At 47.1% G+C, this 72,089-nt stretch overlaps 1 protein-coding gene and 1 long non-coding RNA gene across 2 annotated transcripts; one reads left to right on the top strand and one right to left on the bottom strand.

Annotated features, from left to right (window-relative positions):
• The first annotated feature begins 19,603 nt into the window (after window positions 1-19,603).
• On the top strand, window positions 19,604-38,882 carry ZBTB34 (zinc finger and BTB domain containing 34). The gene is made up of 2 exons (XM_088465571.1): window positions 19,604-19,765; window positions 31,635-38,882. Exon 2 carries the CDS (start codon window positions 31,655-31,657, stop codon window positions 33,122-33,124), a length of 1,470 nt encoding a protein of 489 aa, XP_088321697.1. The 5' UTR covers window positions 19,604-19,765; window positions 31,635-31,654; the 3' UTR covers window positions 33,125-38,882.
• Window positions 38,883-63,161: 24,279 nt separating this feature from the next.
• Window positions 63,162-66,727, bottom strand: LOC148435776 (uncharacterized). The gene is made up of 3 exons (XR_015876525.1): window positions 66,584-66,727; window positions 64,453-64,531; window positions 63,162-64,352 (listed from the first exon to the last, which is right to left on the bottom strand). It is a non-coding gene; the product is annotated as an uncharacterized LOC148435776 (long non-coding RNA).
• Window positions 66,728-72,089: the final 5,362 nt, after the last annotated feature.

The raw sequence follows: 72,089 nt of genomic DNA, 5'->3' as shown, positions 1-72,089 counted from the left end.
GAGTAGAGAGGGCCCTGATTGCAAGAGCTTACATTCTAAAGGGAAATGGGCAGGTAGAGAAGGATGTGTCTGTCCATCTATTTGCCCCCAGGGCTAGGGTTGCCCCTGGGCGGACACTCCATTGATGGTCATTATCAATGGTTCCATCTGTAATTACCCTTGATGGCACAAAGCAATCTATGGTAAACCATTAAAGGATTGCACCCCTCGATATCCACTGCTGCTAGTGGGGTATGGTGGCCCATGGGCCAATCAGAATCAGAGACGTGGCTTAGCAGGTCACCTGGGACATGTCTAAGCTCCGTGCCGTGTGGGGGAGGGGACCATCAGGTCCTCGTCTGCCATCGAATGCAGAGAACCATTGGATCGCTGTCATTGAGCGGAATTCAATTGATTTTGCGGCCCGCATCTCCCGTCTAAAGTGACAGGAGATCGCGGCCTCTATTCAATTGTGCCAGAATTTCACGCTGATCGCGCCCATAGAGGTCAGGTTTAGCAGCGTAAAGCAGCTAAACCCGACCAAAGTGCTGGGCGCGATCGCGAAAAGTGATGTTTGGGCGCCCAAACATGTCACTTTTCGCACATTTCAGCTCTCATCCCCCAGGGGCTGCGAGCTGAAATGTAGCGCTTGGCAGCTGAACGCGCCCGACAGGAGCAAGAATAGAATAGCTCCGTCGGGCGCGATAGGGGCTGGAGAGAATTGAATTCCGCCCATTGATGGCAAAACCATTGGTAGTTAACTATCAGTGAATGTTAACTATTGATGGACGATAGCCATCCCTACCTTCCTGTGAAGCAAGGATCCGGACACCGACCTCCCCAAAGGAGACCAGCCCCCGGATGGAGCATTGCTAGAGACTGAAAATAACAGCTGACGTCTGCCAGTGTTATATAACAACCTGATGTTGGAATACAGTATATTACAGCAGTATAACGGTAACAATTAGGCCATTCCTTGGGAATTGTAATTAGTATTGACTATTAGGCAATGCCTTTATTTATCAGACCTAGGTCTGTCTGGATTAGGATCTCCTGTTAGAGCTAATTGACATGCGATCTTGTCTCAATTATTGCACTTTTGTTAATATTTTTTTTTTATCAGCAACAAATCGTTACTTTATTAGGCCTATGCTATGTAGTAGCCATTTCATGTTATTATTTGTTACATTATTTATGTTTCAATAAATATGTATGGTTCAGTTATATTGGATGATCTCATCGTATTGAGAATGCGGTCAATCATACCAGCGTTACCTATCGGAACAACACATGGAGGTATGAGCATTGATGGCAACCGCATACAGCATGTGCGCGACCCCAAGCTGGCAGATCACATGAGTTACTGTCTCATTGTTACTGGCGGCCAAGTTGTTATCTTGCCTTGTTTGTGCCCGTTTTAAGACTTTTTACAGCTTTTCCCCATTCCCTCTCATTTTCCCAGACTACATTTTGGATTTACCACCATCTAAAGGCAGGACCACAATCCTGGAGGTGGTTGATGGACATAGTCGTGCGCACGGGGGGTGTGTGCCGACACCCCTTATCCAGCCCCCGGGCCACAAACCCTACAGATAACAACTAGTAAGTGCTGGGATCAGTGCACATCGTTCCCTGCAGTGATGTCCTGGGCGCCCCAACCCAGCGCCGACACGCCATCGTCCGGGACTCAGGCAGAGCAGCCAGGATTCACAGAGCACCCGCCACTGTGGAAATTATGTGAGTGGACTATGGGCCTGATTCAGACCCGCTCGCAAGCACGTTTACCTATGTACGTCTTCAATAACATGCTATCTGTAATAGATGGCACTGCCGCGCCAGAATAGTCCAGCTCTGCGGTGCCAAAGCTCGGGCGCTGTGTGCACTTACAGAAACATATTGTTATGCGTTGCGTTGTCATCCATGGACTCGGCTCATTTCTGTGGCATTCCAAGAATGCTAAGCCGGCATTACACAGGAGGAAGGGTAGCTGCTTTTAGCCTGAAGGCACCCCAGGAGGTCATCTTCCTTTCTATTTTGTCTGTTTATTACAGAGATAGGGACGTTGCCCCAGATATGGAAGCATGCAGTCAGTGCTAAACCAGATGGTGCTTAAATCCAAATAGATCATTGTACTGTATGTGCTTCCTGGTGCCTGATTACGCTGGGGCTGATGCTAAGTTTGGAGCCAGTATCTTTGCACCTGGGCAATCCATTCTTCAATGTATGGGAGGCAAATACATGTATTTATTATGGTTGTATGCAGGGTATAGATCTGCTGCTGGTGCATATAGCCCACAAATGCTGGACAGCTTTATTATTACACTGCAATTTACAGATTTCAGCTACGACATGTCCCCTCCCAAATCTAATCTCTCTGCACATCTCTACCCAGAGGCATATTAAGAGAGGAGGGGGCCCGTGTTCACTCACCACCCGGGGTCCCCTCCTCTCTCCCCGGCTGCCATCAGCGAACGGCAGTGGTAGGCACCGGGCACTAGAGTGTGCCTTGAGTCTACTGTGCCGTGCCATTTTCCTGGTGATTTCCTACTACGCATGCGCAAAATGCCGGGAAAATAGCCGGGAGGCCGTATGAGCAAAACAAGTGTAATAGATGTGTAGTATGATCATGTACAGCGGTCAGGACATGTTGGGGGTGTAGTGTCCTATGTCTGTATATGGTGTAATAGATGTGTATTATGATCATGTACAGCGATCAGGACATGTTGGGGGTGTAGTGTCCTATGTCTGTATACAGTGTAATAGATGTGTATTATGGTCATGTATAGCGGTCAGGACATGTTGGAAGTGTAGTGTCCTATCTCTGTATACAGTGTAATAGATGTGTATTATGGTCATGTACAGTGGTCAGGACATGTTGGGGATGTAGTGTCCTATGTCTGTATACAGTGTAATAGATGTGTATTATGGTAATGTACAGCGGTCTGGACATGTTGGGGGTGTTGTGTCCTATGTCTGTATACAGTGTAATAGATGTGTAGTATGATCATGTACAGCGGTCAGGACATGTTGGGGATGTAGTGTCCTATGTCTGTATACAGTGTAATAGATGTGTATTATGGTCATGTACAGCGGTCAGGACATGTTGGGGGTGTAGTGTCCTATGTCTGTATACAGTGTAATAGATGTGTATTATGATCATGTACAGTGGTCAGGACATGTTGGGGTGTAGTGTCCTATGTCTGTATACAGTGTAATAGATGTGTATTATGATCATGTACAGCGGTCAGGACATGTTGGGGGTGTAGTGTCCTATGTCTGTATACAGTATAATAGATGTGTATTATGATTAGAGATGAGCGGTTCGGATTCTGTGGAATCCGAACCGCTCCGAACATTGGGGATCCGAGTCCACCCGAACCCTGTTCGGGTGTTCACCGCCTGACTCGGATCCCCGTTCGGGGCCGAACGGCGGCCGCCTGATGTCGGATTCTCACTAGAGAATCCGACATCAGGTCTCCTCGCGTGTAGGGCAGAGCGCAGTGATAGCGCTCTGCCCTACACAGACACAGACACACAGCCGCCAGCGGCAGCTGTGTGTTTGTTACAGCAGCCAATGAGAGTCACACAGACTCTCATTGGCTGCTGCACGGAGGGAGCCGGCTGGAGCCGGCTGGAGCTCACACATGAGCTCCATCTTCCGGCTCCCTCCTCAGCGTGTGACAGAGCGGACGGCGCGGGAGCGGGGATACAGGTAAGTTTTATTTTTTTACTTGTCAAAGGTCCGGGGGCGCTACTGGGGGGGGGGGTCTGCACTACTGGGGGGGTCTGCTACTGGGGGGGGGCTATACTACTGGGGGGGCCATACTACAGAGGGGCCTGCTACTGGGGGGGCTATACTACTGGGGGGGGGTCTGCTACTGGGGGAGGCAATACTACTGGGGGGGCCATACTACAGAGGGGCCTGCTACTGGGGGGGGGCTATACTACTGGGGGGGGGTCTGCTACTGGGGGGGCCATACTACTGGGGGGGATCTGCACTATTGGGGGGCCATACTACAGAGGGGCCTGCTACTGGGGGGGGCTATACTACTGGGGGGGGTCTGCTACTGGGGGGGCCATACTACTGAGGGGCCTGCTACTGGGGGGGGCCATACTACTGGGGGGGCCTACTACAGGGGGGGCCATACTACAGGGGGGGGGCCCATACTACAGGGGGGGGGCCCATACTACAGGGGGGGCTACTACTGGAGCAGCCTACTACTGGGGGAGCCTACTACTGGGGGAGCCATACTACTGGGGGGGCATACTACTGGGTGGCATGCTAATGGGGGGCATACTACTGGGGGGGCCTGCTAATGGGGGACATACTACTGGGGGGGCCTGCTAATGGGGGGCATACTACTGGGGAGCATTCAACTGGGGGCACTGCATAGTGGACCGTACTACTAAGGGGACTGCATAGGGGGCACCACTGCTGGGGGACATTGTGTAAGGGACACCGCTACTGTGGGCATTGTGTAAAAGGGTCACTACTGTGGGCATTGTGTAAAAGGGGCACTACTGTGTGTCGTAACATAAATAAGAGACACTACTTTATGGTGTAATGTGAATCAGGCCCTATGTGCGGTGTAATGCTAATAAGATTGTGCACTGTGACTCCTAGGGCCGTAGCCCACTTTGTAAACAAGTACTGTGACTCTGCTGGCCGTACCCCACTGGGTGGGTGCACTACTTTTCATTTCTGCCACTGCTGTGTGGCAATGTGTCATAGATGTGCTTTATACTGTGGTGTCTGTGTCGTTGTGCCGCTGCTTTGTCGCTTAGTAACCAGTCAGCTCACTGCAACCTTTGGCCAATAATGTTGAAAACAATATTATAAGCTGTGATATGGTCTAAATTGACTGGAAATTAATGTTATTGAGGTTAATAATACTCTAGGAAGAAAAAAAAGACCAATTTATGTGATTTTAGCTTTTTTTGACAATTTTTGTAAAAAAATCCAAATCCAAATCCAAAGCCAGTCACCGCAGTTTGGCAAATCCAAATCCAAATCCAAAGCCGGACGACGAATTAGAACCAAATCCAAATCCGGCAAAAATGGTCCGGCGCACATCCCTAATTATGATCATGTCCAGTGGTCAGGACATGTTGGGGGTGTAGTGTCCTATGTCTGTATACAGTGTAATAGATGTGTATTATGGTCATGTACAGTGGTCAGGACATGTTGGGGATGTAGTGTCCTATGTCTGTATACAGTGTAATAGATGTGTATTATGGTCATGTACAGCGGTCAGGACATGTTGGGGATGTAGTGTCCTATGTCTGTATACAGTGTAATAGATGTGTATTATCGTCATGTACAGCGGTCAGGTCATGTTGGGGGTGTTGTGTCCTATGTCTGTATACAGTGTAATAGATGTGTATTATGATCATGTATAGCGGTCAGGACATGTTGGGGGTGTAGTGTCCTATGTCTGTATACAGTGTAATAGATGTGTATTATCGTCATGTACAGCGGTCAGGTCATGTTGGGGGTGTTGTGTCCTATGTCTGTATACAGTGTAATAGATGTGTATTATGATCATGTATAGCGGTCAGGACATGTTGGGGGTGTAGTGTCCTATGTCTGTATACAGTGTAATAGATGTGTATTATTATCATGTACAGCAGTCAGGACATGTTGGGGGTGTAGTGTCCTATGTCTGTATACAGTGTAATAGATGTGTATTATGATCATGTACAGTGGTCAGGACATGTTGGGGTGTAGTGTCCTATGTCTGTATACAGTGTAATAGATGTGTATTATGATCATGTACAGCGGTCAGGACATGTTGGGGGTGTAGTGTCCTATGTCTGTATACAGTATAATAGATGTGTATTATGATCATGTCCAGTGGTCAGGACATGTTGGGGGTGTAGTGTCCTATGTCTGTATAGTGTGTGATGTGTATTATGGTCATGTACAGCCGTCAGGACATGTTGGGGGTGTAGTGTCCTATGTCTGTATACGGTATAATAGATGTGTAGTATGATCATGTACAGTGGTCAGGACATGTTGGGGTGTAGTGTCCTATGTCTGTATATGGTGTAATAGATGTGTATTATGGTCATGTACAGCGGTCAGGACATGTTGGGGGTGTAGTGTCCTATGTCTGTATACGATGTAATAGATGTGTATTATGGTCATGTACAGCGGTCAGGACATGTTGAGGGTGTAGTGTCCTATGTCTGTATATTTTGTAATAGATGTGTATTATGCTCATGTACAGCTACAGCGGTCAGGACATGTTGGGGGTGTAGTGTCCTATGTCTGTATATAGTGTAATAGATGTGTATTATGGTCATGTACAGTAGTCAGGACATGTTGGGGTGTAGCGTCCTATGTCTGTATACGGTATAATAGATGTGTATTATGGTCATGTACAGCGGCCAGGACATGTTGGGGGTGTAGTGTCCTATATCTGTATACAGTGTAATAGATGTGTATTATTATCATGTACAGTGGTCAGGTCATGTTGGGGGTGTAGTGTCCTATGTCTGTATACAGTGTAATAGATGTGTATTATGATCATGTACAGGGGTCAGGATATGTTGGGGGTGTAGTGTCCTATGTCTGTATACAGTGTAATAGATGTGTATTATGGTCATGTACAGGGGTCAGGACATGTTGGGGGTGTAGTGTCCTATGTCTGTATAGAGTGTAATAGATGTGTATTATTATCATGTACAGTGGTCAGGTCATGTTGGGGGTGTAGTGTCCTATGTCTGTATAGTGTGTGATGTGTATTATGGTCATGTACAGCGGTCAGGACATGTTGGGGGTGTAGTGTCCTATGTCTGTATAGAGTGTAATAGATGTGTATTATTATCATGTACAGTGGTCAGGTCATGTTGGGGGTGTAGTGTCCTATGTCTGTATAGTGTGTGATGTGTATTATGGTCATGTACAGCGGTCAGGACATGTTGGGGGTGTAGTGTCCTATGTCTGTATACAGTGTAATAGATGTGTATTATGATCATGTACAGTGGTCAGGACATGTTGGGGGTGTAGTGTCCTATGTCTGTATACGGTGTAATAGATGTGTATTATGGTCATGTACAGTGGTCAGGACATGTTGGGGTGTAGTGTCCTATGTCTGTATATGGTGTAATAGATGTGTATTATGGTCATGTACAGCGGTCAGGTCATGTTGGGGGTGTAGTGTCCTATGTCTGTATACAGTGTAATAGATGTGTATTATGGTCATGTACAGCGGTCAGGACATGTTGGGGGTGTAGTGTCCTATGTCTGTATACAGTGTAATAGATGTGTATTATGGTCATGTACAGCGGTCAGGACATGTTGGGAGTGTAGTGTCCTATGTCTGTATACAGTGTAATAGATGTGTATTATGATCATGTACAGTGGCCAGGACATGTTGAGGGTGTAGTGTCCTATGTCTGTATACGGTGTAATAGATGTGTATTATGGTAATGTACAGCAGTCAGGACATGTTGGGGGTGTAGTGTCCTATGTCTGTAACTCTGTATATAGTGTAATAGATGTGTATTATGGTCATGTACAGTAGTCAGGACATGTTGGGGTGTAGCGTCCTATGTCTGTATCTGTATACGGTATAATAGATGTGTATTATGCTCATGTACAGCGGTCAGGTCATGTTGGGGGTGTAGTGTCCTATGTCTGTATACAGTGTAATAGATGTGTATTATGGTCATGTATAGTGGTCAGGACATGTTGGAGGTGTAGTGTCCTATCTCTGTATACAGTGTAATAGATGTGTATTATGGTCATGTACAGCGGTCAGGACATGTTGGGGGTGTAGTGTCCTATGTCTGTATACAGTGTAATAGATGTGTATTATTATCATGTACAGTGGTCAGGACATGTTGGGGGTGTAGTGTCCTATGTCTGTATACAGTGTAATAGATGTGTATTATGGTCATGTACAGCGGTCAGGACATGTTGGGGGTGTAGTGTCCTATGTCTGTATACAGTGTAATAGATGTGTATTATTATCATGTACAGTGGTCAGGACATGTTGGGGGTGTAGTGTCCTATGTCTGTATACAGTGTAATAGATGTGTATTATTATCATGTACAGTGGTCAGGACATGTTGGGGGTGTAGTGTCCTATGTCTGTATACAGTGTAATAGATGTGTATTATGATCATGTACAGTGGTCAGGACATGTTGAGGGTGTAGTGTCCTATGTCTGTATACAGTGTAATAGATGTGTATTATGATCATGTACAGCGGTCAGGACATGTTGGGGGTGTAGTGTCCTATGTCTGTATACAGTATAATAGATGTGTATTATGATCATGTCCAGTGGTCAGGACATGTTGGGGTGTAGTGTCCTATGTCTGTATACGGTGTAATAGATGTGTATTATGGTCATGTACAGCGGTCAGGACATGTTGGGGGTGTAGTGCCCTATGTCTGTATACGGTGTAATAGATGTGTATTATGGTCATGTACAGCGGTCAGGACATGTTGGGGGTGTAGTGCCCTATGTCTGTATACGGTGTAATAGATGTGTATTATGGTCATGTACAGCGGTCAGGACATGTTGGGGGTGTAGTGTCCTATGTCTGTATACGGTGTAATAGATGTGTATTATGATCATGTACAGCGGTCAGGACATGTTGGGGTGTAGTGTCCTATGTCTGTATACAGTGTAATAGATGTGTAATATGATCATGTACAGCGGTCAGGACATGTTGGGGGTGTAATGTCCTATGTCTGTATACAGTGTAATAGATGTGTATTATGGTCATGTACAGCGGTCAGGTCATGTTGGGGGTGTAGTGTCCTATGTCTGTATACGGTGTAATAGATGTGTATTATGATCATGTACAGCGGTCAGGACATGTTGGGGGTGTAGTGTCCTATGTCTGTATATAGTGTAATAGATGTGTATTATGGTCATGTACAGTAGTCAGGACATGTTGGGGTGTAGCGTCCTATGTCTGTATACGGTATAATAGATGTGTATTATGGTCATGTACAACGGTCAGGACATGTTGGGGGTGTAGTGTCCTATGTCTGTATATAGTGTAATAGATGTGTAATATGATCATGTACAGCGGTCAGGACATGTTGGGGGTGTAGTGTCCTATGTCTGTATACAGTGTAATAGATCTGTATTATGCTCATGTACAGCGGTCAGGTCATGTTGGGGGTGTAGTGTCCTATGTCTGTATACAGTGTAATAGATGTGTATTATGATCATGTACAGTGGTCAGGTCATGTTGGGGGTGTAGTGTCCTATGTCTGTATACAGTGTAATAGATGTGTATTATGATCATGTACAGTGGTCAGGTCATGTTGGGGGTGTAGTGTCCTATGTCTGTATACAGTGTAATAGATGTGTATTATGATCATGTACAGGGGTCAGGACATGTTGGGGGTGTAGTGTCCTATGTCTGTATACAGTGTAATAGATGTGTATTATGGTCATGTACAGTGGTCAGGATATGTTGGGGGTGTAGTGTCCTATGTCTGTATAGTGTGTGATGTGTATTATGGTCATGTACAGCGGTCAGGACATGTTGGGGGTGTAGTGTCCTATGTCTGTATACAGTGTAATAGATGTGTATTATGATCATGTACAGCGGTCAGGACATGTTGGGGGTGTAGTGTTCTACGTCTGTACACAGTGTAATAGATGTGTAATATGGTCATGTACAGCGGTCAGGTCATGTTGGGGGTGTAGTGTCCTATGTCTGTATACAGTGTAATAGATGTGTATTATGGTCATGTACAGCGGTCAGGACATGTTGGGGGTGTAGTGTCCTATGTCTGTATACAGTGTAATAGATGTGTATTATGATCATGTACAGCGGTCAGGTCATGTTGGGGGTGTAGTGTCCTATGTCTGTATACAGTGTAATAGATGTGTATTATGGTCATGTACAGCGGTCAGGACATGTTGGGGGTGTAGTGTCCTATGTCTGTATACGGTGTAATAGATGTGTATTATGATCATGTACAGTGGTCAGGACATGTTGGGGGTGTAGTGACCACTATGAATTCCTAATGATCTATACACCCTAAATGTCGCTATTTAACGTTATGTCGCACATGAAATAATTGCTTTGCGGACTTTGATTGTGGATCCAAAGCACAAAAAGATATTCACCAAAAAGCAGATAGTTACACGCTGTGATCTAAATTACAATTAGTGCAAATTATTAGACATAAACAAGGTACAGTCAATACATTACGCAGGCACTCTGGATCCAGATTTCCGGCATCAAAGGTGAAGCCTCCGTCAACAGAAAGAATATGACTCCCCCCTACTGAATATAGAGCGCCTGAATATATACCCTTACAGAGAGTAGGCAATACAATGGAAATGAGTTGGCATAATCCTATTGGTTCTTCTGTCATAGGTCAGTTGGTACAATGGTAGTTCAGCCCTCCAGTGGCTCTTTGTGTGTGTTTTAACTAAACAATAGACACTACATACAAAGTACATTCTAACACATAATTCTCTATAATCCATTATTTGCAGACGCATATTGCGATCTCCTTGCCGATGGAACTAGAGATCTGCAAATAAAATGTGCTTTAGAATAGCACCAAGCACGATGTGGCTACTACATACTAAACCTTAGATATCAAATACATGCGTTTTATAACATTATACAATAACGAATAAACCTTCTAATATTAGCCTTTATACTAAGGAACCTTTTAGGAAATTTGTGTAAGTGTAAGAGAATATTGCGTAAAGTTGCTAATATGCGTGGTGCGTTTAAGTGTAGAGTGTTTATGATTAAACAGTGCAACTGTGCGTAATGTGCGGTGTTTATGCATGTAAGTCTATGTGTGTGTGTTATGCAATTCAGTGAATTTGTGATGGATTTAATATAAATATATATATAGTCAGGTTCATAAATATTGGGACATTGACAGAATTTTCATATTTTGGCCTCTATTCACCACCACAATAGCTTTGAATTGAAACAAACAAGATGTGCTTTAACTGCAGACTTTCAGATTTAATTTGAGGGTAATTACATCCAAATCAGGTGAATGGTGTAGGAATTACAACGGTTTCTATATGTGCCTCCCACTTTTTAAGGGGCCAAAAGTAATGGGACTATCAACTCAAAAGCTATTTCATGGACAGGTGTGGGCTATTCCCTCGTTATTTCATTATCAATTAAGCAGGTAAAAGGTCTGGAGTTGATTCTAGGTGTGACATTTGCATTTGGAATCAGTTGCTGTCGACTCTCAATATGAGATCCAAAGAGCTGTCACTGTCAGTGAAGCCATCATTAGGCTGAAAAATCAAAGCAAACCCATCAGAGAGATAGCAAAAACATTAGGTGTGGCCAAATCAACTGTTTGGAAGATTCTTAAAAAGAAAGAACGCACCGGAGAGCTCAGCAACACCAAAAGACCTGGAAGACCACGGAAAACAGCTGTGGTGGATGACAGAAGAATTATTTCCTTGGTGAAGAAAAACCCCTTCACAACAGTTGGCCAAATCAAGAACATTCTCCAGGAGGTAGGTGTATATGTGTCAAAGTCTACAATCAAGAGAAGACTTCACAAGAGTGAATATAGAGGGTTCACCACAAGATGTTGTAAACCATTGGTGAGCCACAAAAACAGGAAGACCAGATTAGAGTTTGCCAAACAACATCTAAAAAAGCCATTACAGTTCTGGAACAACATCCTATGGACAGATGAGACAAAGATCAACTTGTACCAGAGTGATGGGAAGAGAAGAGTATGGAGAAGGAAAGGAACTGCTCATGATCCAAAATATACCACCTCATCAGTGAAGCATGGTGGTGGTAGTGTCATGGCGTGGGCATGTATGGCTGCCAATGGAACTGGTTCCCTTTTATTTATTGATGATGTGACTGCTGACAAAAGCAGCAGAATGAATTCTGAAGTGTTTCGGGCAATATTATATGCTCATATTCAGTCAAATGCTTCAGAACTCATTGGACGGCGCTTCACAGTGCAAATGGACAATGACCCGAAGCATACTGCAAAAGCAACTAAAGAGCTTTTTAAGGCTAAAAAGTGGAATGTTATGCAATGGCCAAGTCAATCCCCTGACCTGAATCCGATTGAGCATGCATTTCACTTGATGAAGACAAAACTGAAGAGAAAATGCCCCAAGAACAAGCAGGAACTGAAGACATTTGCAGTAGAGGCCTGGCAGAGCATCACCAGGGATGAAACCCAGCATTTGGTGATGTCTATGCGTTCCAGACTTCAGGCTGCAATTGTCTGCAAAGGATTTGCAACAAAGTATTAAAAAGTGAAAGTTAGATTTAGGATTGTTTAGTTTGTCCCATTACTTTTGGCCCCTTAAAAAGTGGGAGGCACATATAGAAACCGTTGTAATTCCTACACCGCTCACCTGATTTGGATGTAATTACCCTCAAATTAAATCTGAAAGTCTGCAGGTAAAGCACATCTTGTTTGTTTCATTTCAAAGCCATTGTGGTGGTGACTAGAGGCCAAAATATGAAAATTCTGTCAATGCCCCAATATTTATGGACCTGACTGTGTGTGTGTGTGTGTGTATATATATATATATATATATATATATATATACCTCACTTTATCTATTTACTGGCATCATTTTAATATTTATACATTGCTTGAACCAAATTCTAAGTTGCTTGAAGAGCAGGTTTATTTCTAGGTAGGGGGAGACTCCCAGCTGTCTGCCGTTGCCACTTTGTCTGATAGCTAATTCAAAGGTTTTCCTCTGCCTATTTAGAATACACTTGTCAGTACTTCTTAAGCAAACCTCTGACCATTGTTTCTAACTCTTCATTCAGACAAATTCAATTGTGCATATCAGTGTCTGGGTTATATTTCAATTGCCACAGCCATACTTGTCTGTATATGGGGCTTCTCAATTTATATGTAAAAAAACTCACAGTATCCTGGTGTATAATTATATATCTTTCAACTACCTTTCCCAGACATGTATACAGAAGCTGTTTCTCATTACTAACTAAACCATGCATGAATATTGTGTTTGTCAGTGTGAGAGTGTTGTGTATATTCGCTATTTAGTGTTGTGCGAATGTGTGGATACGTGGGCACACTGGGTGCGTGCGCATGCAATGGTGCGTCATGGATTGTACCAACATAAATCGGACAGCGGACGACCAACTCGTCCAATAACAGTTGAATTGCGGTCGCATGCAATTATTCGACACCTATGTCTGTATAGAGTGTATTAGATGTGTATTATGGTCATGTACATGTTGGGGGTGTAGTGTCCTATATCTATATAGGGTGTAATAGGGCAGTCTGACAATGCCAGGAGCTGCGTAATGGGGAGAGCAGGAGGGTACTGAGCAGTATGGCGGCAGTCTGACAAGTCTTCACATCGCCTAAATAAGAAAGCTGGATCTCGCTGACATGTATACGTATGTATATTGCCTCCAGCAACCTGAACCTACTTTTGCTAATAAAAGAATATTTGAAATATAACACAGTGCCAAAGTATATACGTGCCAGGTACTTAATGCCAATCTCAGCTTGGCAAGGCCTGAACACCTAGTAGGCTGTGATTTACAGGCGTTCCAGTGTCTTTGTGGATGTTTCTGCCAAATCTCTGATCAGTCACCTAAAATTCATATAATCTGAGCCAAAACACCTACATATGAAATGATCCTAAATGACAGCTGCTGTAATTACAGAGGGAGAGCGTGTCAGCCCCCCGTGTAATTTACTATCTCCCCTCACTGGAAACCTCACCCACGCCCAATACATCACATATGAGCTGACCTGTAAGTGTGGGATCTGGCAGGTAAGTATATAATGCAGCAGTTGTGTACGCTGGGTGTTTTCGCATTAATATGCTACTCAGTTACGCTATACATGCAGGGATACATTGACGCCGCCTTTCTTGTCTGTGTGCAGCGTTGCGCAATTCCACTCTTTTCTTAACCTGGATGAAAACTATAGTCAACTGCCCAGAAGGACTTCCATTCCAGTGGCGTCATGAGGGGGTGCAGGCCGCACCCGGGTGTCACACACTAAGGAGGTGACGTCAAAATTCCGGCTCCTCTGCAGTGACAGGAGCTGCAGAGTGATATTCTCCTGCAGTGTGACTTTCTCCTGCAGCACCCGGCTCCTGTCATAGAAGGGGATCTGACAGTGCTGACAGCCCAGTCTCCGGCGAAGCTGGACTGCCCCCAGAGAGAAGTCACCGGGATGCCCCGTACGGCCACGTCCCTTTATTTTAGGTCACGCCCCCTTTAAGTGTGTCATTGGTGATGTCACAGAGTGAGCGCAGTGCAGTCACACAGCCTATGTAGCAGGTTAGTGTGTGATTGGATGGTGATGTCACAGAGTGAGCGCAGTGCAGTCACACAGTCTATGCAGAAGGTTAGTGTGTGATTGGATGGTGATGTCACACAGTCTATGTAACAGGGTAGTGTGTGATTGGTGATGTCACAGAGTGAGCACAGTGCAGTCACACAGTCTATATAGCAGGTTAGTGTGTGATTGGATGGTGATGTCACATAGTAAGAGTATTATTATGCTACAGATTACCGAAGGAGATTAAGCTTTTGGTTTAATATCATTGCCATCCATAGTGGTTCTCAAACTCTGGGCCTGATTCAGACCCACTCGCGAGCGCTCGCAAGTGGGTCGATGGTGCCCTAGTGCGCATGACGGAGGCTGCTCCGTCGTGCGCATGCGTGAGACCCAGCTAGCGACGGGGAAGCCGTCGCTCCGGGTCTCGCACCAAAGGGGGCGTGCTGTCGATGTTGATTGACAGCACGCCCCCTTTGGTGGGCGTGCCGGGGGCATGGCTGCCAGACGGAGGCGTCCCCATGGGAACGCCTACTGTCTGGGTCCGGCCCCACTGACATCACTAGTGGCTCTGATAGAACCAAAATCACTCCAGGGCTTGCGGTCACCGAGACCCTACCGCAGGGTCTCGTCGCAAGCCCGTTGGTTGCGATGGTCTTGACCATCGCGACCATCTTTTTGGCCGCTCGCATATGCTGTGGGTGGTCACCCACAGCTATGCGAGCGGCCAGGAGGCCACTCCAAGTTTAGGTAGGAGGGCCCTGATTCAGAGCGAGCGCTCTGAATCAGGCCCTCTGTCCTCAGGACCCCACACAGGTCACATTTTCCAGGTCACCCAGCAGGTGCACAGGTGTACTCATTACTCACTGACACATTTTCCAGGTCACCCAGCAGATGCACAGATGTACTCATTACTCTCCGACACATTTTAAAAGATCCACAGGTGAAGCTAATTATTTCACTGCGATTCTGTGAGGAGACCTGGAAAACATGCACTGTTTGGGGTCCTGAGGACTGAGGCCCTGATTCAGAGCCGGACGCTCTAAATCAGGGCGTCTTTTTTTTTTTTTTTTTTTTATGGAGCGGCCTCCTGGCTGCTCTCATTGCTGTGGGTTGGCACCCACAGCTAATGCGAGCGGCCAGGATGATGGTCAAGACCATTGCGACCATCGGGCTTGCGACGAGACCCTTGTGGTAGGGTCTCATGGCCGCAAGCCCCAGAGAGCTTTGGGCTCAAACAGAGCCGAAAGCTCTCCCACTGACATCACTTGTGATGTCAGTAGGGCCGCCCCCAAACGGTAGGCGTTCTCATGGGAACGCCTCCGTCTGGGCAGCCACCCCCCCCCCCCGGCCCGCCCACCAAAGGGGGCGTGCTGTTACTCAACATCGATAGCACGCCCCCTTTGGTGCGAGACCCGGAGCGACGGATTGCCCGTCGCTATCCGGGTCTCGTGCATGCGCACGACGGAGCCGGCTCTGGGCCACCATCGACCCGGTTATGAGCGCTCAGCGCTTGCGACCGGGTCTGAATCAGGTCCTGAGTTTGAGAACCTGTGGCGTAAATAGAGGTTCACTTTACTACCTCATATTACTGAGGTCCTTGTGTGGAGTTTGTATGTTCTTCTGAGTGTTTGTGGGTTTTCTGTGGGTGCTCTGGCTTCCTCCCACACTCCATAAACATATTGGTAGGTTAATTAGCTTCTAACAGATACATTAATCCTAATGTATGTGTGCCCATGAGATAGGGGATAGATTGTAAGCTCCATTGGGGCAGTGACTGATGTAAATGATTTATCTGTAATGAGTGGATGAAGGAATGTGTGCGCTATATAAATAGCTGATAATAAAATCAATTATACATTTTCGGGAAACTACATTTGTTCACACTCAGGGGCCTATTCATTAAACCTAAAAATTCTCTACAGATAATTAGGTTTAGAACTTGCATGGAGTTCTAGCTAATTATAGGTGGAATTCATCATTCCACCTCTCCATAAGTATCTATTCCGGTACCTGTCATTTTTGCGATGACAGCTTTTCGGGAAATAGATACTTTTCCTGCCTACACTACCTTATCGCATCTGGAAACAGTGCTACGCATGCGCTGATACATCTGTAAAACCAGCGCATGCGCAGCACTGCCTACAGATGCGTTAAGTTTGTGTACCCCTACCCTCCGCTCACCTCCCCCCCCCCCCAACTTACCTGTCCGCGCAGCAGCCTCCGGCTCCGTCCTGCTGCGCTGTCATGTGGTTTCCCGGCAGACCACATGACAGATTAGAAAAAAAAAATTTTTTTTTCTTTTTCTAAACTTTCTTGTGCTCTGCTGGGGAGCACACATGACAGACCAGCCTCCGGAGCCTGAGGACGGAGCAGAGCACCGGAGGGACTCGTCGGGGGACCTGCACACGTGGATACAGGTAAGTCGATTCTGCTATTCGCCACCTCACAGTGGCGAATAGTAACTGCATCAAATTCCAAAAATTCATAATTTTCGGAATTTGATGAATACCACAATTTCCACATCCCCATACTAATGTACTAATGTACCCATACTAATGTACCCATACTAATGTACCCATACTACTGTACCCATACTAATGTACCCATACTAATGTATGGGGAGCGTGGAAATTAACGCAGGGGAACTTAGCAAGGAGATATCTGTGATATCTCCTGTGCTAAGTGGCTACATGAATACCAAAATAACGTTATTTAAGGAAAATGTCCTTAAAAACGTTATTTTAGTGTTGATGAATAGGCCACTCAGTCACAGATAGGGGCCCATTTATTAATGATTTGCAGGGTGTTCTGGGCATTATATTACCGCCCATGATCGCATTGCTTGAAGCTACCTTAGCGCTGGAATGTATTATCCAGCACTCACAGGGACAGAGGCTCAGAAAGGAACCCATCCGTCCCTGTGATGTGTCCGGAGTGCTGCCGAGGCTACTGCGCATTGCTAGTCCCGCTGCCTGCACATGCACGGCCGCCATTTCTGGGGAGGCTTCCAGCTGAACCCACTGCCGGTGAATTATGCTTAGTGTAGCCCATAGGTTACAACGGTTTGGGTATGAAATACCGCCAGTCGGGATACCAGCTGTCAATATATCGTCAGCGACATCCCAATGCTCAATACTCCAACAACAGGGGTACGTAACTATGCTAACCTCCCCCCTTCTCCCTCTAACCCTCCTTTCTTGCATTCTAACCCTCCCTGTTAGTGCCTAAACCTAACCCTCCACCCTTAGTGTCTAACCCTAACTCCCCCTGCCCGTAGTGTAACCCTAACCTCCTGCTCCCCCTCCCGGAGCCTAATCCTCCAGGGGTGCCTAGAACTAACCCTCCCTGTTAGTGCCTAAACCTAACCCTCTACCCTTAGTGTCTAACCCTAACTCCCCCTGCCCGTAGCATAACCCCAACCTCCTGAAAACCTCCCCCCCGGCGCCTAAACCTCCAGTGGTGCCTAGAACTAACCCTCCGCACGGCTAACACCTAACCCAGCCCCGCTATACTTTGTTCAGGATGCTGGCTGTTGGGATTCAGGCGTCTGTGTCTAAACTGGCGTCGGGATTTTGGCGCCTATGTTTAGTCCAGGGTCCGGATTCCGACGCCGGGATTTCAACTGTCGGCATCCCATCCGTCGGCAAGGTAACTACATCCCGGTCACAACAGGCGTTAGCTGCGGGGGGGAGGGGGCAATCTCCGGAATGTTTTGCATTCCGGAAGCTGGTAAATCTGTCACTTCCCCCCCATAGAAACCCACTGTGGCTGCAGCTGCCGGCAGGAACGGAGGGATCGCAGCAGGTTTATCCCAGGTGGGAGCATTACCTGGGCGTGTAGAAGCATAGGCGTAGTATTCTGTTGGGAGGAGGCTATAAATGGCAGCCATCGCTGTCTGGGTTGCTCGGACTGAATGGCGTCCATGACCAAAGCACAGCTGATCATCGGTGCAGAGCTGTGGTAGAATATGTCAGACATATTGTTATCATCCGGGCTAGGCCAGAAATGAGATGGTGGAATTGTAGGCAGCGCATTTCCTTGTGAGGTTGAGATAGGGGGATTGTGTAAGGGGGGGGGTTATAGTTTGTATAATTCTAAAAAGTCTGGTACTATAGAATGTAGAAGAAGGCCGCAATATTCACCGGGAAGCTGGATTTATGGGAAGGACGGTGTTATCTCTTTCTTCGACTGGGCCAGCTTAGGGATCTCTATGCAGCCAGGTTTGGTGTTCCGGATATCCAGTAGATCCCTGGTAGAGATCAGCATGGCTAGGGGTGTAATAATGTCCTGGGTTAGGGTTAGGAGCATGTTTCCTGTTGCTGTGGGGGGTACGTACGTCATACCGGCACCTTTTTGTGGTCTCATCTTTCATTCCCATTTATTTAGTTCTGGAAACGGGAAGAAAAGCGGTGAAGCCATGATTTCCAGAAATGAATATAATTATCTGCGCACTTATACAGAGGGTCATGTTGGGAGGTATGCACTCATACAGAGGGTCATGTTGGGAGGTATGCACTTATACAGAGGGTCATGTTGGGAGGTATGCACTTATACATAGGGTCATGTTGGGAGGTATGCACTTATACATAGGGTCATGTTGGGAGGTATGCACTTATACAGAGGGTCATGTTGGGAGGTATGCACTTATACAGAGGGTCATGTTGGGAGGTATGCACTTATACAGAGGGTCATGTTGGGAGGTATGCACTTATACAGAGGGTCATGTTGGGAGGTATGCACTTATACATGGGGTCATGTTGGGAGGTATGCACTTATACAGAGGGTCATGTTGGGAGGTATGCACTTATACAGAGGGTCATGTTGGGAGGTATGCACTTATACAGAGGGTCATGTTGGGAGGTATGCACTTATACAGAGGGTGGCAGCAGTTGGACTCATAGGAGGCCAAGCACTGGCCCCAGTAAGCCCAGGGTCTACCAGGCTGATTTATTACCTATAAAATGAATAAAACTGGTGACTATAGCACTCACAGTGCAGCCTATGTGATGGAAAGTTGCTGCCATATATAAGAAGATATTCTGCACATTCTCCAAACACATATGCTATAGCAGGCCTGGCCAACCTGTGGCTCTCCAGCTGTTGTGAAACTACAAGTCCCAGTATGCCTTGCAACAGTTTTAGAAATTCCCTAATAGCAAAACTGTAGCAGGGCATGCTGGGACTTGTAGTTTCACAACAGCTGGCGAGCCACAGGTTGGCCAGGCCTGGACTATAGTAATAGGTTTATTCCACCAAGCATGCAGCATCTGCCTGGATTAGGGACAATAAAGTTGTTTGAAAATAGACAAAAAAAAACAAAAAACAGCTTGTCCCTGTGTATCTCGAGGTGACGCGCTGGGCGTGGCCTGCAGGAGACGCCGACCCGGAAGTGTCCGCTGGGCGCGGCCTGAGAGCGTTTCCGGCAGCTGAGGAGAGCGGAGCATCGCGCTAGGCCCCGGCCGGAGCCTCCGGAGCTATGTGAGGAGGAGAGAGGCGGCTCATCCCCGGCAGGTGAGACTCGGATCCCCTCCACATTACCCATCAAGACGCTCGCACAGACGCTCCCTCTCATTCTGGAGACCCCAGCCCGGGGAGCACGGCGCGCTCACCCCGCCTCCACGGCCTGCCCGCCCGACAGCCCTTTTACCGCGTCCTCCCCGTGCTGTTCCCACCCGCTCATCACCCTCCACCACCGAGCTGTCCCTCCCCTTCATCACCCCCCCATGCTGTCCCTCCCCTTCATCACCCCCCCATGCTGTCCCTCCCCTTCATCACCCCCCCATGCTGTCCCTCCCCTTCATCACCCCCCCGTGCTGTCCCTCCCCCCCATCACCCCCCCGTGCTGTCCCTCCCCCCTCATCCCCCCGTGCTGTCCCTACCCCCTCATCACCCTTCCCCCCTACTGCCACTCCCTCTCATCGCCCTCCCCCCATGCTGTCCCTGTCCTCTCATCACCTTACCCCCTCATGACCTATCCCTCCCTGTGCTGTCCCTACCCCCTTGTCACCCTCCCCTCCCCCTATCCCTCCCCCCCCTGTCCCGTCCCTCCCCTCCCCCTCCCCTTTGGTGTCCCCCCTCCCCCCCCTTTGGTGTCCCCCCTCCCCCCCCTTTGGTGTCCCCCTCCCCTCCCCCCCTTTGGTGTCCCCCCTCCCCCCCTTTGCTGTCCCCCTCCCCTCCCCCCCTTTGCTGTCCCCCTCCCCCCCTTTGCTGTCCCCCTCCTTTGCTGTCCCCCTCCCCTCCCCCTCCTTTGCTGTCCCCCTCCCCTCCCCCCCCTTTGCTGTCCCCCTCCCCTCCCCCCCTTTGCTGTCCCCCTCCCCTCCCCCCCCCCCCCCCCTTTGCTGTCCCCCTTCCCCCCTCCCTTTGCTGTCCCCCTTTGCTGACCCCCCCCTGCTGTCCTTCCCCCATGTTGTCCCCCCTCCCTTCCCCCATGCCGTCCCCCCTCCACTCCCCCGTGCTGTCCTTGCCCCCCTCCACTCCCCCGTGCTGTCCTTGCCCCCCTCCCCCAGCTCCTGTTTATACCAGACACCCCCATCCCTTTGCTCTCTCCCTTCCCACGCTTTGCTACACCCCTCCCCCACCCTGCGCTTTGCTACACCCCTCCCCCACCCTGCGCTTTGCTACACCCCTCCCCCACCCTGCGCTTTGCTATTCCCCCACCCTGCACTTTGCTATACCCCTCCCCCGCCTCACCCTTTTCTATACCTTTCCTTCACCCTGGCCTTGCTTTCACCACACCCTTGCCTATACCTCACCCTTGCCATCACCCTTCAACCACTCCGACCTACCTCCTATACCATTTCCTCATTACCTTGTCTCAAACTGTCTTCGCCCCCTCTCATCATCACAAACCACCTTGCCTCGGTTATGGCATTTGCATTACCCCAGTAGTGTTGTAATACCCCTGTCACTTACTAAGTCAATGCACTAAAACTTGGTTGATGTTGCTCAGCTACATCTGAGATGCCAAACTATTCTGGTGTTTTTGGTTCCGATTAGCAAGGTTTTATAGCACCCCCTCCCCCCAGCTACTAGCATTCCCTGAGTTTCCCCAGCAGGCAGAGCTCTCAGGTTACAGTCCCCTGTAATGTAACTGTCTATTGTGTGGACTGAATCCCCATCAGCCCTCCAAGGCTTCTAAACTCATCCCCAACATGCACTTCATGAAAAACAAAGTCCCCATCCTGTCTGTCCCTAAACCCCTTCGCACCTTAGTGTAAATCATTTGGGATTTTATTTATAGTATTGTGTAACATTGGTTTGTTTGCAAACTTTCTAATGCTGCTGTATGGCCCCCGTGTCTGTATGTCTGGTGCCCCCCCGTGTCTGTGTGCCTGGTGCCCCCCCCCCGTGTCTGTGTGCCTGATGCCCCCCCCGTGTCTGTGTGCCTGATGCCCCCCCCCGTGTCTGTGTGCCTGATGCCCCCCCCCGTGTCTGTGTGCCTGATGCCCCCCCCCCGTGTCTGTGTGCCTGGTGCCCCCCCCCCCCGTGTCTGTGTGCCTGGTGCCCCCCCCCCCCGTGTCTGTGTGCCTGGTGCCCCCCCCCGTGTCTGTGTGCCCGGTGCCCCCCCCCCTCCGTGTCTGTATGCCTGGTGCCCCCCCCCCGTGTCTGTATGCCTGGCGCCCCCCCCCCCCCCCCCATGCCCAGGTGTAGCCACATCATAGTTAGTGCTCTCTGGTTCCTCTAGTGGTACACCTCTGCATGTGCATCTGTATACGCTGCCGTGACTGACTCCCCGTCCCTGACATGAATTAGTAATACCTGCCTGTGGCACTTGGCTGTGGTGAATATCACGCTTCTCTCTGTAAACTTGATGACATCCTCTGCCCCCAGGCCCACTGATTGCCACATGCTGGAAGTGGACATGGTGCGGTTTGTGAAATGGTTGTGTGTTAGACTATGGTAATATGGAGGGATGTTAGGAGATGGGGTTTTGTTGTGTTACAAAAGTCCTATATATAAAATGGCGTCTCTTACAGCCCATCACTTTGCACGTGTCAGTAAATGCATGAAAAGCGCTTCGCAATTGAAGTCCGTCAATGGTACCTCTCCAAAATAGTGTACCAGCTTACTGTGTTAGACAATGGCAGTGCCGATGCAACGCTTAGAAAGCGTAACACTAAATGCGCCTTTACCGCGTGCATCAAGTTTAATGCTTTGTTACTGAGAACGTGTTAGTCTGAATCTTTTCCTGAGCCTCCAATATCCTTACACGGCCAAGGAGCTGCCGTTAGATCATTTGCGTTCAGCCGTCACAGCTCCGCGTGATTTCATTATAGGCAGACTATGAAAAGGCCTCTGGTGTCTTTATCCCTTACAATACTTACCTTTACGGGTGTCTCCTTTACATCACATTTCTATTTATTAAGAGTCTTTGTAAACAGTTGGCGGTCATCAAATGTACAATACCCTTTGTGCATCCATAGTGCGATGGAAATAATGTCACTTTCTCCAAACTTTTTTTTTTGATATATATATAAACCTTCCATAATGAATATAATAGGTTATGTATAAAGAGCCGCCGTGTGCTTCATGCGCTGTGGGTGTTGGTCGTGTGATGTAGGTAGAGCAGGTTTGCGCAATCTGCTGGAACAATGGGATGATATAACAGGTGACCATAGAGGCACATTCAGGGTCCTGGGACCGTTCTGTGGTGGAAGGTGGAGAGACATGGCCATCTCACTAGTCATACAGATTCGGGGGTCTCTCTCACTGCCTCATGAGGGGGAGATGCCCAGGAGTGACAATCTCAGCGGTGTGATAATGAAGATATAGGCTACATTACTTTTGGCAGCAGATACAGCCCCTCAGAGCCAATGTATCCTAGGCGGGAGCCTCTTACACGCGAGCCCTAAAAGAGCCTGGAGGCTTCTGGCTTCTTCTCCCCACTTACACAATAATGTATTCAGAAGATCCACAGATACAGACTAAGGTGCTGTATAAACTGGTGCCTGAACTGTGGAACGCCGTGCAGGTATTGGAAATTCACCGGCTCCCAAACATCACATGAACATCACATGAACAACACAGGAACAACATTGAACACAGCGTCAAACTGCTTTCAAGGAATCTAGAGTTGATTTTTGACCTAGTTTGTACGTTCACACAGGTCACTAAGGGTAAAGTCCGACTGCTGCACTTTGGTGATCTATTTGCAGCCTTCAGTCCCCTCACACGTTGTCGCATAGTAATGAGGGGTGATCTGTGCTGCTAATGCATTGCTGTATGGAGACACCACATTATACTCGGCCTGTGGTATATTCCGGCTTCTGTGCTTCAGTCGTGCGCTCTTTTAGCTTTGAGTTAAGGTTATTATGTGAGGAATAATGCAGTTTATATCTAAGTCTAGATGGAATAGAGCAAGTGAGTCAGTCACAAAGCACAGTCAAGAGGGTCCGCTGCAGGAGCGAACCAATCACAGAGGACAGTCAAGAGGGTCCGCTGCAGGAGCAAACCAATCACAGAGGACAGTCAAGAGGGTCCGCTGCAGGAGCGAACCAATCACAAAGCACAGTCAAGAGGGTCCGCTGCAGGAGCGGACCAATCACAAAGTACAGTCAAGAGGGTCCACTGCAGGAGCGCACCAATCACAAGGCACAATGTCATGTAGCTGGTTTTTCCCAAGAAAAAAATAGTTTAATTGAAATTATCACTATGAAAGAGATGTAGTATTATTGCTGTAAATGCACTTGGCGTGGCTATGGCACAGTATGTCTTGCTAAATGAGATTTTGGCATAATAACATATTTTCTGCTCATCAGAATGCATGCAGGTTGTGCCTGGCTCTTATTCCTTATGTCATGAGCAACTGTTCTGTCCACGTGACTCGCAGTGATCGGCATTGCCGTAGGTAGCTGCAGTTAATTCATTACGTAGAGCTGGCAACGCGTTAAACATAAAGTAGCACAGATACGAAGCGCCTATCCCGCGTCCTGCGCAACAATCCTCATCTGTAATGTTGGTAGTCTGGGTGAACACATTTGTACATATGTTGGATTTCTACTAATCATCTGGTTAGGATATATTATATATGTATCTTACGCTGTCTTCTGAGCTGAATCTAAGACCCGGTGTTACACAAGTTATTAGGAGTTTGGCTTTGGTGAGCCCCGTGTCTGAGTTTCAGGCGTATGGCAAGAAGGGCAGGGGTGTCTTCCCACCCAGATGGTCTTACATCTGTTTTGTTGGGAAGGTGAGACGGGTGGGATTGCAGCCCCTTAGCGGGTGATAACTGGTAGTGTCTGAATGCGTCCGCACTACACAATAAATGACATACGCATCAATTTCTGTTCTGCTCATTTTATGCCTGTTTGTTACATATTGGTAGAACTTGGAGAGTTTCCTAAAAACAGGCTGTGCTATTTCCTGTCGCCGGGTCTGTTTTGCACCCTGTCCTGGGATAATTGTGACAAGCAGGGTCTGACCTTCGCTCACTGTGGACTTTACATCGGTTACAGTCCTATAACCACAGTCACTGTGACTTTGCCTGTAGGGCAATGGTGGTTCAGGGAATGTATTGTAGGGACAGCAGAGAAAGCATCAGGTTTCCGTCATTTACGTCGTGTTCATGGTGAATGTGTTACCAGCCTGTTAGAGGGGAGGCGGGAAATATAAACACAGCGTAATATGTATATTTAAATGTCACTTGGGGTCCGTATTCCCTTTCATCAGTGTTCAGGCTAAATGCACTGTTTGCCTATGTTGTAGGTGGTTGTGTATTCTGATTGTAATAGTGGTTTGCATACAGCTACGTCACAGAGCTTGATTAAATTCAGCACGCTGTTAACCCCGACTAAGGATTTCTTCTCGCATCCCTCCTAGCGTGCGAGCAGAAATCCAACAAAACTACAGGTACAATGCTGTTTTTTGCCCATAGCGCTGCGGAAACAGCATTGCGCTGGGCAGTTTAGTCGGAGAATGCTGGTTCACGCAACTAAACACCCATGCTTAGGGCACGAGAACCGTCATTCTCCGACAAAAATACAGCGCTGAATTGAATAACTTCGGGAGCTCCTTCCCTGCGCTATTCAATTTCCGTTGATTGAATCGTGCCCTAATTGTACTAATAGTGATCACAAGATATGAGACCCGTTATCATATCTCAGTGATGCTCCTAGTGAGTGTACAATATGGCTGCTTCCACTGTGACTTGGTGCCTGATTTCCTTATTTTGCACTTTACAGAGATGCTTAAAGTACTTTATAAATCTCCCTTAAGCACGTCAGTGCGCGTCCCGATTCACAGCGCCCGTTACCCCAGCATGTGTGCCCCATTCTTCCGTGTGCAGAAATCCTCCGTTCCTCCCCTAGCCCTGAACATAATATGCAGCAGATGAAAACGACACTTCAGATCTATGCAAATGAATGAATGCAGCGAGAATGTCTGAATGTAAATGTGGCCGGCGTGAATCTCAATATGTCTTCACAGCACAAAACACCCGCGCGTCCTCCCTCCCCGCTAACCTACTTCGCTGCGGCTCCCGAAGATTCCTGCACACGTCTTGTTAGTGGATGAGGAAGCCATCGTCTCGGTTACAGATTCCCTGGGGCAATTAGTTTTCATTGTTTCGTACGGAAGAAGTGCTGAAGCGAATGCGCTTATTTAAATGTCTCACTGCCCTTCCGAGCCTCATTGTTCCCAGCACATGGCAGATTATTGGCACCCAGTCTGATATTTATTTAAGGATTAGTGTCTCGATGCAATAACCATTTCCTACACTGCAGAATATTACTCATTACAGGATTCCTCTGTCGTGCTCTTGTCAGCTATAATCTAATAATGGTGGGAGGGGGCCGGCAGGGCTATCGTGTGATTCTGCTCCCTTTAATCTACCTGATCATTTCCTGGACGATAAGTGGTGCGATTGCCGTCTGTCTCCACTTCATATATCGCAGGCGCACTAATGCGTTATCTGGGTAAAGAAATTCCATAGGTCAGCGCAAGCCTGCACAACACACTATGCGGTTGTCTGCTTTGATTGCACGCCTCTTAGGGGCTTATTCACACCAGTGCTGGAGGAGGTTTTGTTGTTGGGTGAACGTTTTTTTAGCTATGCCTCCAGTCACTATGTAGACCTTTGGTACTCCGTTATGTTTGTTGAATGGGGTTTTCACCAAATTGGGATATGCCAGGTCACCCGTGAGCCATTATTTCTGCTCGCACCTCCTTAGGGGCGAGAAGTCGTCAGGCTCTAAAACACACCACTCCCAGTACTCTCTGATGGGTTTACCTGCTTTACGGGTAAATTTGGCGCGACATGTGCGATAAGTAATAGGCGCCCATTACCTTGTGGCCACCGGTACAAGCCATTCAATATCGCCACGTCACTTCAAGTGCGAGAAAACAATTGAATTCCCACCATTGTATTTAAATTGGAAATGTACAGAAAGCTCAATATATTTATAGTATGGTTTCTGCTGAAATACAGATATACTCTTGCCTGTGCCGTGTCCGGATCTAAGCACCGAGCATCAGGGAGGATGCCGACTAGCTCACCGTAAATATAAATCACAGGCATCAGTCCCTGCCCCAGGGGAGCTTACACTCTATATTCCCTGTCACATGGACACACACACTAGGGTACGTTTTTGGCAGAAGCCAATAAACCTGCCAGTATGTTTCTGGGGCTGTGGGAGGAAACACTGGGAGAATGTACAAACTCTACACAGATCTGCCATGACTGGGAATTGAGCCCATGACCTCAGTAATGCTAACTACACCAACCGTGCTTCAGGGTGACAAGTTATAGGTGAAAATTAAGTTAATAATATGTCCCCTCAATGTTGGAGCAGAATATACCTATGGATGTCGTGTGGGCTATAGATTGGATCCAGTACGGCCTGTCCAGCAACACTGATCCATCTGTCTGATTCTGTATAGTGACCATCGCTAGATGCTAAATGATTGATATCATCTGAGAACATCTAGGGAGACCTATACCCCAGGGACATGAAGTCATTGAATGATGGTTTGTATGTTTAGGAAAAACCCCCGCCACACTCTAGGTTGTCTGTTATTTGGGGTCTGTGACCACACAACCTATGTAACGCTGGGTATAGAAATGAGGACTCTAGACGGGCAGGTATACGGTAAAACAGTCTTTTAATGGCGGCAGACACTGCACCTTAGCATACGTGAGCATAGGCCTGGACACATACAGGCACATAGCGGAAAATAACACTGTACAACAAGTTAATACTTTTAATTTGTTTCCTTTCTAAAAACAGTCACGCATCACTAACAGTCACGCATCACTAACAGTCACGCAGCACTAACAGTCACGCAGCACTAACAGTCACGCAGCACTAATTTGAGGTCAAGAAAAACAAATGATTTCAGAATGTTTTTACTAGCTCTATTTTTTGAGGTACACTACTTGCACTATACTGTATGTACATTAGTAATGTAGTCATAGTGAAAAGCTATTGTACAATAATCTGATATTTTCTTGATAGCAAATAAATAAGTTGTTTTAATTCAATTAATCGTAAATAAGACCACAAAACGAAACAAACACACAGCGTAGGAAACGTACACACAGCGTAGGAAACGTACACACAGCGTAGGAAACGTACACACAGCGTAGGAAACGTACACACAGCGTAGGAAACGTACACACAGCGTAGGAAACGTACACACAGCGTAGGAAACGTACACACAGCGTAGGAAACGTACACACAGCGTAGGAAACGAACACACAGCGTAGGAAACGAACACACAGCGTAGGAAACACACATACAGCGTAGGAAACGTACACACAGCGTAGGAAACGTACACACAGCGTAGGAAACGTACACACAGCGTAGGAAACGAACACACAGCGTAGGAAACGAACACACAGCGTAGGAAACGTACACACAGCGTAGGAAACGTACACACAGCGTAGGAAACGTACACACAGCGTAGGAAACGTACACACAGCGTAGGAAACGTACACACAGCGTAGGAAACGAACACACAGCGTAGGAAACGAACACACAGCGTAGGAAACGAACACACAGCGTAGGAAACGAACACATAGCGCAGGAAAGTACTATGTAATATAGTAGCCTATACATGGGGGGGGGCTTTTTCTTTGCTTGGCGCTTGTACTCCTCCTCTGGGCCATCTCTTGTCACTGTCACCTCCCCTGATATCTTTGTTCCATTGCTGAGATGTCTTGGTGGAATCGCTCCCTATGCTGTCACTCAGTGCACCACAGTTATCTTGTGGGGGTAATATCGTGAAGCGCATATATTTGAATAGGGGAGGGGACAAATAACTGATTCATTTAATTGGGTCATTAGGCCCCGCCCCCTCTGCGCAGAACGCAGATTGCTGGTAAGATTCTCTCCATTCTGCCCACGTCACTAGGAATACCCCTACAGCATCATACATGGGCTATATCTCGGAACTCAGAGCTAACTGAGAGTTTTACATGTCATATTCATTCTTTTCATGCTGACTTCAATTAGAAGTAACTATTGTCACATCGGAAACATTTTCATTGTTGTGCAGTGTAATCAAACAAACATAAAAGTCAATGACCCAGCACTCCTTGTGCTTTACAGTCAGCAGTTACAATATCTTTAGAACTTCCAAGTCCTGGCTCCCTAATGCTAACCACCATCCCTGGCCTATCGCCTGACCAGCTTATCCGGCATCAGGAGCAAGGAGCATCAGGTGTGAGAGTTTTAAACCCTTCCTGTGCTCCAGTGATTATTCCAGCTGGGTCTGTGTAAATGTGAAAACCTGGGATTCCACACCTCCACGGATAATGCAGAACGCACAGGTGTCACTCCAGCCTCCCTTGGAGGGAGCTGATCCCAGGAATGTGCCCATATAACATGTTACTTACATTTGCCAGCAATAGGACAACCTACAGTATACAGGTATATCACACACCTGTTATTGGGGAACCAATGCTCCCCCTCCGCCTGGCATGTGCCTTGGGCATTATTACTCTGGCTCTCTGTGTGGGCAGGCTGCTCTGGGAAACTCATCACGTGATCATTCAGAGCAAATATGGCAGAAGACTGATGATGTCACAGCGGCACTGAGTACGCACCTGCCAGTACTCGGGCTGTTCCCACTCATGACTTACACCGGTAACACAGCAGACAGGTCACGGAGGATTACTGGTGTTTCGTTGATATCATTGTGTCGTGTAGGTGATGAATACTCTCCCCTGCCCCACTTACAGTAGTAGAAGTATTGGGGTCTTGTTCATGCTGTATGGGGGCTGTTGTACCTCCATGGATAAGGACCCTGTGCATCAAAGGAACAGATATTACTGGTTGGAGGGAAAGGACTTTGCTGAGAAACAATTTGCAAAACATGAGATATTGTCCGACGTTCCCTAACTCTCCCACTCAGCGACATCACAGCCCCTGGGGTGTCCGAGCTGCACATGTTACGTCTCATGGCTGCTGCATGCACATGTTACTGGTTATCTCCATGTAAGATCTACAGCGTGGAATGGGAGATGTCTGCTGAAGCTGGTTTATATTTGTGAAGCGGAATCTGCGACGTGTTTAAGGTGTGTGGGGGGAGGGGACACGATGAAGGACAGGGGTGTCCTGGGGTGCACAGTATTAGGCTGGAGAGCAGTGTTGCGATCACACCAGTCAGAGCTGCCAGACCAGTTTGTCATCTGCAGACTGTACCGGCTGGGTGAGGGGACCTCCTGCGACAAGCACCAGACTAATCGCTTACGCCATCCCTGTATAAACCAGTAAGCAGTGACTCGCTAGAGTAGGGCTTTCGGGCTGTACCTGCAGAGTATAACGAGTGATTGGAGGGTGTAATATCATTAGAAATGACCATTTATACCAAAGGTCACTGAGCAACACTCATTACTCATCACGGTCTTCAGACTTTACCGCTATATAAACCCCAATATGTTCGTGGAGGAATAACTTGTGTGAATACGCTCTGTTTTCACCTGGTTGTACATATGGTCACAATTGTGACATTATCTGGAATAGGTGATATAGCAGCTGAATGAGACCATTGCTAATTGTATTTTATTACTGTCTTTAATAAAATGAATTTGTTTATATGTACTAAAATTGTACTGTGACGCTATCGTACAAGATTTACAGAAGTATATCCAGCTTCAGGCTATGTCTGGCTATAATACCAAGATGTGATGAGCCAATTACCAGAAATGTAAGGAACAGAGAAGTATGTACTAAGGTTAAATGACCTTTTTAATGTATACATCCTAATCATATGATTTAGTGCTACGGGACTATAATGATAAGGTTGGATTTCTAGCTATAGGGGAGTAAAATAATTATTTGATTGGTGATATTGCCTTTAGGGGAGTATAATTATAACCATTGTTTGATTGGTTTAGGTGTAAAATCATATTTGGTATATAATTCTTGTACAATCAATGTATGGCCAGCTTACAATGATTCATCTGCCAGCTCTGTACAGACGTACATATATATATATCATCTTCAAGGAGACTTCATCGTTTTTCTGATCATTTCAGTATCATAGAATAATCAAATGATGTGTTAGTGAGGACAGGACTGAGAGTTATATAGTGGGAGGAGCAGGGTCCCCAGCAGCACAGAGTATATCAGGAGATGAGTGATGTATTAGTGAGGACAGGGCTGCATGTGACAGGGGCAGTGACATGATGTGAGTAGGGAATGGAGGCAGCAGGAATTCACAGACTGAGAGTTATATAGTGGGAGGAGCAGTGACTCAGCAGCACAGAGTAAATCAGGAGATGAGTGATGTGAAAGTGAAGACAGGGCTGCATGTGACAGGGGCAGTGACATGATGTGAGGAGGGGAATGGAGGCAGCAGGAAGTCACAGACTGAGAGTTATATAGTGGGAGGAGCAGGGTCCCTAGCAGCACAGAGTATATCAGGAGATGAGGGATGTGTTAGTGAGGACAGGGCTGCATGGGACAGGGGCAGTGACATGATGTGAGGAGGGGAATGGAGGCAGCAGGAAGTAAAAGACTGATAGTTATATAGTGGGAGGAGCAGGGTCCCCAGCAGCACAGAGTATATCAGGAGATGACCGATGTGTTAGTGAGGTCAGGGCTGCATGTGACAGGGGCAGTGACATGATGTGAGGAGGGGAATGGAGGCAGCAGAAAGCCACAGACTGAGTGTTATATAGTGGGAGGAGCAGGGTCCCCAGCAGCACAGAGTATATCAGGAGATGAGTGATGTGTTAGTGAGGACAGGGCTGCATGTGACATGATGTGAGGAGGGGGATGGGCAGGAAGCCTGAGCGTTATATAGTGGAAGCAGCAGGGTCCTTTCAAACTGATGTCTGATAAATGGAGTATATCAGCAGTAATTCTAGCTTGTTTAGCTGTAGGATAAAGATGTAATTAATCATGGACCAATACTGACACATGTGCTTCTCTTGCAGAATCCTGTTCAGCAGACAAGATGGACAGCAACAGCTTCATCCAGTTCGATGTGCCGGAGTACAGCAACACAGTCCTGAGTCAGCTAAATGAGCTGCGTCTGCAGGGGAAGCTGTGTGACATAATCGTCCACATTCAGGGCCAGCCGTTCCGCGCACACAAGGCCGTCCTCGCCGCCAGTTCCCCTTATTTCCGCGACCATTCAGCACTAAGCACCATGAGTGGCTTATCAATATCGGTCATCAAAAACCCCAACGTCTTTGAACAATTGCTGTCGTTTTGCTACACTGGAAGAATGTCCGTACAGCTAAAGGATGTTGTCAGCTACCTAACCGCAGCCAGCTTTCTGCAGATGCAGTGCGTCATCGACAAGTGCACTCACATTCTGGAGAGCATTCACTCGAAAATCAGCGTGGTAGGAGTCGGTGGAGAAGAGAGCCAAATCAACCACAACGGCGTCAAAGACGACAGTTACTTTGCCAACCCGGTGGACATTTCTCCACCGTATAGCGGGCAGGTGAGACAGTCGATCATAGGCAATGACCTGAAGTTAGATGGTATCGCTAACAAAGGCGCAAGGAGCCGTCCTCAGGAAGAGGGTCAGTCGGACAGAGGCAGCAGTGGTAGCATTTCAGAACATGAAATTCAGATAGAAGGCGATCCGGAACACGGTGACGCGGTGCGCGAGAGCCAATCTGCTGAAGTTAAAGTGAAAGCCGAAAAATCGGATCGGCCAAGCTGCTCCGATAGCTCCTCGTTGGGCGACGATGGCTACCACACTGAATTGGTCGACGGCGAACAAGTTGTGACGGTGAATGTAGGCACGTACGGGTCTGTATTGCAACATGCGTATTCATATTCTCAAGCTGCTTCCCAAACTACCAACATATCCGAGCCGTACGGTGGCATGAGCAACTCCAGCCCTTCCAGGTCCATGCTTAGCTGTTACCGCGGTGGCCGGGCGCGCCTAAAGAGGGCATCGGTGCTAACCGGCGAAGTTCACAATGTCATTCAGAGTCCTGAAAGTGAAACGGTGGTAAGCACGCCAAATTACGAGGGCAGCCCCCGTGAGAGGAACGCACGGGGTTACTGGCACCCCTACAGCGAGAGACTCATCTGCATCTACTGTGGTAAGACCTTCAACCAAAAAGGGAGTCTCGACCGCCACATGCGACTACACATGGGGATCACGCCATTCGTGTGCAAGTTCTGCGGTAAGAAATACACGCGGAAAGACCAGCTGGAATACCACATACGGGGGCATACGGATGACAAGCCTTTCCGGTGCGAAGTGTGCGGCAAGTGCTTTCCTTTCCAAGGCACCCTGAATCAGCATTTACGGAAAAACCACCCCGGTGTAGCGGAGGTGAGGAGCCGGATAGAATCGCCAGAGAGAACAGACGGCTACGTAGACCAAAACGACGCTTCGGGTTCAGAAGTGAACATGGACTCGAACATTGAGATTCACACAGTCACGACCACGCCCGAGTAACGGCGAGGTGCCGCGGCACACTGTACAAAGCACACGTAATATTAATGCCTATTTTTACTACTTATTGCTTATTTGGTAATCTCTTTAGTACAGCGAAAGCGACTCCCTAATGCTTTGTTTTTTTGGGAATGCTTCTTGGTAATACAAAGACTTTATAAAGTTTCTGGATGATACACTAAATGTACTTGTTTTACATTGGGGTTTTTTTTTTTTAATATATATCATTTTGTCCTGTTTTTGTTGCTTTTTGTAAGGAGACAGGGTACAATTGCACTCCTGAAGAAGCATATATATCTAGAGGCGAAAAGTGAGGGTTTCCTGGGATTTTTGGGGTGTTTTTTTTGTTTTGTCATTTGGTGAATGATTTTGTTTTATCGTAATGAAAGTGTTTATTAAACGAGAAATTCTATATATCTCTATGGTTTATGAATAGCTGCGCTGGAAGGTTAGGAATAGAGCCGTGCCCTTGACTGATCGGAACAAAACAATGTATCGCAATCTACTGTCATTTGTTTTATTACAACGTGATTATACACTTCCCAATATACAGGTTATTTGTGGTTTGTCTAGACACAAATTGCAGTTTTTTTGTTGGCCTTGTAGGTGTATACGGATGCTGTGCATTAGTTTATAAGGCCGCGCTACATGAAGTACCGCTAGACCGTATCGCAGTCATTGCTGGAGTCCTTGGTGGTCTCATCGATCCGCCTGGCTGCACCCATATTCTATAGGTCGTGCTTAAATGTGTGATATCGCCATTGGAGACCTATATCCAGCCATCAGATCAAATGGGTCCTTTTGGTTAGTGAATTCGGAGCCTTAAGTTATCTGTAAGGATGTTGGTATGTGACCCGTCTGTGTACACCGATCGCTAAATCCGGAATTGCGATCACATTGGTAGAAAAATCAATATTCCCCACCAAACCGCCTTGTATAGAGGCTGAAATGATGCAGGCGCGCTGTTGTCGCAGCTGTTCATAATCCTATAATGTTATATTGTGTAAAGAAGCGAATGTACGATTGAAGTCTGAACTTCAAACACTTTGCAGTAAATGGGCCCTATATAAGGGATCGTCTTTATTTCCTGTGAAGCTCTCCGCACGCCTGCCTCTCGTCGCACAACACGGATCAGATGCCAAGCGTCTAATTGGATGTTGCTGACAACGTGTTGCGTTCTGTCGCAGGCAGTCCAGGCTGCGGTTTGTGGTGCTGAATTTTTATTTTATATATACATAGTTCTACTTTTTATTTTTTATTTTTTTGCTTTTCCCCTGAGACTATATTAATCTGTATTGTACAGATACCGACTTTTTGCCAAGCTGCCGTAATATCACACTGCAGGCTGGGATAGGTTATATTAGGGGCAACGAGTAATTCTCCTGGGCTCCGTCTGTCCATCCGTCCGTTATATACTACGTAGACTCCACCCACTCGTGGGGCAAAAATTTGTTTTGTGCAGTGACGCGCAATGGTTACCGAAGGCAGAGCGCGCTGGGAGAGGGGGGTTTATAATCATGTAAACCTTTTCTCTGATTGTCGTCTTAGTATATTTGGCCCTCAGTCCTCGTGTCGTGTATTTTGTGGCCAGAAGTTGCTGCTACTGGGGGAAATATTTGTGGATTCCGATTATGGGGATAAAACTGTAGCCGTTTGGAATTGTCCCGTAACTTGCCCCATAATAGGTTCGGTAGTCGTGTATTAAACACTATCAAGAAGGAATCAGCTTCCTGTAATCCATCACAGCTTTGATCTTTATCATCACGCAGGGTCTTCTCACACTACATTGTGGCGCACCCCCACGCCTACACCCAAAGCAAATGGCCGCTGGACTAAATATTTGTGCATTGACACAGCACCCCCCAAACCACCTAGGATCCAACGAATGCTCGCCAGATTGGCTGTAACTGTTCAAGACTGCAGTAAACGGCAATATTTCCGTATACTGTAAGTTGTTTTATAGGGGTAGCCAATAAAGTTTACTTTCTTTTGTTTAAAAAATAAAGGGGGGGGGGGGGGTAGTGTGACAATAGCCTTGTAGCTCACAGCGCCAAAGCAACAATTACTTTTTACAACTTATTGTAAAGCTGTGTGAAAAATGAAACGTCATAGCGGTGATGTTCCTCTTCCCGCGCAGTGTTTATCCATGTGACGGGCCACTGTGCGGGTAGCATCCGGCCTCATTTATCATCCGCTCACTTCCTTGGGTTGCGCAGAACTAGCCCTCACACGCACGGTCATGATTGCTGGTCTGTCCTGCGCTGTGGATACTCCTCTGCTAATGCGCTCAATACTTTCCGAGAGAGAACGCGCCTGTAAGTCCATCGGTACTCTGCTAATGTCTGTCCTTGGGGGCTGGTGACTGATCTTTTTACAAATGTGAAAACTGCTGGAATCGGCGTTTTTCTTTGACTCCAGATAAACCTCATACCTCTTACTGTAGAACCCTGTATTTATTTAGCAGAGCCTCTTTGTGCGGGGGGTGTTTTATACTGGCCATACTGTAATAGAGGGAGGTCCGTTGTCAGATGTACGCAACTGCGTAGCGACACACAGAACCTCTAGACCCAAAGGCAGCTTTTAGCCTTCCCCCATTCCTTGAGCCGGTTGTGGTAAGAGAGGTATTTAAGCCATAATGCAGAACTGTATGTTAGGTTATTTTCTCCTTACTCTACTCTACGCACAAGGTTTTAGATTGGTCCTTCCCCTTGCGTTGCTATAATCCCGCTGCCTTGCTGGGCTCCAGCGATTGGCCACTGTGCTGATCAGGGCTATTCCTTTGTGGGGACGCAGCGTAATCTGACCACCTCCATAATATAGTAACAGAATCGCTTTCCCTTCAGTAACCGGTTTCCCCAGCGTATACGTGTAACATGCACGCAGCGGCCGATACTCACAGATACATCGTAGTGTGCCTTGTCACGTTGAAACGCCTCGGCAGGATTTTGAAAGTGTCGCCTACATGCATAATAAGCGCAGCGGATTCATTATTTAGCCTATTCATTCTCTGGACACTAGTGATTTATTTCTACCTTGCAAATGAATAGGATTTATTAATGCGGAACGGCTGCCGTCTCTGTAAGCGCGAGGCTATGCCTGTTATCTGCTAAATATCTACAGTACGTAACAGACCTCTCGCCACATGAATCTTCCTATCCAGTATTACGTTAGTACATCACTGTTACACCTTCCACACAATAAGCGGGCAGCCAGCTCCAATGCCCAGCGCCCAGACCCACTGCTGGCCTCAAGTCAAAAGCTACTTTACATTTAAAGAAATGTGAATTTTTATTTTTCTTCTTGTCTCTCTCAACAAAAAAAACAAAACCGAAATATTTAACCTGTAATGACTGTGAAATCGGACATTTTCTGCTCTTCTCATTATATAGTTTGTGGTTTAAAAATGAGTTATAATAATGTTCCTAAACTCTTTGATATTCTGCATCATGCAGCGTCTTTGTGTATCGGTATACTGACTGTTTTGTAAATACACTATCCATGTTATTCCAGTCTCCAACGCGCTCCCAGGCTGCGTAGAGTCGCTGGGTGACGCCATCCGTTCCCGTGCGGTTTACACGGAACACGTCACCTCCACAACAAAACGGTGTTAGTCCCAAATCTGCCGCTCAGTACGCGCCAAACTCCAGATTACATTTACGATTTTTTTTTTTTTTTAGGTGCGGCCGATTTGTGATGCAGGCGAGAATAAACACCCAATCTAAGGGCTGGGGATAGTGCTATGTCACACAAGCTTTACTTAAATAAAGTATTTAATTCCTTTTTTGTTTTCATTTTTATAAATATATATATATATAGACTGTGATATAGTTAGTGTCATTATTTTAAGGGTTTTCTCAAAGCAGAACCCACCGAAAGGGACTAAAATATGCAACCCCCTACTCTATTTTCTAAGGGATTCTCGCCCTTTTAATGGTGCTCTTTTGACTGGTCAGGATTATTTATTAAATTTTATATATAAGAAAAGAAAAAAGTATTTGGAGATTTACTTGTGTGTAAATTCTTTATATAATGTCAGTTGATGAAAACCATATATTTCATATTACCAGGATATTGAGATTTTCAGTATCAAGTCATTCAGAATGTTGGATATTTAATGTTCATGACCAAATGGGGCGCAGACGTTGATATGGGGCGAGGTAAAGCCAGGATTGGCCCCATTTCTGGAGGCGCGTACGTGTTATTTATGCCGGTTTTGGTTCTGTCCAAACCCCATTTTTCTGCATTTTATTTGGAGATATTTTTTAGCATTGCGTATATATAGATCCTGTCCTGTTTTATGTCTCATATGGGCAGGGACAGGTTTCTAAAATGAACATAAAATGTCATCTGTTTAGGATTTTAAGCAATGGGAACAGTTATAATAAGGGATCACGTACCACCTTCTGCACATGAAAAGGATATATATATATGTATGTGTGTATATATATGTATGTATGTATATATAATATATATATATATATATATATGTATGTGTGTATGTATGTATGTGTGTGTATATATATATATATATATATATATATATATATTATACACACATGCATACATACAGACCGGCGGCACTCGTCCAAAAAAACCACACAGACGGCAGGTCAAATGCGTACATACATATACATGCAAAAACAGCGGCACTCGCAGGACTTGTAAAGAAGACTCCAGACTCCCAAGGTTCTTGATAAAAGTCGTTTGACTGAAACGTTGAACTTGACCTTTGGGAGTCTGGAGTCGTCTTTACAAGTCCTGTGAGTGCCGCTGTTTTTTGCATGTGTACATTTTCGCCTGTTTGGACCATCAGAGGGCACCCAGGCATTTGTATGTTATTTAACCTGTGCAGTGCCGGCTTTATTTCGAATATATATATATTTTGTAATGCTAATGTACTGTGACTATATAAAGGCAAATGCTTCTATACAAGTCCCAATCCTGGGTGGTGTCTGACAGTCTATACCTTGCAGGAGGTGGTGCAGATTTTTTTTTTATAATGTTTCCTAAAGTGATTACATCCAAATTTTGCGTTTTTATCCCAACATAATGATTTGCGCCTAGTAGGAGGGGCTCATATTAATATGAGGGGCTCTGGTTGGCTGCGGCTACCCAACCTATCATAAATGAGTTTTACACGATACCTAAGTGATACAGTAAGTGACATATTTGTATGTAAGGGGGGATGCGCCTGGGTTGCATATAGGTCTGTCCGGTTACCCAGATATTTGTTGGTGAGCAATCCACAAATGGTCATAATATTAAAGCCCCCTATAATGAGGTGATGATATCGCACCATTAAAAGGGTCTCACCCCGGGTCACTAAATATACAAATCTTCTGAATGACTTCCGTGTTATTAGCCCCTCCGGGTCCAGCTTGCAGGCTGGAACCGCGAGGGGTTAACTTGCAATATAAACCAGTAACCTCACAACTCCGCACTTCTGTATGAAGTATCTCAAGCTCGCTACGAACATATGCTGTAACAACTAATAACTTGCCATTAAGGATTATTTTATAGCATGATTTTAAAATATTTATTCAAATGATATTTTACTCTTGTATTTTTTTTTTTTTTTAAAGATTTGTGATATAACTTCAGCGCTGCTTCCTTTTGTCACATGACTTCAGTGCTGCTTCCTTTTGTCACATGACTTTGGCTTGTAAAACGGCTTTTTTTTGTTTTGTTTTTTATTTTATGGTATAAACTAAAGTCAATGGGGATTGCTGTTTGTTTGTAAATAAAATGCTGCTACAGCCAATTGCGTGTGGAGTGCTTTGTCCTGCAGGTTTATCGCAAGTCTGCCTTCATCCCGCATAACGGCGCATTTCTCACGCGGCGGAGGCAGCCGTGCTATGGGGGCTGTTCAGCTCACCAGGAATCCGTGACAATGTACTTACATATACACAGTGCTACGTTATTCTCAGGAATATTGGTTCTGTTCCCAACCTCAACCCCCAACAGGTCATGTTTTCAGGATTTCTGTCTGGAAGCAGATGGTATAATTACTGAGCCAGCAACATAGATTAATCATGCACAAGCGAGTTAAAGACATCCAGAAAACATGACCTGTTGGTGGTACTTGAGGCCTGGAGTTGTGAATCCCTGCTGTATAAATAACCTTTGATGTTTTCCCACCTTCTAGGAAGCAATATACAAAGGAAAGAGATGTGCAAAATGGTCATTAACATTCATATAGCGCCAGTATGCAGTACGGCTCCTTTCAGGTAGGTGCGTGCAGTAAAATAACAGTCTCGCCCCCCCAAAAAAAAAAAACTGCTGTAAAACCGTACATAACACAGCCAGGGTGTGCGGTTTGGCCTCCCTGTGTACATGCACACCGTGCACCCATTATAGATACGCCAATGATGTGTGTGTATGTGTATATATACACACACACGCACACAGGTGCATAAATATTGGGACATTGACTGAATTTTCATATTTTGGCCTCTATTCACCACCACAATGGCTTTGAAATGAAACAAACAAGATGTGATTTACCTGCAGACTTTCAGATTTAATTTGAGGGTAATTACATCCAAATCCGGTGAACGGTGTAGGAATTACAGCGGTTTCTATATGTGCCTCCCACTTTTTAAGGGACCAAAAGTAATGGGACAAACTAAACAATCCTAAATCTAACTTTCACTTTTTAATACTTTGTTGCAAATCCTTTGCAGGCAATTACAGCCTGAAGTCTGGAACACATAGACATCACCAGACGCTGGGTTTCATCCCTGGTGATGCTCTGCCAGGCCTCTACTGCAAATGTCTTCAGTTCCTGCTTGTTCTTGGGGCATTTTCCCTTCAGTTTTGTCTTCATCAAGTGAAATGCATGCTCAATAGGATTCAGGTCAGGGGATTGACTTGGCCATTGCATAACATTCCACTTTTTAGCCTTAAAAAACTCTTTGGTTGCTTTTGCAGGATGCTTCGGGTCATTGTCCATCTGCACTGTGAAGCACCGTCCAATGAGTTCTGAAGCATTTGGCTGAATATGAGCATATAATATTGCCCAAAACACTTCAGAATTAATTCTGCTGCTTTTGTCAGCAGTCACATCATCAATAAATAAAAGGGAACCAGTTCCATTGGCAGCCATACATGCCCACGCCATGACACTACCACCACCATGCTTCACTGATGAGGTGGTATGTTTTGGATCTTGAGCAGTTCCTTTCCTTCTCCATACTCTTCTCTTCCCATCACTCTGGTACAAGTTGATCTTTGTCTCATCTGTCCATAGGATGTTGTTCCAGAACTGTAATGGCTTTTTTAGATGTTTGGCAAACTGTAATCTGGTCTTCCTGTTTTTGAGGCTCACCAATGGTTTACATCTTGTGGTGAACCCTCTATATTCACTCTTGTGAAGTCTTCTCTTGATTGTTGACTTTGACACATATACACCTACCTCCTGGAGCGTGTTCTTGATTTGGCCAACTGTTGAGAAGTGGTATTTCTTCACCAGGTAAATAATTCTTCTGTCATCCACCACAGTTGTTTTCCGTGGTCTTCCGGGTCTTTTGGTGTTGCTGAGCTCTCCGGTGCGTTCTTTCTTTTTAAGAATCTTCCAAACAGTTGATTTGGCCACACCTAATGTTGTTGTTATCTCTCTGATGGGTTTGTTTTGATTTTTCAGCCTAATGATGGCTTCACTGATAGTGATAGCTCTTTGGATCTCATATTGAGAGTTGACAGCAACTGATTCCAAATGCAAATGTCACACCTAGAATCAACTCCAGACCTTTTACCTGCTTAATTGATAATGAAATAACGAGGGAATAGCCCACACCTGTCCATGAAATAGCTCAATGTGTCGGGACAGACATCACGATTGGGCCTGTCTGGTTGTGATGTCACTGTGTGTCAATGGGTCGCCCCTAACACAGCCAGACAAACTGATGTGAACTACGTCGTTGACAGACAATTGGGTGTACACACCCGCCTATCTGATACATTGTCCCATCAATGTAGCTCGTAGTGTGTACTAAGCATAACATGGGCAAGACTTTAGGTCGCTAGATGCAACCACACACATACGTATATAGAAATTGGCACAAACCTGCATATAGACAGATACACACTAATATATATATATATATATATATATATATATATATATACACACACACGCAGCCCCTGTGCTAAGCAGCCTTCTATAGGGGAGGCGGGAGCTCCCAGAGTCACATGGGTGTGACAGCTACCAATCAGATGAGAGTGGGTGTGGTAATCAATATTGTGTGCTCTGATAGATATCTATGTCAGGGGTTCCCAACCACGCCCCTCAGGACACACGAACAGTCCAGGTTTTATAGGACAGACATACTTGATCACAGGTGTCTTAATGAGTACTGCACTTTTTTTTATTTAACCATCTGTGCTCAAGCATGGATATCATTAAACCAGGACTGCTAGTGTCCCGTCCTCGAGGCAAACGCTGACAGGTGTGTGTGTATATATATATATATATATATATCCTCTCTCTCAACCCCCTCCCTCAGACCAGTGATAATCAGTAATGGTAACTGGTAGAGGTTACAAAAAGTTTGTTGGCAAAGACTGAACAATAGTCACATTGAGCATTATGAGAAAAGGCCTTTGTCAGGGAACAAGTGGTGGGCTAAGAGCTTTCGGCTGTCCTGGGCCATGATGCACCTCCAGTGGGCTACTGAGAGCTGGTAGAAGGTCTTATGGACCAAACATGGACTCTGGCTCATCACGCGGAGCTTTTGTACACCGTCCTGTAGGTGAAAGGACGGTTCCTCAGTGTGTGATGCCACAATGGTCCTTGGGGTCCTCTGCTAGATCCCGAGCCGACGACAACCTGGACCAAAAGGGCTACCCCAGTATACTGCAGCGTCACGCAATACCCTCTGGTCAGGGGTGTTCTAATAAGTAGTGGGCACACGTTCAATGCCCATTAGAGGGTCCCCTTTTGTTATCTGCCCCCAACTCTCCGCCCTATCCCTCCTCCAATCAGGCTGTCAGTGATGGTCAATCACTCCCCCGGGAGGCAGAGGTGCAAGTAGAAACTGGGGGCGATGTAAGAAGAGGCGGTAAGTGCCAAATGCGCTATAACCAGCGCTGTGCGACACATCGAACATCGTCCTGTATGACAGCAGGTAATGTAGAGAAATCGCTTTTCTCTACGGTTTGCAGCTGCTACACTTTATCGCGACTGAAAATCATTCAGATGTTTTTATTACAAAAAGATAAGCGCACTTTTGTGGCTTTTTTTTTATTTTTACATACCAGCAGGATTGCCTGGTAAATGCCCCGGGGGTCCAGCTGCGCATGAGGTCTGCGAGATCCCGTGCATGCGCAATGGGCGCTGCCAGGAGCTGGGACACCGCGCATCAGCACTAGGCTGCGCTGCGAGTCTGGCACCAATCGCCAAAGGGGGGAGGAGTTGTCCCTACCCTCACTCCGGCAACTAAGATGTTACTACAAATCGGTGTTGCCGGTGTTCATGCTTCCTGCGTCCCCTCCACAAGAGGCGAGGCAGGAAGAACTACAGCAATATGATGGGTACCGCTATCGTACATCTCCCCCTGCCGCCATACCTACACTGTGAGCTGCCAATCACTGACCGCTCAGGATCAGCACATGAATATAGTTCCCTCTCGCTGCGGTCACACTCCGTTAGAGCGGTTAGTGAGTGAGCGTCTCAACACAATGACTCCAATCATTCAGATGTTCACATGATTCGAGCCACCCAGTGATTGGTGTGTTTAGACACCCACCTCCCCTAGCCTGTCAGTGGCAGCTCCGCCCCCTACGCTGCTGATCCCACCTGATCATACATGTATGATCAGGTCGGATCAGCAGTGTAGGGGGCGGAGCTGCAAAGCCGTGGTGATGCTGTGTGAGGGGGCGGAGCTGCAAAGCCATGGTGATGCTTTGTGAGGGGCGGAGCTGCAAAGCCGCGGTGATGCTGTGTGAGGGGCGGAGCTGCAAAGCCGTGGTGATGCTTTGTGAGGGGCGGAGCTGCAAAGCCGCGGTGATGCTGTGTGAGGGGGTGGAGCTGCAAAGCCGTGGTGATGCTGTGTGAGGGGGGTGGAGCTGCAAAGCCGCGGTGATGCTTTGTGAGGGGGCGGAGCTGCAAAGCCGCGGTGATGCTGTGTGAGGGGCGGAGCTGCAAAGCCACGGTGCTGCTGTGTGAGGGGCGGAGCTTCAAAGCCGCGGTGATGCTGTGTGAGGGGGCGGAGCTGCAAAGCCGCGGTGATGCTGTGTGAGGGGGCGGAGCTGCAAAGCCGCGGTGATGCTGTGTGAGGGGGTGGAGCTGCAAATCATGGTGATACTGAATGAGGGGGGGTGGAGCTGCAAAGCCGTGGTGATGCTTTGTGAGGGGCGGAGCTGCAAAGCCGCGGTGATGCTGTGAGGGGCGGAGCTGCAAAGCCGCGGTGATGCTGTGTGAGGGGCGGAGCTGCAAAGCCGCGGTGATGCTTTGTGAGGGGCGGAGCTGCAAAGCCGCGGTGATGCTGTGTGAGGGGCGGAGCTGCAAAGCCGCGGTGATGCTGTGTGAGGGGCGGAGCTGCAAAGCCGTGGTGATGCTTTGTGAGGGGCGGAGCTGCAAAGCCGCGGTGATGCTGTGTGAGGGGGGTGGAGCTGCAAAGCCGTGGTGATGCTGTGTGAGGGGGGTGGAGCTGCAAAGCCGCAGTGATGCTTTGTGAGGGGCGGAGCTGCAAAGCCACGGTGCTGCTGTGTGAGGGGCGGAGCTTCAAAGCCGCGGTGATGCTGTGTGAGGGGGCGGAGCTGCAAAGCCGCGGTGATGCTGTGTGAGGGTGGAGCTGCAAATCATGGTGATACTGAATGAGGGGGGGTGGAGCTTCAAAGCCGCGGTGATGCTGTGTGAGGGGCGGAACTGCAAAGCCGCGGTGATGCTGTGTGAGGGGCGGAACTGCAAAGCCGCGGTGATGCTGTGAGGGGGCGGAGCTGCAAAGCCGCGGTGATGCTGTGTGAGGGGGCGGAGCTGCAAAGCCGCGGTGATGCTGTGTGAGGGGCGGAGCTGCAAAGCTGTGGTGATGCTGTGTGAGGGGGGTGGAGCTGCAAAGCCGCGGTGATGCTGTGTGAGGGGCGGAGCTGCAAAGCTGTGGTGATGCTGTGTGAGGGGGGTGGAGCTGCAAAGCCGCGGTGATGCTGTGTGAGGGGCGGAGCTGTTGTGACGCAGAGTAGCTGCTGCAGCAGCATTGCAGTGGAAAATCCTGGATGCGTTGTTAATTAAGCCACCACTGCAAGGGCTCATCATACAGCAAGGTAATGACACTAACAGACCTCCAGCCATGTCAGGGTTACTTTTAGGCCACAAATCACGGATTGGCCGCTCAGTCCCCAGACTTACACCCCATCCAGTTGGTTTGGGTTGAAGTGGAGAGAGCGGAGCCACCTACGGGTGCAGCACAGTTGTGGGAACTTCTGCAGCTGGGGGGCTTCCCATGCAATATGCTATTTCCATTGTAGGCAGATGCCCCGGGCACGTTCGGCTGTTATATCTGCAATAGGTGCCTACTGGGACCATTCAAAAAGTTAGATTACATCTTGTTAAATAAAAAAAGACTTGTTTTCTTTATCTCCAGTAATTCAATTGTTCTAAGACTTCATATAAAAGTGCACCGAGATGTTACACAGCATAAAGCATGACGGGTAGAGTACGTACGCATTCCTACATCACAATTATACCTTTAAGTTGCCTGTAGCTCTTGTTACATGGGGGGGAGGGACCATGCCGCACAGGAGGTGGCCACATGTGTAGAGCTGGTTTAGTACCTGCATGTAACACGCTCCTGTAAGACAGAACACGTACATGTGTGTTCCAGAGAGAGACAACAACACAGCTGTCAGTGGCCGGGGGTCTCGGGACCTCTGTAGTCAGCCAGCATTCTACATGGCACTGTACCTATAGCATTATATAGATACCTGGGTACACATTGTCTGCAACATTTATAACTCAGTGACATTCTCTGTGGAGAGACAGTAAGAAGGGATTAGACTGAATACATTAATATTAGGGATGAGATTTGCTGCACAGGAGACTAATTCATCTTGTTACCTCAGGTGTGCAGGAGATAATGCGGGCAGCTAGAATAATTTGTAGCACAGAGTATTTCAGCTCAGCCACAACGCAACAGGGCACCTCTGTCTCAAGATCATGAATCCAACTTGTTATAATCTATCGATCACAGAGCTGCAGGGAATTGGGGTTATATGCCGGCGCACACGCTAGGAGGCGGCAGGTAGAGCTTGGTGTCCGTCTGCAGCAGGAAAAGGTGCGATATTAAAGTCTGGAATCATTTCACATGTAGTAAACATGAGGGACGAACGGATGAAAAACACTACAGTTAGTATTCAGTACACCAGGGGTTGCTCAAGGCACCAACAGTCCATGTTTTAAGGATATCCATGCTTGTGCATGGATGGTATAATCAGACTGACTGAGGTACTAATTAAGGTCACCTGTGCTTAAGTATGGATATCCTGAAAACCCGGCCCGTAGGGTAGTTTGGGATTATGTCCGCGGTTGTGTTGCCCCCCAGTGTACAGTTTGAGGCGATGCGTATGTCAGTCTGGTGCCAGGAATGGGGAACGTGCAGCAGCCGTCACGTAATCAGGATCTCTCGGCCTACGACGCATCCTCTCCATAAACACAACATTGGGACTTACTCATTGCTGAGGATGAGCAGGACTCATACCCTGTGGATATCGGGACTGATTCAGAGATGGGCGCTGTAACACAGCCGCGGCATCGTTGTACGCATCGACTGCGCTAAAATATGAAAAAGCCACAGGAGGCGTCGAAGAATTAAGACACCCATTGCCGGCTTCTCTGATCCGATGCAGAGTCCGGAGACGCAGCCATCGGATCAATTGCGTAACCCTAAGGATGGCCGTGTACTTCACACTGCCGGGCCTGGTGAAGCTGCGTCCTTGGCCTAGGAATGCTGCCCATTGCCACCTCTTCCACGTCCCCATGACAATTATTCTGTGACTAAGGGGGCACTGCGACAGTCGTGGCAGACGCTGATCTGCCCATGCGCGGATTGCAAAATATCAGAGGTATAAGTACAACTCTACAGGCCCGTAGTCCATGATTGCCAAGGGTGGGTCCCACTTCTCCTCAGGGCTCCATTTTACGAGATAGAACCCATTTACAGGGCCGGAATAGGGCTTGTGAGGTTCCCCTCCATTAAAATTTACACCCTGTCCCCCATATGCCACATGCTGCCCCCCCCCCCACTGTCAGTGAGGATAAGGGATGCAAAACGCTGCTTTTTGCACCAACACTCGGACTGGCATCTGCCAACCTGGAAGCTGCCGTACTAGTACCAGCTAAAGCTAGTGGGGCTGCCGCAGAAGCCATGCCCTCTGCACCTCAGCTGGTGACATGTCTGCGGCTGCATACATAAACCTTCAGCCATGACGGAGAATGATTAAGTGCTTGTTTGGGGGGGGGTCTTCCTCCTTCGCGAGCCCTCTGCATCTCAATGACTAAATCCACAGCAGCAGTTATTTATTGTGACTGAGGACTGTTTTATAGTGTTTTCTGTGATTTGCGCAAGTATAAAAAAACATGGACTCTTCTCTTTAAATAAATCTGAAATCTCTGTCCGTCTCCGTCAGCGCCGTATTGAGGGCATGAGATTTCACATTCAAAAAGTCAAAGTTCCTGCCATCTGCAGATCATAGGCCAAAGGTAGTGGGTGAGGTTACCAGAGACGGTCAAACAATAAAGGTGACCAGCAGATAACAGAGTGTGAGCGAGGAATATACACTGGAACTGGCATTTATACTTCTAACATTGCTCAAAGCTTCCCGAGTACTGAAAGGGATGGAAAATATATTACCAAGATCCAGACTCTCCGGCAGAGAAAACAGATCCGGCCACTTATGGTGAAAGTTGGTCCATCTGCCTTATTTTTTGCTTATCGTAGATTAAAGGGATGTCCACCCAGACACTTTTTATTTTTAATTACTATACCCCTCCCCCTGAGTATCATAACAGAAATCACCCAATACCCAGGGCCAGAGCCGTAACTAGACTTTTTGGTGCCCTGTGCCAGAAAGAGCATTGGCGCCCCCCTCATTTTTCAAACGGACATAATGCACCCAAAAAAGGGTCATGGCCTCATGGGGAAGGGCCAGGGAAGAGATAGGGGAGGCCAGGAGATGCTGGGGATAAATAGGGACATAATATAGTGCACCTGAGAGAGACCATGGCCTCATGGGGAAGGGCCAGGGAAGAGATAGGGGAGGCCAGGAGATGCTGGGGATAAATAGGGACATAATATAGTGCACCTGAGAGAGGGCCATGGTCTCACGGGGAAGGGCCAGGGAAGAGATAGGGGAGGCCAGGAGATGCTGGGGATAAATAGGGACATAATATAGTGCACCTGAGAGAGGGCCATGGCCTCATGGGGAAGGACCAGGGAAGAGATAGGGGAGGCCAGGAGATGCTGGGGATAAATAGGGACATAATATAGTGCACCTGAGAGAGGGCCATGGCCTCATGGGGAAGGGCCAGGGAAGAGATAGGAGAGGCCAGGAGATGCTGGGGATAAATAGGGACATAACATAGTGCACCTGAGAGAGGGCCATGGCCTCATGGGGAAGGGCCAGGGAAGAGATAGGGGAGGTCAGGAGATGCTGGGGATGAAATAAGAGGAAGTTACAAGCAAGAATGATAATAAACAGAAATTTGACAAGCCCAAACAGCGCCCCCTGACCTGTGGTGCGATGGCACCGGCCGCACTACCCTAGCTATGGCCCTGCCCAGGGGCCCCCTTCACGAGAGATGGCCGTCACACACACACGACACCTCGCCTACAGCTAATGCCCCCGTGATAACCACTTAGGAATCGCTTCTGTGTTTCCAAAACACTGCACCTTTATTGCCCTGAAAACCAGTCCCTTATGTGTACACAGCGCTGGATATCAAACATTTCCTGCCAAAGGCGCCAGAATTTGAAGATCGAGGCACCGTGGCGGTCAGGATGGTAGCGGTCAGAGGAGGGAGCCCATGTGTAATCTTCATATGGGCCCCACTTGTGCCATCGCATGCAGTGAGGACTGTCTCGATGCCTACTGCGAATGCGCCTTTTCCCAGTAGTGACAGAGGTTCATCCTACAACAAGATAATGACCCAAAACCTAATATATATATATATATATATATATGGCCGTAAGAGTATTGGGAATTATTCGTCCTTTACATCTGCAAACTGAGCTGACTCTTCCGAGAACTCGGCCATAAACCTTGACAGCGGCTGTTATACATTAACCGGCTCCAGCCCCAGAACCACCAGGAGAGATTAGATAGAGGAATTTCTCTCTGACCTGATCCTGCTGGACCAATATTGAACTTGGCTCCTGCACTGCGGCCGTCGGTCCCTACCAGAGAGGACCTGTCCAGGGAATTTACAGGAATACAAGATGGAATAAGAATAATATTTACCAGGTGGGCCGGACCCTTCGGGGGAATTCATGCTGCATTATTCTGAGGGTCCTCTGTTTATGCAAATATAAACCAGGACTTTGCAAAGTGACTGACAGTCCAACCTAAAAACGCTTTAATTAGTTTATTTCCCGGGAATTATATTATGCTGCGCTGACTCCTATTCATTGTTTCATTTAAAATGCTTCAACTTTGCTATAGAAAAGTGAGAAAGGAGCAGTCAGACACCTGGTAGCTGTGTATAAAATAGCAACTTAAATGCAGAGATCCAGGGACAAGGCCTTCAGAAACCGGTGTGAGAGGCCCCATTATGGCGTCACCACGTATGTGATAGATTTCACACAGTCTATAAAGGGATATTCTCATCTGCAAATGTCACGAGTGCTGTATAGGTGCAGAGACTGTCACACACGTACGTTATACCCACACACCTGAGACCGAGGCTATATAACGTAGGCCCACCACCAGTCTGCCGGCAGCCCCGGGGGGTCACAGTACAGCAGGCTTCCACAAAAAAGGATCATTCATAATTGTTCTGTGCAAATTGAGGAAAACATGACCCGTGTGACTGGTGCAAATGAAAGTTACAAAATCTTACTATAAATGAATTTGGGGATGCGATGGTCTAATGGAGAAATAAGTGACCAAGAGCTTAGACTTCAAGGGACGACTGACAAAATTTAGCCTAAGGGGCCCAAACTGTTCTTTTTCACAGCGCAACTAAAATAATGGTGATGATTTGTCAGATGTGGTTTAGAGTTAATGACGTTTATTTAAAATGGAGACTATTCTTGTGACTGATGTACAGAACATTCCACTGACCCATATACAAAACACAGCTCATTCTAGTGATCAATATACAATACAGGGAGCATCCTAGTGACCAGTATACATTACACAGCGTGCTAGTGACTGATCTATAATACAGGGAGCATACATGACATATATATGGCAGAGGGCAGACTCCAGTATGTTTATTTCAGGTGTCTGAGGTGTGTCCTAGCAGGGAGCAGGTCCACGATAAGTCACGGGGACAATGACATATACTATCTGGGACACAACACTGCCTGGAGATCTAGGCGTTGTCTCTGTCTATTAATACCATAAATCTGCGCTGTCTAACTTCAGTGGTTTCCAGCGTTTATGGCTCCATACAGTAGTCAATGGGACATGAATTATGATGCAATTGTTTAAACTTCTTGGAACCATCTCATGTTCACTACGTCCCGTATATACCAGCAGTATAATTCACGCAGGTGTCGTATCCACCCAACGTGCGCGCACACACACTATCATTAAATCAAATTCAATAAAAGTCCGGCAGGGCCGAAACGTTGGACAATGTCATGTGAATTTTTATGTGAAAGTAACCGTGAGTGCCGCTGCTGTATATTATATATATTGTACAGATGATCTATAATAAATACACTTATATAATAGGTTAAACAATTGAGGGGACGCACTGCTCTTTGTATGTCTGCGGACGATTGCAAGGGGTTGTTGAGAATACAAAACCGCTGACTACAGAGGACAAGAGCTCTCTCAGCTTGATCACAAATAAACACAATTTCAATATCTGTAAGTACGGCCATTGTATGGGAGCTTTCATTTATGTATTCATAGACTTGCATGCCATTCATCTGTGCTTTTGTTAAATCAGTAAAATGCTGTTTATTTAGCAGATTACCATTCTTGGCTAGGTTTGCGCCATTCCATCAACAGAAGCCGAGTGCAAATATTATTCCAGAGGAGATTGTGCGCCCTGTAAACACACAGCCGCCAGTAGCTTAAAGACGCCATCTCTGTAGGATTGCTTGCGAATATAATGGGCACAACCAACAACTGCAGCCGAGATTTAAAACAGGGTTTCCGCAGAATTGCAGGAACACTTTAGACAAAAACAGTCAAGTAAAATATTTTAGACAGACAGACAGACAGACAGACAGATAGATAGATAGATAAATAAAAATGTAAAAATCGGCACTCACCAGGTTTTGTAGAAAAAATAAAAAGTTTAATTACCAATTATGGGTAGAAGGTAAAATACATGATCATAGTCGGTCAACGTTTCGGTCCAAGCTGGACCATCATCAGGACACAACAGCAGTAGTACATCAATGGACAACACAATTGTGAATTTATTTTACATTTATATATATAGTCAGTTCTACTGTTACCCACCGTAGACACAAGACTGTCATTAAAACCGTCAGACAGCAAGATATTAATCACTATATAAACCCACTGTGTCCCATATCTGTGTAACAAATAAGACATTCTTACTTACCCCTTTGGGTATCCAAATTAAATTAGAAATCAGTGTTAAGATTATGTGTCACAATAAAATGTCCTAACGTCTCGTTTCCGATACATCATAATACATCTTCTGTGGTCAGAGTGTTTAAATGCCCTGATTGTCCTTCAGACGTATTGTATAACAGCTGGACGCTGACGGTGTACTTCACATTCTGCACGATCATTTAACCTCAAAAACGTTACCACATCCCACCCCCCAATTTTAATAACTTCTAACTAAGGGGTCTAGTTACTAAGCAGTGTTAGGAGACAGAGTGATAAGTGATAAGGTACCAGCCAATCAGCTCCTAACTGTCATCTCACAGGCTGTGTTTGAAAAATGACAGTTGGGAGCTGATTGGCTGGCACCTTATCACTTATCACTCTGTCTCCTAACACTGCTTAGTAAATAGACCCCTAAAACAGTTTCTAGTTAGGGTCTGATTCAGAGCCGCTCGTAAGCGGCCGCTCGTTCGCACTGAGCGATGTTCGCACAACTGCGCATGCGTACGGATTGTAATACGCATGCGCGAACCAGTCAGTGCGGCCAAAAATTGTTTGTTCGCAAAATAGCGAATGTCTGCTATTTTGAGTGACAGGAGGAGGCGTATGTGGGTGGTAACGGGAAGGCGCTTGAAAACGGGGAGTGGATTTCAGAACGCAGGCGTGCTTAAAGGTCAAAACGGGCATTTTGCATAATTAATACAGCAGCGTCAGCGACCACGTCACTGGGTTTTTTTTTAGTCAGAACTACTCGCAAAATAGCGGTTGAAAAAACCAACCACAAGAATAGCGAGCAGTTCATACGCTGTTCGATGTACTCGATTAATCTAATAAATAGCGGACATGACGTATGATGCGAGCGGCCAGGGGGCGTATTTTTCAAAATTTCGACCGCAAGTTTTGCTCGCTCGTTCAGACTTAGAGGCGTGAACAGACCGCAAAGTGCGAACGGTTCATTTGAATAGCCACCCCTTTTTTTTTTTTTAAACGAACGACCGCAAATAGCGAGCGGCTCTGAATGAGGTCCTTAGTTAGCAATTGCACCTTTAATGTTTGCAGAGTTGGTGTAGACTGAATAGAAGGTATGCAAATAAAAAAATAGATATACATTTAATTTGGCATCATGACCATCCCATCCTAACCAGATGTAATTGACACTATTTAAATTGCAAAGAGATTTATCAATGTATGGAATATTCTCCCCATTACCAACACCCGCAAACTGGTTGTCTATACTCAGGTCTGTAGCATTGCTGATTGCATCGTTCTCCTACAATATTATACACTGTGTGTTACAGGGAAAGCAGGAGATCGGGTTTGTTGGAGAATGCCGGATAGGTGTTTAGGTAATGTAGGAAATTAATTACATAGGGATAAGTACATCGCAGTTATGGCCCAACTTCCTTTTTTACTTATTTGTCTAATAACTTTGCCTATGAAATGTGGGTGAATTTAAATACCTCCTGGGAACAAATGACCAAGTTTGTCACCCTGAGACCTCTGAAAACCAGGAGGACCCGAGGAAGTGTCCTACAATGTGACTGACAACCTGCACAATGGCAGGGAGTCTGCTTATAGCACTGTACCATTGGGCACTAGGCCTGGGCACAGCGGGTAACAGCTCCTTCATTTCCCACATTGCCTGTAATATACACAAATTCCTATAATAGATCAGTGCCGCTTTCATGGGAAATGTTACAAGGGAGGATCTTTATTTTGCCATACAATAAGCTAAACGCAGACAATGTGGAGTCCTGTCATTTATAACGGTCGCACAGCACCATCTATGGCAGAATTGCTGAATGACACAACCAGGACAATAATCAGAATAAATGATCTCACTGACTAATATTATGTATTTTATTTAATTTTTTTCCTTCAAAATACGGACAGAAAACTGAACTCAGGCTCATTTGGGATTTCAGTAAACTAGGTTTAGTCCAGTAACATTTTACTACGGAAGCAGATTGATTTGTTCGGCAAATACGGACGATTCTGTTACATTGGGCCTAATTCATAGATGTCCGTAAATCAATTTCGCTGTTAGCCGCTATGCGCAGATCTGCAACGTTGCGTGCATGGCCCCAAAAGCTACAGCATGATTAACAAGCGTTCCAGAAAGCGAGGGCATGTTGACGCCACTGGCTGCGTCCTTGTACGCAGTGACACTGACCCCGACAGAGCGATTTTGCCGGACACCCTGAGTAATCCGAGGGTCACTCAGATGTCCGATGGTCTCAGGACGCAGCAGCAGATCACAGAACCCGGCAGTGGGCGTCTTTTTACACAATACGCCTCCTGCGGCTTTTGCATATGTGAGCACAGCAGCTGCGTACAAAAGGCGTCGCAGCTGTTGCTATAGCGTCCGTTTCCGAATCAGGCCCAATGTTATATTGGCATCACCCTAGCCTGCCATCGCTTGGTCTTGGCTGCGACTTTTCACTCTTTAGGGAGAAGACACTTTTTTTTTATTTTATGTAATTTAGTTTATATTTTAGGTTTATTTTTTTTTTATTAACGATGCAGATCCCTGCGAATGACGAACTGGCTCTATGTATCGGGGTAGGAGGTCCCACATACGATGCGCCTGGTAACTAGGTGAAGATGTCAGAGCTCAGGGTCCTCCTGTGCCATAAGTGGGAACAGAATAGGACAAGTGAAGGTTTCAAAAGGAAGTTGCAACGTGTGGTGAAAGGAATCCGACAGCCGTCATCATTCCCAGAGCAGGGCCCCTGGTGTTCCCAAACTGCTCACATAGGTAGCTCTGCTCCAATGCTGGGGCAGTAACCATGGGCTCCTTTACACCCCTCTACAAGGTGTGCTCACCTGGGCTCCTCCCAAACAAGCTGCGCGCACCTGGGCTCCTCCCCAACAAGCTGCGCGCACCTGGGCTCCTCCCAAACAAGCTGCGCGCACCTGGGCTCCTCCCCAACAAGCTGCGCGCACCTGGGCTCCTCCCAAACAAGCTGCGCGCACCTGGGCTCCTCCCCAACAAGCTGTGCGCACCTGGGCTCTTCCCCCAACAAGCTGCGTGCACCTGGGCTCCTCCCCAACAAGCTGTGCGCACCTGGGCTCCTCCCCAACAAGCTGCGCGCACCTGGGCTCTTCCCCCAACAAACTGCGCGCACCTGGGCTCCTCCCAAACAAGCTGTGTGCACCTGGGCTCCTCCCCAACAAGCTGCACGCACCTGGGCTCTACCCCCAACAAGCTGCGCACACCTGGGCTCTTCTCCCAACAAACTGCGCGCACCTGGGCTCCTCCCCAACAAGCTGCACGCACCTGGGCTCCTCCCCAACAAGCTGCACGCACCTGGGCTCCTCCCCAACAAGCTGCGCGCATCTGGGCTCTACCCCCAACAAGCTGCGCGCACCTGGGCTCTTCTCCCAACAAACTGCGCGCACCTGGGCTCCTCCCCAACAAGCTGCACGCACCTGGGCTCCTCCCCAACAAGCTGCATGCACCTGGGCTCCTCCCCAACAAGCTGCGCGCACCTGGGCTCCTCCCCAGCAAGGTGCGCATACCTGGGATACTCCCCAACAAGGTGGGCTACCTGGGCTAAGGAAGCAGGTGGTGTCATTACTAGGAATGATGATGCTGGTCATCCAGGCATGGAACTGAGCACCAAGGAACACAGAGGTGGCCTCACAACCTAAAACACCCAATGAATAGGTACTGAGCTACAAAGCAGAAAGCTGGGACACTGGCAAATTCCTGAATTTGAGGACAGTGTTGGAGACATCGATGGTCACTTGCGGGTGTTTGAGATGACCTTCATGTCCTGCTAAAGAGATATGAAGTGATATGTTTGGTGTAATCACTGGAGTGGGGGGTGTATCATAAGGGGGTCCCAGAGGAGTTTGTGAACGATGATGAAATAAAAGGGACGCTTAGAAACATGATACCCTTACCCCAGAGACTTACAGGCAAAAGGACCAGGACTTGGCCAAACAAAACTGGGTCACCCATGATAAGCTGCTGAACCCCTTGTACACTGCAATACATGAGCAAACCCTGCAAAGTATCAGTGTTTTTTTTAGCAACAAATAGATCTTACCAACTGCTTTGAGGCTCATTTTCATGTGGATGTAAGTCAGGTTTATGACACGCCCCTCAGATGTAGCAGTACACGCCCATCACATGTATGACATGCCTCTCAGATGTAGCAGTACACGCCCATCACATGTATGACACACCTCTCAGATGTAGCAGTACACGCCCATCACATGTATGACACGCCTCTCAGATGTAGCAGTACACGCCCACTTTACCACCATGCTCATAGGTTCTGCTTCAACAATCTCCTCGAAACGCTTTTTCAAAAGTAGATGATAAGTATGAAGTAGGGGTGGGTGAGGATGTGCTGTCACTGCACAGAGGGCCTGATTCAGAGCTGAACGCTCTGACCAGAGCGCTCGCTCTGAATCAGGGCCCTCCTACCTTTTTTGGAGCGTCCTCATGGATGCTCGCATAGCTGTGGGTTACCACCCACAGCTATAGCGAGCATCCATGATGATGATCGCGATGGTCTTGACCATCGCGACCATCGGGCTTGCGACGGAGACCCTGCGGTAGGGTCTCGCTGCCACAAGCCCTGGAGTGATTTTGGCTCTATGGGAACGCCTCCGTCTAGCAGGCACACCCCCGGCACGCCCACCAAAGGGGGCATGCTGTCAATCAACATCGACAGCACGCCCCCTTTGGTGCGAGACCCGGTGCGATGGAGAGCCCGTCGCTCGCCGGGTCTCGCGCATGCGCACGACGGAGCTCCCTCCGTCGTGCGCATGCGCAGTGGGGGAACATCGACCCACTTGCGAGCGTACTGCCGCTCACGAGCGGGTCTGAATGACCCCCAGAGTACAGGGGCCTGTGGGCGGCCCAGTCACTGCCTAACGACACCTGGATTTGGCTTGCAGGGTGCCTGAAAGCCACTAGCGCTATGCAGAGCCGCCCGGAGGATAATGGGTTTAGGGGGCGGCGTAGAGTTCTGTTATAACACTGCCAGCGACTTCTCTACAGCACATGCTGAGATCTCCGGGAAAATGGGCGCTGCACCATTTCCCAGGATTCCTGCTGCTCTGCCGCGCCAGCCGACATGGGTCTCCGGAGAGGTCAGTATAATTATATGGGTGCAGTGTGTGGCCCCTGGACCCTGCAACCATTTTAGATACGCCAATGCCTTTATGGGGCTTTATGTCCGGCAATGCCATCTTCCTCTCCTGTATAGGTCAGTGACCATTATTGAAATACAAAAGAAGAGAAGAGAAGGACCCAGTTGGAAAGTCATCAATTTCTTGATTAAAAAAATGCAGAAATTACAAAGGGTGAGATTTATTAATTATCACAAACGTCCATCGCTGCCAATTTATCTGCCGTCAAGTCCATCAGTATTCTCCGTTCGTCTTGCTGGGAAAATGTTTGACACTGGATAGGGATACATTATTGAGCTGGATGATAGAGATAGATATATACATACACAAACATTCTTTTACACAGAATGATCTACATTTAGCTGTAATTCTTTTCTGGCATAATGGTCAGAAATGGATGGTCTGTCTCCTACAGGAACATAATAATTACCTATTCAATGTAATGTTATCTGTACTTTGCACACTAGAGGGCAGCAGCTAACAACTTAGGGTCTGTTTCATCATGGATCGAAACTGAAACAGCGCACGCAGATCGGTCGATTGTGCGTACTGTGCATGCACTGTAGTGCGCGTGCGTGGGTTAGCATTGCAATCACCCAAGCAGAAGAAAAGCCATCGCAGAGTGAGTGACAGTGAGCGTTTGAGGGGGGGTTACGGGCAAGTGGTGGGAGAATCGTAGGCGTACCTGTCTGATCGAACACTATTGCGTAGGCGTGCATAAATGAGCAACTAAGCTGGCATACGCAGACTCACTGCGTGCAACAAGACCTGCAATTTCTGCGGCAGGTCAGAGCTGCTATATATCTGTGTGAGGGGCAAATGTTACTCGATGTCCCCGATGTATACACAGGACTGCACAGTATTACGGATGTGAGATAGCAGTAGTGGGTGTCTCTATGCTGGCTGAGCTGTGGCTGATGTTACAGATGTATACACAGGACTGTGAGGTATTACAGATGTGAGATAGCAGTAGTGGGTGTCTCTATGCTGGCTGAGCTGTGGCTGATGTTACAGATGTATACACAGGTCTGTGAGGTATTACAGGTGTGAGATAGCAGTAGTGGGTGTCTCTATGCTGGCTGTGCTGTGGCTGATGTTATAGATGTATACACAGGACTGTGAGGTATTACAGATGTGAGATAGCAGTAGTGGGCGTCTCTATGATGGCTGAGCTGTGGCTGATGTTACAGATGTATACACAGGACTGTAAGGTATTACAGATGTGAGATAGCAGTAGTGGTGTCTCTATGCTGGCTGTGCTGTGGCTGATGTTACAGATGTATACACAGGACTGTGAGGTATTACAGATGTGAGATAGCAGTAGTGGGCGTCTCTATGCTGGCAGAGCTGTGGCTGATGTTACAGATGTATACACAGGACTGTGAGGTATTACAGATGTGAGATAGCAGTAGTGGGCGTCTCTATGCTGGCAGAGCTGTGGCTGATGTTACAGATGTATACACAGGACTGTGAGGTATTACAGATGTGAGATAGCAGTGGTGGGCGTCTCTATGCTGGCTGAGCTGTGGCTGATGTTACAGATGTATACACAGGACTGTGAGGTATTACAGATGTGAGATAGCAGTAGTGGGTGTCTCTATGCTGGCTGTGCTGTGGCTGATGTTACAGATGTATACACAGGACTGTGAGGTACTACAGATGTGAGATAGCAGTAGTGGGTGTCTCTATGCTGGCTGAGCTGTGGCTGATGTTACAGATGTATACACAGGACTGTGAGGTATTACAGATGTGAGATAGCAGTAGTGGGTGTCTTTATGCTGGCTGAGCTGTGGCTGATGTTACAGATGTATACACAGGACTATGAGGTATTACAGATGTGAGATAGTAGTAGTGGGTGTCTCTATGCTGGCTGAGCTGTGGCTGATGTTACAGATGTATACACAGGACTGTGAGGTATTACAGATGTGAGATAGTAGTAGTGGGTGTCTCTATGCTGGCTGAGCTGTGGCTGATGTTACAGATGTATACACAGGACTGTGAGGTATTACAGATGTGAGATAGCAGTATTGGGTCTCTATGCTGGCTGTGCTGTGGCTGATGTAACAGATGTATACACAGGACTGTGAGGTATTACAGATGTGAGATAGCAGTATTGGGTCTCTATGCTGGCTGTGCTGTGGCTGATGTAACAGATGTATACACAGGACTGTGAGGTATTACAGATGTGAGATAGCAGTAGTGGGTGTCTCTATGCCGGCTGAGCTGTGGCTGATGTTACAGATGTATACACAGGACTGTGAGGTATTACAGATGTGAGATAGCAGTAGTGGGTGTCTATGCTGGCTGTGCTGTGACTGATGTTACAGATGTATACACAGGACTGTGAGGTATTACAGATGTGAGATAGCAGTAGTGGGTGTCTCTATGCTGGCTGAGCTGTTACTGATGTTACAGATGTATACACAGTACTGTGAGGTATTACAGATGTGAGATAGCAGTAGTGGGTGTCTCTATGCTGGCTGAGCTGTGGCTGATGTTACAGATGTATACACAGGACTGTGAGGTATTACAGATGTGAGATAGCAGTAGTGGGTGTCTCTATGCTGGCTGTGCTGTGACTGATGTTACAGATGTATACACAGGACTGTGAGATATTACAGATGTGAGATAGCAGTAGTGGGTGTCTCTATGCTGGCTGAGCTGTTACTGATGTTACAGATGTATACACAGTACTGTGAGGTATTACAGATGTGAGATAGCAGTAGTGGGTGTCTATGCTGGCTGTGCTGTGGCTGATGTTACAGATGTATACACAGGACTGTGAGGTACTACAGATGTGAGATAGCAGTAGTGGGTGTCTCTATGCTGGCTGTGCTGTGGCTGATGTTACAGATGTATACACAGGACTGTGAGGTATTACAGATGTGAGATAGCAGTAGTGGGTGTCTCTATGCTGGCTGTGCTGTGGCTGATGTTACAGATGTATACACAGGACTGTGAGGTACTACAGATGTGAGATAGCAGTAGTGGGTGTCTCTATGCTGGCTGAGCTGTGGCTGATGTTACAGATGTATACACAGGACTGTGAGGTATTACAGATGTGAGATAGCAGTAGTGGGTGTCTCTATGCTGGCTGTGCTGTGGCTGATGTTACAGATGTACACAGAGGACTGTGAGGTATTACAGATGTGAGATAGCAGTGGTGGGCGTCTCTATGCTGGCTGAGCTGTGGCTGATGTTACAGATGTATACACAGGACTGTGAGGTATTACAGATGTGAGAAAGCAGTAGTGGGTGTCTATGCTGGCTGAGCTGTGGCTGATGTTACAGATGTATACACAGAACTGAGGTATTACAGATGTGAGATAGCAGTGGTGGGCGTCTCTATGCTGGCTGAGCTGTGGCTGATGTTACAGATGTATACACAGGACTGTGAGGTATTACAGATGTGAGATAGCAGTAGTGGGTGTCTCTATGCTGGCTGTGCTGTGGCTGATGTTACAGATGTATACACAGGACTGTGAGGTATTACAGATGTGAGATAGCAGTGGTGGGCGTCTCTATGCTGGCTGAGCTGTGGCTGATGTTACAGATGTATACACAGGACTGTGAGGTATTACAGATGTGAGATATCAGTGGTGGGAGTCTCTATGCTGGCTGTGCTGTGGCTGATGTTACAGATGTATACACAGGACTGTGAGGTATTACAGATGTGAGATAGCAGTAGTGGGTGTCTCTATGCTGGCTGAGCTGTGGCTGATGTTACAGATGTATACACAGGACTGTGAGGTATTACAGATGTGAGATAGCAGTAGTGGGTGTCTCTATGCTGGCTGTGCTATGGCTGATGTTACAGATGTATACACAGGATTGTGAGGTATTACAGATGTGAGATAGCAGTAGTGGGCATCTCTATGCTGGCTGTGCTGTGGCTGATGTTACAGATGTATACACAGGACTGTGAGGTATTACAGATGTGAGATAGCAGTAGTGGGTGTCTCTATGCTGGCTGTGCTGTGGCTGATGTTACAGATGTATACACAGGACTGTGAGGTATTACAGATGTGAGATAGCAGTAGTGGGTGTCTCTATGCTGGCTGTGCTGTGGCTGATGTTACAGATGTATACACAGGACTGTGAGGTATTACAGATGTGAGATAGCAGTAGTGGGTGTCTCTATGCTGGCTGAGCTGTGGCTGATGTTACAGATGTATACACAGGACTGTGAGGTATTACAGATGTGAGATAGCAGTAGTGGGCATCTCTATGCTGGCTGTGCTGTGGCTGATGTTACAGATGTATACACAGGACTGGGGTGGCTATTCAAATGGGGTGGCTATTCAAATGAACCGTCCGCTCTTTGCGGTCTGTTCACGCCTCTAGGTCTGAACGAGCGAACAAAACTTGCTGTCGTTTTTTGGGAAACTATGCCCCCTGGCCGCACGCATCCTACGTCATGTCCGCTATTTATTAGATTAATCGAGTACATCGACCAGGGTATGAGCTACTCGCTATTCTTGTGGTTGGTTTTTGCTACCACAATTTTGCGAGCAGTTCTGGCTATAAAATAACCCAGTGACGTGGTCAATGCCGCTGCTGTTTTTATTATGCACACCCATAAAACGCCCGTTTTGACCTTTAAGCACGCCTATGTTCGGATCTCCACTCCCCGTTTTCAAGCACCTTCCCCTGTTACCACCCACATACGCCTCTTTCTGTCACTCAAATTATCAGGCATTCGCTATTTTGCGAGCACATGAATTTCGACCGCACTGACTGGTTCACGCATGCGTATAACGATCCGTACGCATGCGCAGTTGGGCAAACATCGCTCGGAGCGAACGAGCGGCCGCTTACGAGCGGCTCTGAATCAGGCCCATAGTGTAGTCCTATTGGTTATAAAGTGTCTCTTCCAGCAATAATAACTCCACATTTATAGAATTGCAACTAATGTAACAATTTGCCTAGATCTATGTGACCTGAGGTCTGACTGTGCACAGGCTATTAGTAAACACAGATATCACTCCTAGTTCCATCCCAACCAGTATTAAGCTCTATGCTTAATACTGCAGACTTGCACCATTTTGTTGCGACGGGACTGGGCCCAAGGAGGTGAGAAATTGAGAATACGCCCCCTCTTCCCGAAGACGTCAGCTGCATCTCTTTTCTGATCTTCTCCCAGAGAGGAGGACTTCAGAGTTGGCAAGTACTGTATATTTCAACAATGCATACCTGCCTACTCTCCCAGGATGGTCGGGAGCCTCCAGAAAATCGGATGGTGATCCTGGCCCCCTGAAAGAGTGGGCAAGTCTCCTGGCCAGCGCCCCCCACCCCCACCCCATTGCCGTTTACTAACACCCCCCGCTCTGCCCTGTGAGTGGCCTTCCGGGGGGAGCCCATGACGCGATTCGCATCATTGTGGTTCCGGCTGTAAAATGACTGTAATCTCGGCATCTTGTAGCGGGGGCTTGGCCATGATGATGCGATCACACAGTCCCGCCCCCAAATTCACATCACGCCCCCTTGCTCGGACAATGTGGCTGCCTACTCCCGGAAGAGGCAGCCAGATTGTCGGCAACCCTGCAATATTGCCGACATTACATCAGTGTTGCCATGCTGTATGAACATGCCAACATTATGATGGTCAATATAATGAACCACCCCCATAGTTACCAGCTGACTGCCCAAATAACACTGCACATTACCCAGGCTATGGGCAATCACTATGGGTTAGTGCTACCAGTCACAGATTATATAGGAACTGCTACCCATAAGGTACATGCGGAAGTTCACCCTACACCACTCAGCAGCGAGACTTCATCACCGGCGCCCGTCCCATTTGGGAATCACACCACTGGGCACGCGTATCGTCCTACATGCCCACTTTCTTGAAGACAAAAACCCCCCAAAATGATTATATTATATCAGAATCCAGAGAACGTGCGGTCTAGACAGTGGCATAAAGGAGAGGACGTGTGATTTTACGGTCATTAACAAAGCCCAGCAAAATAAAGAAATAAATATTAGAAAGTAAAGCGAGTAATGTGACCGCACAGAGCTGCGCAGAAACACGTCAGGGGGCCTCAGATACTACTACGCCACTGTGTTTCATCTAAAGGTGGTGCTAGGAGATCAGGGGGTGTTCGTCCTTTTCACAAATGTCCTCTTCATGTGTCATTTCAGCGCAACACCATCCTGTCCCCTCATCGTAACCTCCCAGTGGAGAACCTGAGGCTGGAGACAGCTGCTGGGATATTTTAGGCCGACAGACGTGAGATACAGGAACTGCAGATTGGGGCGTGGAAGGGCCTCCACAGAATCTCCTAGTGCTACTGGAAGCCTCGGGGGTCATGTAGAACAAGCAGAGCCACCTATAAAGGCCACCTATGAATGAGATAGAGGAGTGGTCCTAAGTACCCAACATAATGCTGGGCACACACTAAACGATGTGTACCCAGCACGATGTCGTTCGCGTTGGGACTACGGCGGGGGCCATGCTGCATTCGGACGACATATCATCTAGTGTATACCCGACTTAAGACTATAAAAGGCTTTTGGCTACAAGAAACTTTCGGAAGCTGCGACTGCCTTACACTGGAGCCCCTATGTCCGCACGTCACCACTCAGCAAAGAGTATCTGCGCATTGCAATCAGGCCACCATACATATCCACATTTATTAGCAAAGTATATGACATACACTCTCGTTTCACAGTATGTGCTGGGTACATCAAATGACCCTCTGACCTGGTCACAAGCAGAGGACATTACCAAGTAAGGTCACGTGTATGATCATACTACAAGCATTATAGAACCAAGGGACAGGAGATTACAGGGGCATAAGGGGGAATGCAGGGGTAGGAGCCCAGGGCAGTGACCAGCCATCACCTAGGCTTGGCTAACCATTGTGCATGGTCTGGACCCCGTAATATAATATAATATATAACACTGATAATATGGAAATGCAGTATAATGTAGCATATGCACAGCCTGGAAAGACCCCTAGAGGAGGGGGTGGGGCACCAGGCAGTGGGGCCCACCAGGGATTTCTCTTGCTCCCCTGTGGGCCAGTCTGTCCCTGGTCACAGGTGGCAGAGTCAGGGGGTCTCAGTTGTGACATTTTTTTTTTTTTATGCCGATATGGAAGAGATTTTTTTTTTTTGTAAGAATTAAATTAGTGAGTGAGGGGTCTGGTCGAGTCTTTACATTTGGTGTGTGTATGGTCATTATTTTATTTCCTGTACAAATGCTCTTCAGTGTGCTCCAGATACATATACCATAAAGTGTGCTCCAGATACATATACCATACAGTGTGCTCCAGATACATATACCATAAAGTGTGCTCCAGATACATATACCATACAGTGTGCTCCAGTTACATATACCATAAAGTGTGCTCCAGATACATATACCATACAGTGTGCTCCAGATACATATACCATACAGTGTGCTCCTGGTACATATTATACCATACAGTGTGCCCCAGATACATATTATACCATACAGTGTTCTCCAGATACATATACCATACAGTGTGCTCCAGATACATATACCATACAGTGTGCTCCAGATATATATACCATACAGTGTGCCCCAGATACATATACCATACAGTATGCCTCTGGTACATATTATACCATACAGTGTGCTCCAGATGCATATACCATACAGTGTTCCCCTGGTACATATTATACCATACAGTATGCCTCCCTGATTGCACCTTACTCCCATTATGTAACATAGCATTTTTTAACCACTGTGCCGTGAGGTCAGCGCAGTCAAAGGTGACTTTACTTGTACTATACTTGCCTACTCTCCTGGGAGTTGCAGGAGGCTCCAGATTTTTTTGGGTAACACCCCGTACCCCCGAAAAACTAAACTGATTAACAAATGTTTCTGCGCAATTACTTTCAGTAAATGTTGTGCAGTTGCCATTTATTTCAAATTTCAAGGACACCGACCATAGAGAACAGGCTACATACACGGCTGTCCACAGACTCTGGGTCCAGGTAAAGTCCTGGTTATACAGACAGTGCAGCTGTCCACAGTCCCTGGGTCCAGGTAAAGTGCTGTGTATACAGATAGCGTGGCTGGCCACAGTCCTGGGTCCAGGTAAAGTGCTGTGTGTACAGACATCGCAGCTGGCCACAGTCCCTGGGTCCAGGTAAAGTGCTGTGTATAAAGGCAGCGCGGCTGGCCACAGTCCTGGGTCCAGGTAAAGTGCTGTGTATAAAGGCATCGCGGCTGGCCACAGTCCTGGGTCCAGGTAAAGTGCTGTGTATAAAGGCATCGCGGCTGGCCACAGTCCTGGGTCCAGGTAAAGTGCTGTGTATAAAGGCAGCGCGGCTGGCCACAGTCCTGGGTCCAGGTAAAGTGCTGTGTATAAAGATAAATAGTAAACTTCCCTGTCTATAAACTACTCACCTCCCAAACCGGTTCTTAAACATGAACATGGAGATGTACTGTGCTATTATACCTTTGATGGTAGGATAGGGTGCTCTGCACTTGCCTCCATATTTTTGCAAAAGTTCATCCCACATCGAATGTCACTGGCACTAAGGGGATATAAGAGTGGTTATATATAAAAAATAAATATTGTGACCAGCTCATTGGCTCTCCCCTTTCTCCTCTCCCCCTGCTTTCTCTCTTTCTCAGTCCCACTGTAAAATAATTATGGTGGGTACTACAGCTTACAGGAATACTGTCTGATACTGCATAATGAGGCCTACCTGAAATCATCGGTTGAAACAGTGTTTCTGTCAATGGACAGAGGTGTAATATCTCCCCTTCCCCAGCACCATCTATAGCGGTGGGTGAGCTTTCAACAGGCAATTTCAGGCAGGTCTTATCAGGATTGGGGGGGAGGGGAGGAATACACTGTATGGTATAATATGTACACTGGGCCTGATTCAGAGCCGGACGCTATTTGTGCTCGCTCGTTCTGAAAAAGGGGCCGGCTATTTAAATTGAGCGCTCGCTCTTTGCGGTCTGTTGACGCCTCTATGTCTGAGCGAGCAAACGAAACATGCGCTCGCTATTTTGTAAAGACTCCCCCTGGCCGTTTGCATTATACGTCATCTCCGCTATTTATTAGATTAATCTAGTACATCGAAAGGCATCTGAACTGCTCGCAGTGCTTGTGGTTGGATTTTCCTACTGCAATCATGCGAGCAGTTCAAGCTAAAAGACAACCAAGTGACGTGGTCGATGACGCTGCTTTGTTAATTATGCAAACCCTTAAAACGCCCGTTTGGCACGCCTGCGTTCTGATCTCCACTCCCAGTTTTCAAGCACCTTCCCCTGTTACCACCCACAAACACCTCATCCTGTCACTCAAATTAGCAGGCACTCGCTATTTTGCGAGCGCTCGATTTCCGACCGCAATGACTGGTTGGCGCATGCACATTACGACCCATACGCATGCGCAGTTGTGTGAACATCGCTCGGAGCGAACGAGCGGCCGCTTACGAGCGGCTCTGAATCAGGCCCACTGTCCACAATACAGGTTGAGTCTCCCATATCCAAAATGCTTGGTACCAGGGTATTTTGGATATCGGGATATTCTGTACTTTGGAATATATGCATATCATAATTAACTATCTTGGGAATGGGACCCAAATCTAAACACAGAATGCATTTATGTTCTATATACATCTTATACACAAAGCCTGAAAGTTATTTTATACAATAATAACCTGTACTTATATTTATGCCATTACATTTCCACTATACTTCAAAACGAATGAATTATTTTTTAAACCCCTGACACAAATGCAGCATTTTCCCGTCTATGCAGCAGCACATAGCGCCTGATTCAGACCCGCTCGCTAAGATGCATACGCTCGCTGCAGGCGATGGTACACAGTGTGTATACATTGTGCGCATATCTTAGCGACAGGTCACAATGTATTCGCTCGCTGCTGCCGATGGTACGCAGTGTGTATGCATTGTGTGCATGCGCTTACCTTAGCGACAGGTCACAATGCGTTCGCTCGCTGCGCACAGACAGCCCAGCAGAGTGAGTGACAGGAGAAGCCGTTTGTAGGTGGTGACAGGGGCTGGCCATTAAAAACGGGGAGTTGAGGTGCAAACGCAGGCGTGCCTGAGCGTCTCAGCGGCGTTATAGAGGTGCGCATAATTATAGGACAGCGTCATAGTACACGTCACCTGGCTGGTTTTTACACTGACGTGATCGCAGTGCTTGCGGCAGGGTAAAGTCAACCTCAAGAGCTGCGATAGTATCCGATGTTACCCGATGTACCGATGGTTGCATACACTTCCTGGGCATGACGTGCACAAGTGGGTGTCTTAAGACAGGCTGGTGGGTGTCTGCATACACTGTGATCGCGCTCCAAGAAATACATTGTGCGAGCGACTCTGAATCAGGCCCATTATTCCTTTCTCCATCACATGTACGTCATGTATGTTTCTTTCCCTGTACACAACACTACACGTGTCCTCTTTGCCCTTTATAGCAGCTCTGTATATAATGTGAGCTCTGCGGATACTGACGGCCTCCATTGCAGGCTCTGAGGGTCTCCACAGTCTCACAGGCTTAGGAATACCACAACCTTACTAATGGCACAAAATGCACCAAATTAACTCACCTGTTGTTAAGGGGGCTGCTTTGGGTCCTCTTCCGTTACAGTCTGCAGTTGCTGTCATCTAGTTAAATTCCCAAACCTCCGTTTTCAGGACCTATTTCCCTGAGCTCCACCCTGGAGAACAGGTGTAAGGTAGTAATGTGTATAACCAGGTGCTGATGAGAACAGGTGTCAGGTAGTAGTGTGTATAACCAGGTGCTGATGAGAACAGGTGTCAGGTAGTAATGTGTATAACCAGGTGCTGATGAGAACAGGTGTCAGGTAGTAGTGTGTATAACCAGGTGCTGATGAGAACAGGTGTCAGGTAGTAATGTGTATAACCAGGTGCTGATGAGAACAGGTGTCAGGTAGTAATGTGTATAACCAGGTGCTGATGAGAACAGGTGTCAGGTAGTAATGTGTATAACCAGGTGCTGATGAGAACAGGTGTCAGGTAGTAATGTGTATAACCAGGTGCTGATGAGAACAGGTGTCAGGTAGTAATGTGTATAACCAGGTGCTGATGAGAACAGGTGTCAGGCTGTAGTGTGTATAACCAGGTGCTGATGAGAACAGGTGTCAGGTAGTAATGTGTATAACCAGGTGCTGATGAGAACAGGTGTCAGGTAGTAATGTGTATAACCAGGTGCTGATGAGAACAGGTGTCAGGTAGTAATGTGTATAACCAGGTGCTGATGAGAACAGGTGTCAGGTAGTAATGTGTATAACCAGGTGCTGATGAGAACAGGTGTCAGGTAGTAATGTGTATAACCAGGTGCTGATGAGAACAGGTGTCAGGTAGTAATGTGTATAACCAGGTGCTGATGAGAACAGGTGTCAGGTAGTAATGTGTATAACCAGGTGCTGATGAGAACAGGTGTCAGGTAGTAATGTGTATAACCAGGTGCTGATGAGAACAGGTGTCAGGTAGTAATGTGTATAACCAGGTGCTGATGAGAACAGGTGTCAGGTAGTAATGTGTATAACCAGGTGCTGATGAGAACAGGTGTCAGGCAGTAATGTGTATAACCAGGTGCTGATGAGAACAGGTGTCAGGCAGTAATGTGTATAACCAGGTGCTGATGAGAACAGGTGTCAGGTAGTACTGTGTATAACCAGGTGCTGATGAGAACAGGTGTCAGGTAGTAATGTGTATAACCAGGTGCTGATGAGAACAGGTGTCAGGTAGTAATGTGTATAACCAGGTGCTGATGAGAACAGGTGTCAGGTAGTAATGTGTATAACCAGGTGCTGATGAGAACAGGTGTCAGGTAGTAATGTGTATAACCAGGTGCTGATGAGAACAGGTGTCAGGTAGTAATGTGTATAACCAGGTGCTGATTAGAACAGGTGTCAGGTAGTAATGTGTATAACCAGGTGCTGATGAGAACAGGTGCAGAAATCAGGATGTCCTAGGTCTAAATGGTTCTACTGGCATGTATTAGAACAGGTGAATGCACTACATGCCTTCTTTGACATTAAAACTGTCCTCAGCAGTACAGAAATGTGGAAAACATGCACTGCTGGGAGAGATATGGGAATCTGAGGTTAGGTAGGGAAAAGTTACTGTGGATGATATAACTGCAGCAGAACCTGCTAGGGTGAGAGCATAATATTGATAACATATTCCATTAGTTTTATCTGTGACAAAAGGAAATCCTGGCATGTATAAACTATGAGAGTTCTTTAAATTGTCTCCAAAATAAATTGTGATACTGCAACCGTGGGCTCTCACTCTGCATGTATGGAGCTCTGGTACATTGTATCTTAACCAGATCAGGCCCCCCATAAACAATATCACAATGTATGTATGCATGTATGTTTGGGGCTCAATGGTTGCATTGTATCTTTCCCAGTGTACATTGACACCCCCCTGCACACTATCACACTGTGTGTATATGGGGCTCAGTGGTTACATTGTATCATTCCCAGTGCAGACACCGTCACACTGTGTGTATATGGGGCTCAGTGGTGACATTGTCGGGTCTAATCAATGACAAAATTGCCCAGAATATTATTGGGCGCGAGTTTTTATTAATCGTGATAATTTATGGCTGCTATTCAGCAATATTTTGGGCAGGGTCAGTGGTTGCGGTAACACGCTGTCCCTGCGATGTCATAGGAGGCAATGTTATCGGGATTCTGCAAACAATCCCTTCTGTTTGTTCCTCTGCGCATCCTCAGTCATGCGCTCGGGAACAGTCTCCGTCCCTGCTCGCTGTGACCTCCGACGGGGTAAGTACAACTCCAGCCTGTCCGAACTGAGTGACATGTGTATACAGGCTTTATACTAGCCTGTATACATGTATACATATGTGCTTTTATATTTAACATTTGCAGTATATATAAATGTGAAATATAATCGCACATAAATATAAATGTAAACAGGCTAGTATAAAGCCTGTATACACGTCACTCAATTTCGGCAGGTTTAAAAGGCTCTAGGTGGACTTACCTGCCGGCGATCCCTGGGAAGCAGGGATGGAGACTGGGTGGGCTTACAAATATATATTGTATATTTCCCAGTGCAAACACCCCACCCCTGCACACTATCACACTGTATGTATGGGGCTCAGTGGTCACATTGCATCTGTCCCAGTGCAGGCACCCTACCTCCAGCACACTATGTCACGGTATGTATGTATGTATACCCCCGCACACTATCACACTGTATGTATGTATGTATGTATGTATACCCCCGCACACTATCACACTGTATGTATGTATGTATGTATACCCCCGCACACTATCACACTGTATGTATGTATGTATGTATACCCCCGCACACTATCACACTGTATGTATGGGGCTCAGTGGTCACATTGCATCTGTCCCAGTGCAGGCACCCTACCTCCAGCACACTATGTCACGGTATGTATGTATGTATGTATGTATGTATGTATGTATGTATACCCCCGCACACTATCACACTGTATGTATGTATGTATGTATGTATGTATACCCCCGCACACTATCACACTGTATGTATGTATGTATGTATACCCCCGCACACTATCACACTGTATGTATGTATACCCCCGCACACTATCACACTGTATGTATGGGACTCAGTGGTCACATTGCATCTGTCCCAGTGCAGGCACCCCACCTCCAGCACACTATGTCACAGTATGTATGTATGTATGTATACCCCCGCACACTATCACACTGTATGTATGTATGTATGTATGTATGTATGTATACCCCTGCACACTATCACACTGTATGTATGTATGTATGTATGTATACCCCTGCACACTATCACACTGTATGTATGTATGTATGTATGTATGTATGTATGTATACCCCCGCACACTATCACACTGTATGTATGGGACTCAGTGGTCACATTGCATCTGTCCCAGTACAGGCACCCCACCTCCAGCACACTATGTCACGGTATGTATGTATGTATGTATGGGGCCAAGTGGTTTAATTGTATCTTATCCGGTGCAGACACTCCCCTCCCCCGGTATGTATGGGGCTCAGTGGTTATATTGTATCATTCACAGTGCAGGCACCCCACCTCCAGCACATTATGACACAGTATGTATGTATGCATAAATGGGGCTCAGTGGTTACATTGTAATAATTTATTCGCAGTGTAGACCCCCCCTGCACACTATCACACTGTATGTATGGGGCTCAGTGGTCACATTGCATCTGTCCCAGTGCAGGCACCCTACCTCCAGCACGCTATGCCACGGTATGAATGTATGTATGTATGTATACCCCCGCACACTATTACACTATATGTATGGGGCACAGTGGTTACATTGTATCTTTCCCAGTGCAGTCACCATCACACTGTGTATATATGGGGCTCAGTGGTTACATTGTATCTTTCCCAGTGCAGACACTATCACACTGTGTGTATATGGGGCTCAGTGGTTACATTGTATCTTTCCCAATGCAGACACTATCACACTGTGTATATATGGGGCTCGGTGGTTACATTGTATCTTTCCCAGCGAAGACACCATCACAATGTGTATATATGGGGCTCAGTGGTTACATTGTATCTTCCCAGTGCAGACACCATCACACTGTGTGTATATGGGGCTCAGTGGTTACATTGTATCTTTCCCAGTGCAGACACCATCACACTGTGTGTATATGGGGCTCAGTGGTTACATTGTATCTTTCCCAGTGCAGACACCATCACACTGTGCGTATATGGGGCTCAGTGGTTACATTGTATCTTTCCCAGTGCAGACACCATCACACTGTGCGTATATGGGGCTCAGTGGTTACATTGTATCTTTCCCAGTGCAGACACCATCACACTGTGCGTATATGGGGCTCAGTGGTTACATTGTATCTTTCCCAGTGCAGACACCATCACACTGTGCGTATATGGGGCTCAGTGGTTACATTGTATCTTTCCCAGTGCAGACACTATCACACTGTGCGTATATGGGGCTCAGTGGTTACATTGTATCTTTCCCAGTGCAGACACTATCACACTGTGCGTATATGGGGCTCAGTGGTTACATTGTATCTTTCCCAGTGCAGACACCATCACACTGTGCGTATATGGGGCTCAGTGGTTACATTGTATCTTTCCCAGTGCAGACACCATCACACTGTGCGTATATGGGGCTCAGTGGTTACATTGTATCTTTCCCAGTGCAGACACTATCACACTGTGCGTATATGGGGCTCAGTGGTTACATTGTATCTTTCCCAGTGCAGACACCATCACACTGTGCGTATATGGGGCTCAGTGGTTACATTGTATCTTTCCCAGTGCAGACACCATCACACTGTGCGTATATGGGGCTCAGTGGTTACATTGTATCTTTCCCAGTGCAGACACCATCACACTGTGCGTATATGGGGCTCAGTGGTTACATTGTATCTTTCCCAGTGCAGACACCATCACACTGTGTGTATATGGGGCTCAGTGGTTACATTGTATCTTTCCCAGTGCAGACACCATCACACTGTGCGTATATGGGGCTCAGTGGTTACATTGTATCTTTCCCAGTGCAGACACCATCACACTGTGCGTATATGGGGCTCAGTGGTTACATTGTATCTTTCCCAGTGCAGACACCATCACACTGTGCGTATATGGGGCTCAGTGGTTACATTGTATCTTTCCCAGTGCAGACACTATCACACTGTGCGTATATGGGGCTCAGTGGTTACATTGTATCTTTCCCAGTGCAGACACTATCACACTGTGCGTATATGGGGCTCAGTGGTTACATTGTATCTTTCCCAGTGCAGACACTATCACACTGTGCGTATATGGGGCTCAGTGGTTACATTGTATCTTTCCCAGTGCAGACACCATCACACTGTGCGTATATGGGGCTCAGTGGTTACATTGTATCTTTCCCAGTGCAGACACCATCACACTGTGCGTATATGGGGCTCAGTGGTTACATTGTATCTTTCCCAGTGCAGACACCATCACACTGTGCGTATATGGGGCTCAGTGGTTACATTGTATCTTTCCCAGTGCAGACACCATCACACTGTGCGTATATGGGGCTCAGTGGTTACATTGTATCTTTCCCAG

Source organism: Taudactylus pleione, unplaced genomic scaffold (genome assembly GCF_031769625.1).
Source record: "Taudactylus pleione unplaced genomic scaffold, aTauple2 ptg001997l, whole genome shotgun sequence".
NCBI lineage: Eukaryota > Metazoa > Chordata > Amphibia > Anura > Myobatrachidae > Taudactylus > Taudactylus pleione.
The sequence above is the reverse complement of the archived record's forward strand: the minus strand, read 5'-3'. Positions and strand labels throughout refer to the sequence as shown.

Coding starts and splice junctions, on each gene's coding strand:
- ZBTB34 (XM_088465571.1), top strand. CDS start 31,655: ATGGACAGCAACAGCTTCATCCAGTTCGATGTGCCGGAGTACAGCAAC.